Source organism: Poecilia reticulata, linkage group LG2, assembly GCF_000633615.1.
Source record: "Poecilia reticulata strain Guanapo linkage group LG2, Guppy_female_1.0+MT, whole genome shotgun sequence".
Classification (NCBI taxonomy): domain Eukaryota; kingdom Metazoa; phylum Chordata; class Actinopteri; order Cyprinodontiformes; family Poeciliidae; genus Poecilia; species Poecilia reticulata.
In genome coordinates, this window is record NC_024332.1 from 30,964,661 (window position 1) to 31,025,048 (window position 60,388).

The window sequence follows — 60,388 nt, forward strand, 5'->3', positions numbered from 1 at the left end:
TAGATAGATAGATAGATAGATAGATAGATAGATAGATAGATAGATAGATAGATAGATAGATAGATAGATAGATAGATAGATAGATAGATAGATAGGCCCTGCTTTCTGTTGTCACTAATCTGCCTCTTGAATGTGTAATCGGCATATCAAAACATTGAGGGAGAGGAATTTCCGTGCTCTGTGAGCATATTAGGGATGCAGTCGCAGCGCTTAACTAGCATTGATGAACTGTTTGCTTATGCAGTAATAATTAACTTCCATTACATTACTTTGTGTGATTACTTTCTTAATTGCCTGAATTATGCATCAATTTAATATCTAATAACCAGTCCTAGGCATTAGACGCTGTTCAGACACACAGTTTCCCTAGCTTTAATTAAACACACCAGAATAAATGAAACGATGTAGGATGGATGTCTTGCAGTGATTTCCTGGGTGCTTAAATATGCTATTTATTATAAAAGCATGTGAAATCCTCTTTCTCCTCAGGAAAGGAAACCACAAGATGCCAATTATAAAACCCAAGTTGCTTTGCCACGGCTTTTCGAGGTTCCAGACTAATAAATTTGTTGAGTGAGACTTATTGTATATTATGCAAATACAAGACTATGGCATTTTTTAAGTTTCAAATCTGCAGAGCAAAACATGTCCCCAAAGATGATTTTAATTACAGCATGTAGCAAAGTGGGCTCCTGTTTTACATTGTTATTGTCCTCCAGAAAGAATCCAGTTAGTAAGGACAATATGAATGAATGGAGATATTGAAATTATTTATATCACTTAACTACTACATATCTCATTTAAACCCACTTTGCGAATTATGTCCATTTCATTACTTGTTAAAGCAACAGATGACCTAATCAGAAATATAAAATCAGTGTGAAGGTATTATGGCCTCAAAGCAATTATATGAATGCTGTTTGGTAAATGTTAGGTTGAATGTGAAGAAAAACCCAAGTGAAATGACTTTGCTCATCTCTCTCGCTGCAGTGCAGGAATAAACATAGTGAGATTAGGTCCATCTTTCTCAATTGCAACCTTTATGAAGTCTGATGTAAATTTCATTTACAGGTTGTAAGGCAGCTTTGTGTCAAATGAACAAAATATAATTAAAAAGCAAACCCTTGGAGGTCATTCAATGAATTGATATTACCTTTAAGTCCTCTTGCATCATCATTTTGCCCCCACTCAAAAAGTGACACGTGCACTTAAAGAGAAAAATGAGTCCTGTGTTCCTCATCAGCAGTCGTTTTAACAAACATACCTGCACGGATAGGCAGGACTAAAACACATCCCAACTGTTATTAAACTAGAATGTGCAGTGTGTGTGAATTATACGCGTTTTAAAATTATTGCAAATCAAGGTAAAGTTGTTACTTAAGGAAATAACTTATTCCTTAAGTACAAATCCTATTTAGCTGACCCAAAGTCATGCAAATCCCTGCGACGGGTGTTCGGGTCTGGCAGCATCGTTAGTCTGCCTCCTAAATGATTTCCAGAGCCAGTGAGCTGCTGGCAATGCAAGGTTAGACAGAAAATGATGGCAGCACGAGGATGCTTCACAGACCTCATGATAGTTTCCGTCTGTCATTATTTACGTCTGACTAGTCCCGTCATGTCAGCTACCTAGAGAGACACTTTTAATGTGAACGCCCCTCCTCCGATTGCTCCTCGCAAGCAGTGTAGTATACCTTTATTTCTTTGCTTCAGTACCTTTAGGTGAAACTCGCTCTCCCATCAGCCAGAATCAAAGACAGATCCCTGACTTGATATTGCACATGTCCATGGTCTTACCAAAGATGGCACTGAAGCTACATACCACAGAGAGGGAGGGTGATGAGGGGGGAACTTTAAACTCATTTGACTAATAAAAAAATTTGGAAAACATACTGGCGGATATGCAGTTAGCGGACTTAATATTTCAATCTCAGAAGATTTATTCAGCCAACAATGCAGCAGCTCAATACTATATATTTAAAATGTCTTATTCTTCCTGTCATATTGTTGTAGTAACAAACACCTCTTAATTCTGGCCTTTCATCTACAGAGGTTTTTTTTTGCCTACTTCAAATGGCCAGCTATATATTATGATAAAGAAAAATTAACTCATACATTAGTTGATTTCTAAAAATAAGTTAGTTTTTGGAAAAAAAGGGAAAAAAAACATTTTCCAGATCTTCTAATTTGTTGGTCTACTGTTTTTTGTTTACACATAATGTGTAAAATAGCATCGTCGTGGCCAAAATATGGTGATATTTCTTCCAATGTAAACTTGCTGTTAAACAAAAAATATCCAAGTTTGATTGTTCGGTTGAAGACATAGAACCAAGCTCTCAAAAAACTAGTGCAACGAAGAAGTTGTGGTTCACCATGCGAAACCAAGGACGAATTGCACTGGTTGGTATCCAGTTCATTTTAATATTTGCTAGATGGTATGGTATGCTATGTTCAAGTTGTCTATTTGGAAAGAGATCCGTCATTGATGGAAACAATACTTCAATAGAAACCAATCCAATTCCAAAAAGTGAGGTGAAAGACAGCATGGCTCTAACCAAAGATGGCACTTTGGTTAGTGCCAAAGTGCATCATCTGTCAGAATCAGCAACCTGATTCTGACAGATGATGGATTGATCTGGTGACTCGGAAACTTTGTTTTTATCTTGTTTTGTCTTCTGTCATGTAACTTTCCCTCTTAGAATAGTCAAAGTTCAAATGACCATCTGACTATGAAACTGATTCTTGATCACTTTAAAATATTTGTTCTTTCCTCAATTCATAATGTATTACAAAGAAGTTTGTCTTGCAGATTAGACATACTGTAAGGAATAACAGCATTTTTTAAAAGTTCATAACTATGAGTTAGACCTGTGTAATTTGTCGAGATTTATACCAAATAAAGCAACCTTGTCCAAAAAGGCTCTAGGCTTAGGCTTAAGCATCCATCCATTTTCTTTCACCCTTGTCCCTCAGTGGGGTCGGGAGGGTTGCTGGTACCCATCTCCAGCTAACGTTCCGGGCGAGAGGCGGGGTACACCCTGGACAGGTCGCCAGTCTGTCGCAGGGCAACACAGACACACACAGGACACACAACCATGCACACACACTCTCACACCTAGGGACAATTTAGAGAGACCAATTAACCTGACAGTCATGTTTTTGGACTGTGGGAGGAAACCGGAGTACCCAGAGAAAACCCACGCATGCACAGGGAGAACATGCAAACTCCATGCAGAAAGACCCCAGGCCGGGAATCGAACCCAGAACCTTCTTGCTGCAAGGCAACAGCTCTACCAACTGCGCCACTGTGCAGCCCAGGCTTAAGCATGTCTAAAACAAATCTTTAATGACTTTTCAATAAACGTGTAAATAAACATAAAACCAACCAAACATAACTCCTTTCAGTCTAACCATGTCAACATCTACCAATCTAGACCATTTTTCACATAAATGCTCATTAGAATTTTTTGGATTTTGTTGTCCATTACATTCACTATTAGTATGTTCAGAAGTTTAGCAAAGTGTCAGGTTTTTGTTGATTCATTCATAGCTATCAATTCTTGAAGCATAAGAAATATTCTCTTCTTCCTGGAATTACTTTTAATTCTGCGCTAGTGGTGGAGAAACAACTTCCAGCATGTTTGGCCATGCTTATTAATCTATGCATTCATTCTGCAGATTTTGCTGTGGGGAATCACAAACGTGATTGACAGAGCTAAGACCCTCATCCTGGATCTGATTGGTTGTTTCTGACGGAACAGTAAATTTCTACAGATGGCAGTAGGTTCACAGGGAAGAGGCAGAGGAGCTCGATTTGTTCACAAATTATCTCATACTGACACGACATGGGGACAGTTTCAGCAAAATGTAAAATGTATTTTGCTTATAACAGCAACTGCGGCTTTAATTGCTAACCTATGAGACTGACTTGAGTTTTCATAACCCATAATCAACAAGTGTTGATTAAAGTAGCTAATATTTGCTATTATGTACAATGTTGAATAATAGCATAAGAAAGCATGTTTTCTTCAACAGGAGATACAAAAGGCTGCATGGAGCTTCTGATCAACTAATGAAACACTGAAGTCACAGATAAAAATATAATCTTATCAGGACTTCCTCACATTATTCCACAACAGTTACCCAGAGGGTAAGATGGCCATTTATCACAGCGCAACCCATGAATCAAGTCATGTAGTAAGATCGATCATTGATTCACCTCAGTCCCTTGTTTTACCAACTGAGCCAAATAATGATCATTAAACTGACCACTGCATGTCCAAAAATGGATTTATAATACTCTGAACTCTGTCTGAAGCAACGTAAAAATGGTGTCTAGAGGAAAAGTTGACACGGATATACAGAGATAAAACATAAAATAGAGCCGTAATTCCCTGCATCCTTACTTTCTTTTGTATCTGCTAGCATGGTTCAGTTACTGTAAAGGAGGAAACCACAGGCCCAAGACCTCTTGGCTGGAGTCCATCTCTACGCTTTGTGCACGTGATCCCAGCCAAGATGAGCATACTTTAATGGGACTGCTTAGCCCCATCATGACCCAATGAGTGCCGGCTGTGGAGTGGATGTGCTCATTGTGGTGTGTGTGTGTTCCCAGCAGGGAGACTGGTGCCTTATGAAGGTCACAACTACAGCAGTGTGGGGGCTCTCTAAGTGAACCCTGGAGAGGATAACAAGCCACATCTAACGCTTTCTTTGTGTTCCTCCAGCCACTAATTCACCTGAGGGAAGAGCAGGCTAAAAACACAGTTAGCACAAAGCAAAGCAAAAACAAAATATTTTTTTGGACAGTTTATGAGAAACAGCCACATGTGGAAACATTTTCATTTACGACAGAATTATTATCTCAACCCCATTTAAAAGGGTATCAGACCTCGCTCGAAATGAGAAATGCAGTGTTTTGCAAAGCCATTCTTGTACAGCCCGTATACAAAAATGGAAAGATGACGAATACCATGCGTCTCGAGGGAATTTCAGCTCGGTCCAAATGTGATAGCATTGCCCTGTCTTATGGCCACCTAATGGACAATGTAGCATTAATTCAGCTGCAGATGAACAGGCAGGACCCCAGAATCAAAAATGAGAAGGGGGAACTAGGTGTATGAATTATGCATATTACATTACCATATCACTACAATACGCCGTGTACCAAAACAATGCAGCGAAAATTGGCCTTCGACTGAGATATTGAACAATTTTCTACATGGTTCTTGCCTACCATTGAAGTGAAATTGCATTAAGCTGCCTTTATAGCCGCAGAACCCAAGTGAGATTTGTATGTTCACATCAAGCAGGTGAACAAAACACTATGTAAACAAGTCAGGGATAATTGAAAAGAAAGTCTCCTGACCGCCTTACCCGCTACCCATCATTCACATTGATGGGAATTTGGTTAAATGGCAGGTGAGAAATTACTTTTTTCCATTGATTTTCCTTTAGAGATCAAGTGCAAATAAATGAAATGGAGCAAATTACTTTATCAGGCTTTGAAATGGTATTCAAGCAAAACATGTCAGAAACTATTATTTGCAATCATGTTGCTCTTATTAATCTTCAAGAAAGAAACAGCAATGAATCACACTAAGGAATTTTAGCAGGCAACAGCTCATTTTCAGTTTGTGCAGAGCTAAAAGGAGTGGAGAAAAGCAGATGCGGCGAGAGAATATCGAGCAACAAATAAAAGCATAACTTTATAATAAAGTTATTTTTAAAAAATGTCATTTTAAAAAAATGACATGGAACAAATTATTACTATACATTTTGTGGACTTGAAACAACAAAGTAATATGTAATCTGTAGACTTTATTTACAGAATATTAGCTTTTTTTCCTTTGCTGCAGAGGCTTGTTCGGAGAAAATGCAGACAAAAAAGAAATGCAGTATGCATACTCACTCCAAACACGTTGAAAATAGTATTTAGACAACTAAGTTCTGTTGCAAGGTTCCTAGTTCTGTTTGCTTACAAACTCACTGTCCCTCAAACACTGGCAAAAGATCAATGTACTGGTTATCATAGCTGTTAAATGTCATTATTAAAGCATTGTTCTCAGCAACATCAGTACTAAAATATATGAAATACCCTCTACAATGACTATATGTGATAAGTGATTGCCACATGAGGAATAAAAGAATCACCGAAGGGATTACAAATTAGTGGTAATGGCAGTCATTGGAAATTATTTTTTCCTCATATGTAACAGCCTGCAACTAAGAAAAATATTTTAGGAACCAGTGTCTAAACAAAACAAGGTTTTTTGTTGCTGTTAAAGTTACTGCAAAAATTTTATGTCTTCTTGCAGTTGACCTAAAAGCCGTCCCTTTTCTCGTTTTCTGTGGCAGCGAGCTGTGCTGCATTGCTAATGCTAGTTTATAGAGAGGCTGAATATTCGCAATGAGAGGATGTCAGTTTCAGGTTTGAATCAACCCCCTACTCCTAAAGCAATATTTTTCAATCTCCATTATGAAAATAATTAATATTCCTTACTCCTGTTTATATAAGCTAATATTTACATAAACTATTGTGTACTTCAGCTGCAGTGATACACTTCTAGCTCTCTTTTACTATTCGTTTTAGTAACGTCTATAATAAAATGAGTAAAAAGGTATTTGTTTTGATTTTTTGTGCCTCATTTAAATGTTGTTTCTGATCGTCAAACATATTTTAATATCAAACATACCCTGAGTAACTACAAAACGCTGTCAGATTACGATTGTATTCTTTTTATTCAAGGAAAAAGGGTTATGAAACTGACCTGACCCTGTGTGAAAAACTTATTTGTCTCTTAACCTCATAAGTGGCTATGAGGAATCTGTAGGGGAGAATAGTTTTAATTTGACTGAAATGATATCTCAGATTTTTCAAAGCTCTCTATGTGGGCAGCAGATTTGCCACATGCCGAAAACCTCCTCCAATAAATGGTTTACAAATTATTTAGCAGCTACTGAAGTAAAAGTTGTAGAAGGACTAGAACTGACCATTATTTTTGCTGCTTCCTAAAAATAACTTTTGGGGAAACAGATATGCCATGTGGGAAATCAATCCATTAATTCTCACACACTATTCCACAATTTATTAATTCATCATGGCATATGGAAACTTGAAGCTGCTACATTTATAACCTTCCCTGGCGGCTAATTGTAAAGTAGTGCTACTACTAGCATGTGAAATAACAACATCAAGTGAACATTCAGATTTAGCAATTTTATCTTATTAAAGTGATAAAGACAAACAATGTATGGCTGAGATTACATGTCTGAATTATGTCTGATACGTCAATTTGAGAGAGGCCTAAAGGGGTAAGATCTCAGCCATGTTGCCAAAACAGTCTAAACTTCTACTTTTCTGTCTTCATGTTGCAGCTGTCTGTGTTGCAGTGCTAACTGAAACACAGTTGGCACTGCACTGTTAATATTTGCACCACCACTGCACTGGTAAGATTTGCAACACCTAGCAAAAAATCAATAAATGCAAAATAAAAGCTCATGGAAGTTTTAAGAAGTACTTTTCTAATTTACTCTAGCAGCTAGCTGTACTGCAGTGCCTGTAGTACTAACTTGTAATAAAAAGAGGGGTATTCACTTCCATAGCAGAACTAATACAACTGACAACATTTCTGTTTTCCAAGTAACTCCATGTAGCAGATGATTGCTAAAGTTACAGTTGAGCTAATTTGCTAGGTCCTTCAGCTGCAGCCCAGGCAGTCCCCCCATTTCCTGCTCTATTATTATTATTATGATAAGAACTACATGACTCATCTACATCTCTAGACTATATACCTGCAATTCATAAAATAGCCCCATAAAGGCAGCAGCTTTTAGTTATAGCCCACACATGGGGTGAGCTGTGTAAAACAGTATGTGGTATCGGTAACTGCTTCTGTTCAAACCTTGTAATCATTACCTGGCATCTTATTGCCTCTGTGGCTTTTAACGCAGTTGTCTCACCCTCAGAAAACAGGGAGTTATAGCTGATCTTTTATTAAAACTTTAGGAGAGTGTCTCTCTCCGGAGGGGGGCGAAGGAGGAGAGGGACAAATTAGTGTTGACAGTAGACACTTAAAGCGGGAAAATCACAGGCCCACTGGGAGGCAGGAGCCACATGGGGCTCCCCGCCTGTGTAAAGAACACTCCAGATTTCACTTGAGATGCAGTCGCCTTTTAACAGGGCAGGGGGAATGTCAACAGACCCTCTTGAATGAGCCAATAAAGCCACTAAAAGGAGCGGATTAACCAGCTGATATCAGGGACAGCGGTTTGTTTTCAATGCGGCTCCTCCTCCTCTTTGGAGCGCAGCCTGAACACACTGGGCGGAACATTTCCTTTGCCTAACATGCTTTTACGCTTCCATAATTGTGTAGTTAATTGTCCTCATACTTGCTTGTGGTCACACAAGATTTAACCATGTAATTCTACTGATGTTACAAATGCACGACACAAAAGATAATGGAAAAAAAAAAAAGTGCTAATTTTTAACAGAGTCAAGCTCTGACGTTAAAGGGATCTACCTCAGCTCTTCTGAATTGTCCTTTGTCTATTGTTGCTTTTACTGCCCATTTATCAGGGAGCGATGCTGCTGGTGAGTGAGACTACACAACATGAAACAGTAATTACAAGACATCAGGGGCTTTCAATCTCACTTTAATTTCCCAGCAGCTGTGATCAAACATCCTTAGGCCAATTAACTATAATATGACCCAACAATATCACGACCTTCTCACAACCCCATAAACGCAGAATAAACACGGTGGTTTAAAACAGATGTCTCCGAGCACTGACAACAACTCTGCAAAGCACGAAACAAATAAGCCAAAAATGTAATAGTTTCTGCTTAGCCACTTGTGTTTAAATGGAGCGCATTTGATGCAAGGATGAATACGGTTTTGGAAAGGTGTATGATTTCAATTTAAGCTATGTGATATTTAAGCAATCGTGACCAATAAAGGTTCAGATCCTTATCGAGGTGGCCTTCATTCATGACGGCCTTTGTGACATGTTTACATGCAGCTGCATTTTTCAAAAATGTAACTGTTCAGTTTTATTTAGATGAAAATATATGTCAAATTTTAAACTCAACAGAGGTGAAAATGAATGTATTTTTAATTAAGGAATTGTAATAAAATGTTAAAGTTACAAGAAAATTGGAAACAAGAAAATTGGAGATGAAACGTGTGATAAAAACAGATAAATTGTTATTCTTCTGAAAACAGCTTACAAATGTATTGCTTATGTTAATGAATCCTTTATCTCATGCGACGGTCTTGCAAGTTGCATTGTTGTGGTGATAAATGGCCCTTTAAAAGCATTCCATAAAAAATATTTTATGGAATTTTTTTATGGTTTTACTTTTATAAATTAAATATTGTCAAAAAATATATTATTTATTTTTAAAAGGACAAAGATAACATGCATAGAATTAACATTTTGGGGGTAAGGAGCAAAAACTGTCCATTCTTGGTGAATTTCAGTTCATATTCACTATAAGCTGAATATTGGTGCAAAATTTGGTTAAAATTTTGCACCTAAAAAGATTAGTTTGGCTTTACTTCCTTGTGTGTTTTTTTTTTTGTTTGTCTAATTCAGTTAGTTTGAATTAGTTTTTAGAGTGTTTGCTAGATTTTAGTGACTATTATTAAATATTGTTTAATTTTAGCTTAATGTTTATCAGTTGAAGTAGTCATTTTTGGTGAATTTCAGTTTCAGAAAAAAATTCCACAATATTAAATAGGAATGTGGAAAAAGAGCTGGAATACAATTAGTGCTTTTGAGCAGAGACATTTCAAACTTTCTTTTCTATTTCAGGCACGGCGGTGTAAAATGAGTTTCGCCATTTGCAGTGTGCAGCCTATTTATTATGGAGAAGGCGAGACCAAAACATAGAGGGATTTCCCTTTAATCAGATCTCTTAGGAGGCCATGTAGTGAACCAATACCCCAATGACTTCCCCCTTAAAAAAACAAGCAATATTAGATTGGCTGCATGCTGCCTTAGTTGGACCATCAATCAGAAGGAATTTGAGAAGATTTTGCTAAATCTAAAAGCCTTTTACGTTTCTGAAAAAAAGCTCATTTCTTTTAATATAGTAACACTGAGCAAGCGGCCATGATCATTTATGCGTTTGTCCATTTAGAAATATTTAAGCTTGTAAGCTCTGGATCTAAGCACAAATTTTTTGAGCTTACGGATGACCAATCACAGAGGTGTGTGAGCCCCAGAGCTCTAAAGCAAATGAATCCTTCACAGCATTGTAAATCAGGACCTCAAAGAGTATTATTTAGCCTCAAGCTAAGAGTGCTTGTTTATCAGATGGTGTCTGAGTCTGGGATAAAAACTTCCTCATAAATTTGGGTACATTTTTATGTGCTCATGGAGGCGGGCTGGCTCATTCCGGGCACAGCGCTCTCAAGAATACAAAGGTAAGCAGATGTGTTTATGTCAAAGATCTTGTTGATGAGATTCCAAACATCTTCTCACTAATGTTAACGTGTTTTCAATGATTTCATTCATTCGCAGCCAAAACATTGGCAAAATCCAGTCGCAAATTAAAATGCAATGCCGATTTTTTTCCCCCACATTCTCAGGTGCTCCAACGTGTCCAACAGATGTATAGTTTTATTTATTTATTTATTATTTTTGCTTTTTACATTTTATTCAGTTGTCTGATGTATTATCACTCAGATACGACATCGCCAACCCCCAGATGATAAATCAGACGAGCGGTGGCTGCTTCTGATAACTCAATAAGCACCTGGACTCCTCCAAACATGTCACACCTGCACTCCTGCGTAATACCACTCTCATTCTCCAGGCCTCACTGGGGGGCTCAATACACCTGCCTCCTGCATCTCAGCAGCCGAGCAGCTGGGAGAGAAGCATCATGCATGCTTAATTAGGAGGCTCAGAAACCACAGGAAGATGTTGGTACTTTTTAATGCACAGGTTTGATGTAAATGCTTCCCTATAAGGAAAAAAAATAAAAAACACTCACTCACATGCTGTGGCATCAGCAAGTGGTTTATTTGTGTAGCCATTTAGTAAACAAAGAAGATGCAGTGGCTGAAAAAAAAAAAATCCAATGATTTCTATGTACCCAAATATGCATATATGTGGTGGAAGTTATTTACATTTTTAGCCATTACAATTGGCATTTTCTGCTTCTTTTACAAGGTAGAGAATTATAAGACAACTTAATGAGCATGTCTGAACATATTTACCCACATAACACCAAAGGGAGCCTTTGTTGATCAATAATAATGCATTCTTTCTGTTTCGTCAATTTACTGTCAGTTTAGGTGTCATTACAGAGTATAATGAAACTGGGTTTGTTTAAGAATTAATAACAAACTGGAGGCATTAATTCATTTAAACTGAGGAAGGTTCTGAGTCATGTATGGGCAACACACAAAAACACACTGAATGAATAGATTGTGTCCCGTTACACATTGACTAAAAATACTTACAATTTTAGCCTCTTTGTTTAGCTTGCAGCTATAATTTTGCTGCCGCTAGCTCAGCAACAGCGTTTTGGCTCTTGCAAAAATAAATAAAAAAGATGCAAGGAAATGAAATTCAATTTTAGGAAAAAAGAAAAAGAAAAAAGAAAAAAATACATTGGAAATGTAGAGCTAAATATTTCCTTGAGCTGGAATTTGATATCATATACAAAGCAACTTTAGTTCTGTTACATACACTTCCACAGAGGTAGTGTAATGCATAGGAAGCCATCTCAGACAGGAAGGTAAATTTGCAATGCATTTTTCCTGTGCTTTACAAAGACAATCGTGCAGTGCGAGAGGATTGCTTATAGGAAGAGATTGTTTTCAACTCTGCAAACGCTACGTGTTTATCACAGACTCAGGGTTGTGTATCCAGATCTGATGTTAGGTCCAGAGGCTATAACATCTATAAGGAAGCAGGAGGAGGAGAAGCAGCATGATAACTCAGAACGTCCTGCTGTAATTATGGTATTCATGAAAAGATGAAACTGAGTGCAGACTAAATCTGTAGCTTCGGGCAAAATCAGCAGCTCGGCATTACCGCGTGACCCTGCCTCTCTTGATGGTGCCGCAAACATGTCAAAACTTTGCTGCTATCTGCGCCAGGCAGGAGTGAGGGAATGAAGTGCATCGATTGCTTGTGATTATTAACTAGACTGAGATAAGCCCTCTCCTTATTATGCAGATTACTGAGGCTCCCCGCTCCAGCATATTGTACAGATGCAAGGGAGCAGCTGCTCTTACAGATGGTGGGTACACGGATCTATCATTATGCCTCCATTGTCTCCACTTCAATTGTTTGGGGGACAACAGAACTGCATCAAAGAGGAATCCGACTGCAATGAATTAAGAAAGAGAAACAAAACCCATCAGCTAAATTTATACACGGGAGGCCGCGGGATGGAGAGGAGCGTAAAGCCGGAGCTCTCTCATATATGAAACCGTGGAGTCACCCAGTCATGTATACTGTACCCAAATCTGTTGGATGCAGCACTGTGCACGAAACATATGTTGTTGTTTTATTAACAAACTCATATTAATTCAGGATTCACATATTAATTTGAAAACAAGCTCAAGCCACACACGCATCATAAAAAATATTCAATCAAGAAGAAATCCTTCAAAACACGTTACATTGCCCCACAAGGGCAACTACAGCAGGGGGAAGAATCTGCAGACGACACCAGTTTTTGCCCTTAAGGGGAACCTCTGGTCGTCCGTTTGACTCGCTACAGCTCCTGCTGTGCACCGCTCAGATCAGGACACTAGTAGCTCCTCTGATCAAACATGACATTACACTGGAGGGAACTGCTTGCTCACATTATAACAGAGAAGGTCACACTGTGTTGTAAGTCATGACAGGAGTCTCTTACTGTAATGTAGATCGCGAGGGGTAACACTACCTTAAACTCTTAATGCGGTGACATTGAACTGAGCACCGTTCACGATGCAAACTGTTCCCAAGCAAGCTGGGAATTTAAACTTTGATGGGAATGTCCCTGGAAATGTAAGATGTATTTACTCATTCCTTGATTTCTAGATTTTTCTTCATAAAAAAATATAGAAAAACACACACAAAAAAAAAAGTCCCATATTTCACTTATCTAAAAATTTATATTGCACAACTAAAAGATTATGGACAACAAACAGAAAATTATTTTATTTTCCCTCGATGTTCCCATTTTCTTGCTTTGTGGAACATTATGGAGACAGAATAAAGGAGCATAATAATAAAATAAGATAAATGGTAATAAAAAGAAATAGGAGATGAAGTTCATAGGTATATCTCTTGTGCTTAAATTCAATAAGGAATATAAATGAATAAGTAAATGGTTACATATGTCACTTAGATGAGCAATGATCATATAGAACTGAAAATATCAGCATGTTTTTTTTTTCCAGGGGAATGTTCTCTATGAATTGATTTTCCGATGTGTGTATCCAAGATTATTTTAAAACTTAAAAAACATTTGAAAGTGATTTTTATTTGTTTGTTTTCACAAACAGAATAAGGGTTCATAAACTTAAACTGTGTTTTAAAGAGTCTTTGCTAAGTGTAATACAAAATACATATTTTGATCCCAAGAGGAATGGAATAAGTTATTAATGTTAAAATAGATGTTATAATAGACATTTAAATAAAGATAATCAAATGCAGTCCAGATCTAAAATATTGTAAAATATCCTTTTTTTGAAGCACAGTGTTATCTCTGTGCTTCGCTGCAGCAGAGTGAACTGACTCCCGATTATCCGGAGATTAAAACAAGTATTATAAAAGTACTTTGGGATCCCACGTATTTTTGTGCTGAAATTTGAGTTTCAGTTTAGAGGATAAATAAACATAGTAGGAAAACAAAGACATTGTGATAGTTGGTGACATCACACCAAACTATATCATATTGTTTAATAAATAAAATTATAAAAACAATAATCAAGAATCCTGATTTAAATGTTAGTTTTATGCTAAAGAGAAAAAAACATTAATGGTCACAATAATCATAATAAGTGGCATTGCACAAAAAATGTGGAAAATAACTGATCAGTTTTTGTATAAATGCAACAGTCCTGGTCATATAATGTAAGACAAATACAAGAAGTGTGAAACAAACAGGAAAATAAGTTTATACTGAGCTTCAAAAAACAAGCATCTTAGGAAGACGATGTAAAAACAAGAGGCGCTTCAAAAACTAAAGTCACTGCATAAAACCTGATTTTATTCTGCAACTTGTCATGATTTAATTTGAGAAGTTCCGCTTGTTTAAAAAAAACAAAAAAAACAAAGCCAAACCATGAAGTGATACGTTTTTCATCACTCAGCTGAATTAAATAGGACAAAGAAGAGAAACTTTGAGTTACGCATTGCATGTTTTCAAATTCCTCACAACTGTAACAGTGCGGCTGAAACGTCTTGTTAAGCAGGGAAGCTGGAAGGAAGACCCATAAAAATGTCCAGCCTTCGTTATCCAATCATTTTCCCTAATACCGGTGTCAGTGTAGAAAATTAAGCCCAACCCAGCAGATCGACGAGGGAACTCAATAACCCCTATAACTGGATTCCATTTTATTTCCAGTCGCTGTATAACCGATATAAAGAATGAATGCTGGATCTTTTTTTTGTCTTTTGGTGCATTTATTCTGCATAACAGCAGCCATTGATTACAAAGAAAGCATTTCAACCAGAATGCCCACTAGCATCTATACAGTGTTTGCTGTTATTCCCATAAGGTGGAGAGAACAAACATTATTTTCTCCAAATAGAAAATCAATTCCAAGCAGAATATATTCTGTTCTCAATATCCAAAAGAAGCTGTCTGCAGATGGTCTCGCTATGAATTAATAAACTTCTGCGTGCCAACTTCTTGCAAGCTATGTATTTATTCAGAGTTAAAGTAGAAGTCATTGCATAAGTGGTGCTTGCTAACATTTCAAATTCCAATTACGATTTGCATGTATAAAAAAGAAAACACATAGGTCACAAAGAAAGTGTTGTAGCAGTAATATTGTAACTTGTATCGGCTTTATTCAAATAAACAACATGCCTTTCTTTTACACATGTGTCATGGCTGGATAGATTGAGCTCCTGTCAGAGCACAAAGCTCCCCTGGCAAGGCCACATCGCCGCGTCTGTTGTTAGGACCGGGTCCACATGGGGCCAAATTTGATTGGAAAGCCCAAAGGGAGGAGCTCCACCAGTCACAGGGGCATTGTTAGCGCCTCCAAAATGGCCAGAGAAGAATGACTGATTATACAACCACAGCTAGGGTTACTAATAGGAATTCTATTTGAATTTCTAACATAACAGATGTTTGCTGGGCACCTCTATGGAGTGCGCATACACTGTTATGCTAATTCGCCAGTGTTTCCCTTCAAGTTAGCTTAGAGTCATTAGAGCACACGGCTAGCTTGGATCCCTCTGTCAAACTAATAATTTGCCATTATTGATATTAATTAACATTTTTGCTCTCAATGTCCTTTTTGACCCACTATCTGTTAGTAAACCCAGTTACCGAGTCCTATTAGGGCAATAAAATCCACAGGAATCCATTGTAGCTGTGAGTCATTTATCAGGAGGAAAACATAAAGCCAATTAGGAACGGGTGCAGACAGTTGACTTCATTCTGCACTGACTACTTCTTGATCTCCATTATAAATTGCTAATAGAGCAGATTCTGGTGTAGGGAAGAGGTGGGGGAGCAGGAGGCTGGAGCTGCTCACTCTCATCCATAAAACCAGGTGGATGGTTCTTCTCCATGATGAAGGTACACAACATAAAGCAACGGTTTCATCCGCCAGTCTTTTTGCTGAGGGTTGTCATGGTAAATTTCCCTCTCTATTGCCATGCTAATTGGCATAAATTAGGAATATAACCGAAAGATCCTCACAAGTTGATCATTATTCCTCAAGCAGTTCTCTTATATTGCTTTGTGATGGGAAAAAAAAGCATAAAACACATATAGCATTAATGGCTTAGATAAATAAGTCCTAATCGGTGTATGTGGAATGGTTTATTTTCCAGAAATCTCCACAGGGACTGAGTGAGAAAATACATCAAAAAAGGCTAGTTGGATCTTCCATATAAAATCAATAGCAAACCTTAGCTGGATTTAGTTTTCACACTGCTCTCACATCATTTAGAAGACTACATGGTGCCTGGAAGAACTCACCAACAGTATTTGTCTGAAAGGGACACAACTCAGCAACAGTAAAATCTGTCGCACTATCCATCATCTTTTCTCTGAGATTTTTTTATATAAGATCACAGTGACAGAATTTAAACCTCTGATCAAAACTGTTAGTGCTCCTGCTTTCTGTATCCAGATTTTTCCGCATCCTAGCTTTACGACGATGTACACTGGGTGCTACGTAAATGAGTGGTATTTAATAGCCTGGATTGAAGTGTAAAGGCTTTCTCCCTTGAGTATTACTCCAAGAACCTAATTACAAGTTTCATCATCAATCATCAACATTATTTATTCAGCGAGATGAATTTCTAATTAATAACTGATGAGCGTTATGGCCTCAAACACTGTAAAGCAATTAATTACATTTGGCAACAGGGGATATCCCTGTAAAGTCCTATCTGGTGCACAGTCACAGCAATAGGTGCCAACAGGCTAATGACCCCACCAAGATTGGACATTGGATAGTTATCATTTACTGGGGAATCTCTTTAATACGCATTATTAAAGTGACAAATAAGTTCAGAGAAACCGTATGCAGCTGTTATAAACTGTTAATTTTGATTCAGTTTAATATAAAAATGTACACCAGGTTACCTCACAAATAATCCAAAATCAAAAGAATGACACAATGCTGTTAATTAAGATTCCAAAATACCTGACTTAAATTTAATGTAAGATTTGAAAACTTAAAAGGAGAACCCATTTGGTCGATCAGCACTGGCCACCTCTGTTTGGGAACCAAATTTGGACCTAAGCGGTTTGTTCCTGCGACTGACAATGCTGACAGGAAATATCTCAACAAACACCCGTTCAGGCGGGAAGGACATTCTCAGGCCAGCTGCTGGTCTCTTTCCTGGATTAAACCACCATGTTTTTCATAGATTCCTAGATTATGTCAAACGCCTTCTATCAGGAAAAGGTAGAATGATTGAATACAAACATGTTTTCAAATTATGATTTAATTATTAACTTACAAAGCTATCGAAATCAATCTGATCCTATGTTAAAATGTTTTTGCCCCATGTTAAACAATGAATCAACTGTTGTTACCATATTTGTTTTGGAAAACTAAAATTGTACCTTTGGATTTTACCCTTGGGCTTTGGGACTTTCGTAAACCAGATTAAGAGCTTCTAACCACAACTAGGTAAAACATAAAACTGCAGTGAACCTTCCCAAGAGTCATTAAGACAAATGTTTATCCACTGGTTTATGAACTCAAGTTTAAGAGTTCTCAGGTTAGCAGGACAATGAGCTGAAGCATGCCAGTAATTCCACCTTTGACAGGCTTAAAATAAGGAGATTAGGGAGTGATTTATTCAAAGAGCACACATGCGTATGATTGAGAGGCTGTTTATACTTGAAAATCTGTCTGATGTTGGATAAAGTTTTTCAAAAGAGGGAAAGCTGCATGAAACTAGCAAATGTCAACTGGTTGCTCATTTAGATAAAAAAGAAAAGATATTCAAGATAATCTCACTTTCAGAAGCTAAATATTTCATGATAAACTCAGTTAGTTTTGTATGAAATGCATAAAGATTGTTTTAACATAACAGTGTTGTCATCAACAGCTCTACAAATATTACCATTTTGATCAATTTATAGTGTCAGTGTCTCTTATTAGTTCCCTTTCTCACTATTGCGCCTCTGCTTTAAGATTCATTCGTATAAGAATGGCTCAAGAATCACATTACAAAGTATTTGACACTGAGGCATACACAATCAACAGGTTAGACAGGTTGCTACACATTTTTTGACATGTTTAAAATTCACGTTGTGGGAGGTTCCCAGCTTGAGACACCACCACATACCACTAAGGAACTAATGTACACGCTTCTCAAATGTTATCTCCATAACCTTAAGCCCTCTCATGTTACACTATGCAGACACTCAGTTTGCACTGATGATCATTTCACCCCGGCACGCTGAATGGTCAAATCAGCTCAATCTGATGCACTCTGACCTACTTTATTGATTCATCTAATGATTACTGCATAAATAACTGATGTATAAATACCCTTTACGGGCAGTTATAGACTAGATGTGTATGTGTGCAAAAAAAATAAAAAATACACGACAGTAGCCAACTTCCTTTTCTTTAAAAAATATAAAAATGGTCATGTTTGCTATTTTATTCGATTTGGAATCAAAATAACTAATTGTGAGTAATAATTTTGTGTTTATTCGCAATCTAAGGAGATATTCAAAGTTTAAGTACTTTATATTGCCAATATTAATTGCATACTGGAAATACAGAACACAGATGGACACACCATCTTCTGTACCCATTTCATCCTCAATGGGTCTCACGGAGGTTGGTGCATTTCTCCAGTGGACAATGAGGGAGAGGTGTGGGGTGCGCCATTACAGGTCACCGTCCATCACATGGGAAAAAACAGACAGATACAAAAAGAGCTAAGCACAGTTTAGAGTGGCCAATTAAACTAACATCTATTTGTTCAACTAAATTAAAGTATCCAGCATTTAGAATTAAATGTAATATTTCTCCCTATAATTTTAAGTAAGCTGAGACTATTTAAAACTTWAAAAAAAAAAACTACAGCTGATCAATAAAGTAAATTTTATCAGAAGACATTTTTTTATTTTCATTTTGGCTGGTTTGATTTGTTGAGTTATGGATGCGGTGATCATTTCAAGATATAAATCATGTGAAAAAGCAGACAGATGCTTTCTTGATCATATTAAGGTAAGGTAAGGTAATTTTATTTATATATCACATTTTCAGCAACAAGGCAATTCAAAGTGCTTTACATGAGTTAAATGGGAATATTAGTTTCAGCTGTCCTGCCCAAGATCACAAAAAGGTATAAGCTTATGGCAAGAAGACACACAATCATTGAGGAAAAATACATTTTCTTTTCAGTTTAAATTATGTAGATGATGGGATGAGAAGATTATAAAGAGTGGGGAAGCTTAAGTAAGTCAAAGTGTGGCTACCTTTAATTAGAATTATTTAATATCCATTCAAAGTAAACAGTGTCCTGTCATGTTCATGTTATATACGACTCCCTTTCTTATGCTGTTAATGATTATTTGTAGATTTCTTGAATTATGCTATAAATCTTCATATACAAACCAACTGACATTTATGCCACCGCCGCAGTTTGGTCTAATTTATACAAAGTGTTACATCTTCATATCACTATAATTGTGCTGTCTCTAGTTCTTTTCAAGCCTCATTTCAATCGTAGCATCTTTGCAGTAATCATTGGTCAAATCAAGATTGGTTAAAATTAAAGTAGATTATTGTTTCATCTGCCTCCAGGCGCTAAAATGAAACAATCACATTATGAAAGAAACATGAATAAAGTCCAAAATGATGATAAAGAACCGCGAGAAGCAGTAATTCTTTCATTTAGAAAATGAAAATCAGTGAACCAGCAATTTAATGTATCTATTGTTTCCATTTCAGCACAATTTTTGCCCATTTGTGGCATATTTTTAAATACACATGTATTCATCTCACACCCAGCTCTATCTGCATGGAGCAGAGATGGATTGAGTCATGCATGGCTGTGTGAGCCATTCAGAGTAAATGTAATAAATGTACATGACTTTAATGCTGAATCGCAGTAGTGTCTTAATATGTGGCACTGCTTCTTTATACAACAGAATTTTATTCTGCGTATCCCTTAAATAAGTTTATGGTGACTTCTTGTGGGTACATAACTTAAAGTTTAAGCCAAATGTTTACATACGCCAGTAGATAAAAAAAACAAAAAAAAAAACATAGCCTTTCTTTCTCACTGTGACTTTAAATCAGACTCAACTTTACATTTTGTATGGCAGTAATAACGATTATTTCTAATTGCTAAATTTCAAATGCAAGATAAATTAGTAGAGAAATTTTTATACTTAAAAGTAAGTAAAAAAATGTATACTTACATTTGGTGGTATTGCCTTTTAAATTGCAAAACATGGGTCAAACGTGTCTTCTGCTTTATTTCACAAGTTTCTCACAACAGCTTGCTGAACTTCTTGCTCATTCCTACGGACAGAACTGTACTTTAGTCTCAGAAAGTAAAAAAAACAAAAAAACAACACAGTCAAAAACCTTCAGCTGATTTGAAATGGTGCAACAAAAGTTCTGAAACTTTCCTCTTTTAGATTCCTCAGAATAATCCATGTGTCTATAAATGTGAATACTGAACTATCTGGTGAGTGCAAAAAATAAATAGGGACCCCATGCTTTTCGAAAATATAGATTAAACTTCTGTGCTTTTTTTTATATCATTCATATTTTATGTCCATTAGATTACGAAGCACTGCAGATATTTTAAATACACTTGTAGAACATTTCTCAACTGTTGTAACGTAACTTTGCCTCCCCTACTTCAACCCCACCTGCATATCTCCTTTTTTCCCAAATATGCAAATATTATAAGTATTCCTAATTCATATTGCCAAAATGAAAACCTGCCTCTGTCAATCCGTGCTGTTTTCTTTTGAAGCCTTGTGTATTTGCACTCATTCTTATACTTCGTCTACCTTTACAACGTACAACTTTAAATACTGTGCAACATTATAGAGATTTTAAGTGGGCCAGTCTATAAGTGTAAAACCTGAAGACCAGCTAAAACGTTTATTTTTTGAAAAAATGAATGCATTTAGAATTTTTATTCATAATTTTAACGGTAACAAATATATATATTTATTTTGCTATAAGAAATTTGACTTGGGGACAAATAAATCCCCTACCTTTCATTAGCCATAATTACATTACACTTTTATTTTATACCTATCGGTATTTTAAATAACTGGCTGTAAAACTTGACAAAGAGCTCCAACTCACTCTTGTCTTATACTTCTGGATGAGTGAGACATACAAGAGACAAGAGTGGGCTCATCCTATAAGTGTCCCTCTCTGTAGGTCTACAAAACACACATGCACACACTTCCAAACACACACACACACACACACACACACTTCCAAACACACACACACACACACTCCAATCTCTTGTCTTTCCATCTGGTAAAGTGGGCTGTTGTGATTGATTTGTGGATTTGCTCCCTCTTTTTTTCTCTCCATTTAAGTGAAATAATGTATGGAAGCAATCTGGCGACAGACATTTTGGAAAATCTATTTGAAATCATTTCACTTGAAGCCACGGCAGTTTGTCTTCTTAGGGGAGAGGACCAAAGTATAATTGTCTGCAGTCTAGTAAAACACAGTATAACTGCCATCACACTTGACTGAGCTTATAGCCAGCTAGTCCCGTGGCCTCTAGAAGATAGAGCAGTTAATGTTCCCTTTTATTTTAGAGGATATGTCACTTGTATCGCAGATTTATACCATGATACAGCAATTTTGTCCAAACAGATGGATAATGGTGTCACCAGCAAAAAAAAAAAAAGCCCTGCTTTATTGGGTTTAGAGCATATTGTTTAGATAGGAGGCTGTGCAGAACAGATCCTACAGCATTTTCTCTCTTTATCTCTCTAATCTTGCCCGTATTAGATTTGATCATTTTAGTTTGAAGGAGGAAAATGTGGCTGTAATGGCTTCCTAATAGCAAACACAAGGGATACAAATCCAGGGACCTTGTTCTCTAGTGCTTCCATAAGCACCACTGATTTATAGAGGTCTTTATGACAGAAAAGAAAATGATCTGCTGCAGGTATAAATCAGGTGAGGAGTAGGAAATTGAACTTAGATATCATCTTGTCAGATGCTTAATGCTCTTCCTCCTGTCACATTCGATAGGACCAATTTGGAGAATCCTGCAGAGGTAAAAAGAAGACAATTAACAATGACAGTGTGGTAATAGATGAAGCTATAAAATGAACCCTGCTGCCTGCAGGATGCTTTGTATGATTTCCACATGAGGTGGTGGAAGCAGTTTGCTGTTTTAGCCTTGCGCTTCTTCCCCTCTCGTTGCAGTTTTTAGTGTCCTTTTGAGTGTCATTTCTCAAATACAGGCAACATGAAGCAAGTGGAGATAAATTTATAGTTTATCGTGCTTTATAATTGAGTTATTATTCATCACATAATAGAGCTTGGGAATTTAGATGTACTTTTATGTTATTGAATGCCAGTGCATATCACCCCCTGCAGGTTTATTAATAAGTTTATCAGTGGGGTGAGTGTAAAGTAATTATCTCACAAACAACCAAAATAAAACCCACATATTGTGTTGAATTTTGACATAAATATACCATTTTAAGTAACACCTACTAGAGGATGAGCTTTGGAAGGTGTTAAATATTTGTAAATATTTAACAATATAGATATAGATATTTCAGTCAACCATATTAGTTTCTAAGTGCAACATTTAATAATGACTTCATTTTGGCATTAGGGACTGATTTGGATTCAGACTTAAATAAACTAATTTAAATAAGATACACAACAAAAAACTAGTTTCCAAGTGTGTTAATGTTAGAGTTTAAACTTATTTAAGTTGAAAACTGTCATTATTTTTGTATGTATTTTCAATAAAGGAAATTTTAAATATTAAAGCTTTTTTGGAGTCAGATCCTGAACAATTGTACTTAAGACTGTAAGTTTCCTTAATCGCATTGAAACAAGAGTTGGTATCCAGATTTAATAACAGTGATAATATTCCAAACTGATTTTAACCCAGAGTTACTCATTGCTAACAACGAGTAGATCTCAGATCTGACCGTCATGGAAAAGGTTTACATTTCACATTGTTGAAAATGGAGTTGAAAGATTATGTCTAGCTTTAACTAGTTTAGCAACAGTGCTAATGTTAAAGTCAAACCAGCTGGGATGTGCTGAGGCATGTGCATGGTAAAAATCAACACATCTCTGCTGTGATTGTCGAGTAAAAGCTTCACGTTACTTTGTCAACCTGGGTTCACCCTGTGCAATCCTTGGCCTTCTTAGTCAAAATCTTTAATTGTAAGTTCTCTACAAGATCTTGTGATATTAAAACATCTCCATACTTCTCAATGAAGTGACTTCTGTCTTGCAAGCACTAGCCAGATGTAGTCAGAATGACTTTGTCTGATGAAGTTGTAATAGAAAATGCCACAGCTACTCGTAAAGTATCTGTTTGGCAACATTTTGGATTTCCAGTAGGAACGATAAATGGCAGCAGAGTGAGAGATGAGACACACACAATATGTAAACACAGGAAGTTGTTCAGACACTGAAGGATACAAGACGCATTAATATTAAAAACAATGGTTGGATGTCTAGAGGTACATTGAGTTTGTAACAAAATTGTTAAAAAGGCTTTTTAGCATTGTAAATTTGATCTTTAAAATTTTCTTGAACGTGATATTAAAATCCCATCCCATCTCGTTCTGATGAGGTCAATAACTAGTCTTGTCTTGTGAGTTTTAAGTATCGTTACATCCCTACTGACCCGACCAAACACTAAAATTAAGCAGTGTTATGAATCATCAGGAAATATTTTGCAGTGAGACAGCTACTAAGTCAGATATCTGATTTATTTTTCTTCTTTTGCCTAGACAAGAGTGTTTCGGCCATTGTCTTTTTTTACTTCCTCCTCTCCCTTTTACCAATCTCTGACAATAAGAAGTTTATTAACATCTGTAACTTTTGTAACAAATTACTGATGCGCAGCATCTACTGGGCTTTAGAATAGTTTTTAAAAGATAAGCAGTTTTAGCTAGCTTTGCGACCGCAGTAATGCTAAAGACATCCTTGCTAGTAAGCTGAGCTGCTTCTCCCTACGAAGCTGTTGTCAGTGAAAGTATCTGCTCTTACTCAGATGTTCACAAACTGTTTTTTAGCAAATGTTTTTGTGTTTGTTTTTTTTTACTTAAAGTTAATTAAAATTTTATGACTAATATTATCTGCTTTGTTTAATACTGTCGGTAAGCTTAGGCTATCACAGGCTAGTTGATTACATGCAGCCTTTGGAGAAACAAAGTTTTTCAAATCAATAAGAAATTAACCAATTATGTTGAGTTAATACACTTTAGAAAGTGTGGGCTTTTACTCATTAGAATTAGTTTAGCTTTTAAACTTACATAATTTGTCTTTAAATATTTTGAGTCACATACGATGTTTTATTGGTTGAATTACAGATGTTTTAAGGTTACAGTTTTAATAGTAACTCTGCTTATTTGCTTTCTTCAAGTTTTCTAAGTGTTTTAGCATTTTGTTTAGTTTACAGATGTATCCGCTGAGGCGTTACGGTTCTCAAACATGTCATAACTCAGTGGTATAATGAGTACAGGGTAGGACAGAGAATGACAATGCTCTCTGATCCCTGAATGTCACTTTGGTCTAAATGCAACACAGTTTTATAGATAGGATCATGCATTTGGCCGCATGCAGTGACATTTGACAGATACAACTGAGGGGGGCGGGGGGGGGATGAAACCCATCTATCTGGGTGTTTAGGTTTCCACTGACTTAAATCTTTTTAAAAATCAGATTTCTTGGTAAGTGATGACCTTTAGTGAAAAGCTCTGTCAAGTGGCAATTCATGCCCAGGCACCCAAAGAGCTTTAGAGTAATAACCAGAGAACCACAGCTTGGGAACCATCAGCCCTCGCAGCTCATCAAGCCAAGCGCTTGTATAATCTAATTTGATTTTAATGCTTCTCCGAAGGAGATTGTGCTCTTATTACTGTGTAATGATGCTGTTGTCAAGATCCAGTGGCGATGTCTAATATCACACCCATGTTAACTACTTCTGTGACACTCATCTCAGCATTGTCTCGCTCCAAGATGGCTTCTGCTGTACACTTATGACTTTGTTTTTTTCCTTTCTGTTGCATTTGGCTTCATGACTGACAGAAACAAAAGCTTTTTTGCACAGCTCCCTTCCTTATTACCTCTGCCTGATGTGGTACTTTTTTCGTATTCAGTACAGTAGATAGAGCATAACGATGAAGGTCTTATCTGAGATGAGGAGAATTTCAAGTTGCTCTCACTCGGGGGCAGCAAATGGAAAAGTGACAAGCCTGGTGCACTTGTCTATTTTACTTATTCTGGCGCCTCTGTTTCATATTCCGCCTCGCACCGCAGGGTTATTTTCCTCCGGGGTTCAGGAGGCCACGCTCTTTCATTTCTTCAGAAAATTGTTTCGCAGGATTTCAATCTTTGGTGGCTAGATATGACAAAACACAGTATCAAGAACACTTATGTATCTTATCTGCCATTTTTTCTAGGTATAAATAAAAGATCAGTATAAATTTAAGTCAAGTGGCCTCCAATACACATGTGAGAGATGAGCATACGAAGAACTATGAACCTTGGGACGGCCTCACTGTACATTTTTATTGCCTGCTCAAAATTACCTTGGAACAGATTTTTTTCCCCCCCATCATTTGTCATCCTTGGAAAAAAATGAGTCTTTACGTGAGAACACTAAATGTCATCTTTAAACRTAAATAAAAAGCTACAATTCAAGTAACTATTGATTAACTAATGAAAGTTTGATGCTAGAAAATCATTTGCCCAGTCAGAGGTGCATCTCAAAAAATGAGTAAAGCAGAGAAGCATTTCCGGAATTTATTTGTGTTCATACAATTATGGCTTCCTGCTATACAACTGGAGACCATAATTTTAAAGCTCAGAAAAATTKAACATAGCAGAGGACCAACAAAGAAGGATTTTAAAAAGATTATCATATAAATTGTATACATAACTTTTTTCTTCCACTCAACTTTTCATAAATTTGCTTGGCTGCAGCATTCTTCTTCAGCAAAGATTTCTGGTGGCTTACCAAAAATAACACCAATGCATCACTCTGTGTGCAATTAATGGATATACTATGAATTTTACAAAAAAAAATTTAATTACTCAAATTAAAAAAACAAAAACATTTTACTGATATTCTAGTTGATTGAGATGGACCTGAAGGGACTTTGCCCCAGATAGATTACCGCAGACAATTTACCGCCAGAGTACCAGAAATATTCATGTTCTGTGATTATTTACCTCACTTTATACCGTCTTTATAAATTATGAAAAAAAGAAAGAAATCAGCAACAAATACTTGGACAAAGAAAAAGATTCACAGCTTTAAAATCCAATGTTTTTCTTTAAACACAAGAAGAATAAAGTACAGCAATCTTTTGTGATGATGCACATACAAGCCGACTATGTATACTGAACAGCATCCCAGCAGTGTGACAAAATCTAAACATTGTCCTATTGATGTTCCATTTTTTTTCCCCCCTTTCTGTTCGGCTCTTGTCAGAGGTCAACCTCAAACAGCATGCGGTGGAATCAGGCGTTACTGTTGGGTGTCACATTGATGCATTACAAGGCCCAGGAGGTCACGTCTCAGTAAACATACATTATCAAAACCCATAGAAGATGTGGGATGTTGACCCCCACAAACACTTTACACGGCGTAGTCAGGAGGAGAGAGAAAAGAGGTCACATGACGGCAGAGAGCAACTTTGTTTTCAGCAATGACTTTTCTCGTCACAAATCAAGAGGGTCAAGCAATCAAGACTGGTCAGGCTCCGTGTCAAGCAGCATTATCTCACACTGTCTGAAATGATCAATGAGCGAAAATAAAATAATCACAAGTTAAAATTGGCCTGGTAATGAAAACAGGCTGTTTAAATATGGGGCTAAGAGAGCAGCTGGATAAATAGAAGACTGGACGGCACATTGAAAAGATATGTTAGACTAGTTTGTGTCATTTGGATTGTTAAGGGTGCACAATAAATTATTCTTTCAACACAAATTCTAGCATTATGTTGCTGGAGCAGAAGCTTTAAAGGTTTAACCCAAAAATGTGTGAAATGTTGTGATTCAGCTTGCTAAATAAGAGGCTAAATGAGCCTCATCGGTCTTGACAAGCAGACATTTCCTACTATTGTGCAGACTTTATAGAACCTCTTCAACAGGGTGGAAGCCTGAAATGTTAAAATGGCACATTAATGTTGTACAATAATGAAAGTGAGTTGTGTTGATGACTTTACTTCACACTAGTGAACAGGTTTGTTCACATTCAGTGACATTACCCCTGTGAGTAGTTAGCACATGCTAGTTCTAGCTACATTCAGCATTCACTATTGAACAAAGAATTGATCTTTGAGTCAATAAGTATATATTTCTACAGTGTTACAAAGAAGATTAACCTAGTTCATTGTCTTATATGAACAAAGTTCATATTTATATTCATACTCACTCAACCGTGAATAAAAGTATTTATGAAAACCCGCCCGATTTGGGATTTCTGTCCATGAGGACAGCGAAATCGTCTTGCAAAAATACATTTGGTCCTTTGACTTAAAAGAGGACCTTTGTGTGTTCACTTTTAGTGCGCACAAACACCCGTAATCTGGCTGCAGCACATTATTAACTCTACTTTTTAAAATCATAAAGAATTTTAATAAAGGGGAAAGTAAAAACACGAGGCAACCTGTAAATCTTGTCCACTGACCGGATTAACGACAAGAGCGGGACGACATTTTAATTAAAGCGGACACAACGACAAGCAAGAAGCAACGCTAAATGCACGACACCCAGTTTCAACACYAAGCAGATAAATAATAGTAATATGTAAATTATAAACATATAGCCATAAAAACACACAGCAAGGCTAGTGCAACACTGCTTTAGCTATGGCTAATAGCATGTGCCTTAATTTCTGCTCTTTTTGGTGTATCGGAATCGCCGCTCTAAGGGGAAACTCACTAAACCAGCAGCTGACAAAAAGGAAAAATAAGGGTAATTTCATCAAGCCAAAAACATGAATCCAGTCTTACCTTCGGTGTTTTATGGTCATAATCCGTGTTAGAGAATATCCACTTGGCTCCAGTAATCTGTTGTCCTTGTGTCATCGCTCTGGCCAACGCTTTTCCAATTAGCCCCTTGTTTTAGCAATTTTAGCATTTGCCTACAGTCTAAAACAGCGCAGAAAATTGACGTCATTGTTCATAACTTTTCCTTCTGTTCGTTGATTGGCCCAGACAAAAATCGACATGAGATAATCTGAGTCAAGGGGAGAAAGCCATAGTTGCAGAGGAAGGCTATGTCCAGGCTAGGATTCTATGGCTCTGAGGAAATTTTCATGTTTTCATGGACTAACAACGTTCAAATGCTGAATAATTTACTGACATGTCCAAGATACGTGTTTTTAGGACACATTTGACATATCAGAGTATCAGATGCTTTCTAACACCTGATACTCTACTTGCCTTTAATCAGAGAATCATATTAAAAAAAAGATTTTTCTTTTTAATATGAAAAATCTATTTGCCTGATTAGTTTTCTACATTTGGCATGCAACTAGTGTGTAGGATGCAGTTTAGTTTTTTGGGGGGGGGTGGGGGGGTTGGCCGTATCAAAACTGGTTTGTTTCGCCAAACTGCAGTGGAAACGACTCACTTGATCAGCAACTGGATGTTGCCACTGGCGCAAACCACGAAGATGATGACAGGACGTGGTAGGAAGATGACGTCACCACGTGTTTTTTTTATTCGTCTGGGAAGAAACTTACGTGTCATTTGGATTTTGTTTCTTATTTAATGKAAACATCAAGAGCAAGACCTTTGAGGTGGACACCAACAATACTTTTAGTGCTTTTGGATATGCATTATCCTTTTCAACAGTTGTCCTTGTAGTTTCTTGTCTAGTTTTGGGGGTGGTAAYGTTATACTGGGGGTCGTCTCCAGTATAAAGCGGTATCAGATTTAATCCAATGACTTCATTTAACCCAAAATTTTATTAGCATAAATATTAAGAATTCTTTTTTTCCCCAAACCTAACAGTTGTAAGCTTAAACTTGTCAATTTATCATAGCACAACCTGAACCAGGTGTTATCAGAAACCAGTTCACACAGGTTTTTCTCAAATATTTATTGTGTGTAATTTCTACAACACATGAATTTATACATCGATAGTCTAATAAAAACAGGTAGGTAGCATTGTCTATTAAAATGTTTAATTTTATTGACAAAAAAAAACAAACATATAAAATAGGCACTTAGGAGAAGAGTACAGTTGTAACAAGCCTACTTTCCTTGCTTTTAGTGATAAATACATAATGTTCTGCATGTGCATTGGGTCAACAGTACCGTATCTGTGTAAACATATTTCCACCTATAGGCTGCCAAATACCCCAGTAAGCACTGTAAACAACAAGTGCAGCAATAAAAGAAAATTGGCTATAAATATGTCATAAATAACACTTTTCCCGCAAAATACTTCATGCTTTGTACTATTTCCTGCTTACTGAAACAAAACACCAAAAGTTCAGTTCATCACAAATAGAATAAGGCAATAACCAAAAACATAAAATGCAACTTTGAAAACATCAGATCTGGCATAATCCTTCGCTCTATTATTTTATATAGACAACTTATTACTTCTGCTACAATTTTAAAAGCTTTTTAGCATCAAGGAGTTCAGCAGGTTTTAAGAGCTTGACTATTATTGTATCTTTGTAACTGGAACGGTATTTACTTGTAAACTGACTTATTTACTTTCCTCAAACAAACCCCGATCCAGTGGAGAGAGCTGAAATCGCCACCCTGCCATTTTATTCCACTTCCATAGCAGAAATATCCTGCTCATCATCAGATTTCTCAGAAGGCGAGTCATGTGGCTCCAAGTTGTTTTGGCTGTCTGATGCAGAACCGGGCTCGGTGGTTGTTATTGTGCCTGGCTCCTGGGCATCAGTTCCAAGCGGGACATCAGCAAGCTTGGGTTTTCCTGAGAATTAGACAAATGCTTCATTTTACATGTGAATATATCCCAAGCAAGTATATAAAAAAAGAAAGAGAGCACAACAGATACAATATTGCTAATATTCCAATCACATTATTTGTCTTAAGGCCCCCAAATACTTGGGTGTACTTCTCTCAGCGGAAGTACGCACATGCTTTAAAGCAGACATACGAGCGCAGGTACATTTTTACGATGGTGTACTCCAAGTTGCACAGTAAACTGCCTAGTAGGAAACTGTACTCGTATCATATTGTTTTGTAAGCGCCACCGAGCTGATGAGGTTGAGCATCGGCGCAGCCAGTCAGCCAAACTGCTGCTTTGTACTGCAACAGATGTGTGGCGGCTGCCCTGGKGGAGAAGAACTGGGGTTAAATGTCCAGCTAGCTCTGCGGACTTGTTGATATCTATTTGGATATTGGGAAATGAAGGAATTTGTCATGAGAAATGTAGGCAATYGGTATGCTCAATTATGAAATTTTGCGGACGGTTGTGTGTGGGAGCTTTATGGCTTCAAAAGCGTACAAAACCACAGCTTTACGAAAATAACGTTCCAGCACTGCYCATCTATACACCTGAAAACATAGCAGATTTCATTTACAATTTGTAGATCAGCTTGGAGCTGATGGTCAGAGTTTTAGTCAGGACTCACCTTTGTTGACCAACTCTGGGACTCTAACCAAAAAAAATTTTTTTTTTTAAATCAGATTTTTTTTTCTAATCACCTGAAAGAGGCTGATCCCCTTCACCAGTAGCAGATGATGATGACGAGGCTGCATCGCCTGCTGCCATCTTTAGTTCAGCAGCGAGCTCAGGGAGTCTGGGAGCCTGAGGTCTGGTCTTTCTTGCAGGGTTCAAGAAGTAACAATATGCACATCGGAAGGCTGAAACGACAAATAAAAGTGCCATACATCTAGTTAATACGTRCGCTCTAACACACWGCCAAAGAGACAGATTAATCTAAATAAATTTTAACCAACGACAAAATTTGCCTCAGATGCATAAACATTCCAGACTGATGCGACTTTGTGCATTCAATCGTGTTCTGTTTTCGCTTACAGGAGCTTGTAGCAGCGGAGGCATTTAAGAGCCGTGTGATATACTGTGCTGCCAAACGCTAGAGGGCAAATGAAGGCCCGGCCTTTGATTGAGACTGATAAACAGTGCTGTGATTCTCCCAAGTCTTACCGATGTATTCAAATTCTTCTTTTAATGCCATGCCGTTATGGGAGAGACACTGCTGGCAGATGAGAGCATACCTGCAAGAGAGCAAAGGCAATTCTGTGAAAATGGCAATGTTATACAAGATTGGGAGAACGTGAAGGGAATTGCTAATGAATACAATGATTGGATTAAATGTTGCTTCTTTAAGGTCTGTACTGTCAAAATTTGAAAAACAAACTAAAAAAATAAATAAATAAATATATAAAAACTACAGTTCATGAGTTTTCAAAACTGCATAACCATGTCAGCTTCACCYATCTTTCCATCAACTCGGATCAGGAAACGTGATTTGTAGATACTTTTACAAAATGTATTTTATTCAAAAGAAAACAAGCAATTTTTAGTATGTTTAAGTACCTGTTCTGAGGGCCGTCTCCGACCAGATACTCAATGACTCTGTCCATTGCACCCCTTTCCCTTGGGAGTACAGGTCTGGCCAGTGGTGGACCTGGGGGGTGCATCCCTGATTTAAAAAAAAAAAAAGTTTGTTAAATATAACCTTATCTTAACTACTAACCTGAATGCAGAATGACTGCCCAGAGAAACGGTGTGTTGCACAAACCTTTGACTGATTTCCTAAAAACCAGCATCTTTTCCCCTAATGACGCCACACCTGATCTCACTAGGAAAACATGTTGTGAACCCCTGCTATGTTGGTGGGTAGTAATTAATATAATTCAACATCAAGAGCAAATCATAGGAAGATGACTGGTCATTTCTGTGAGACTTGGCAGAGTCTCAGTGTCCTGCTGCTTATTAATTTACCAACATATGGAAACTCTGYGGTGACTCTTTGTATCAAATTGCTTTTCACTTTCAATTTTCAACAGACGCAGGTGATAACATGAAGTCATGTAAGCCATTTGTGAGGTGTTCCCGATGCCAAAAGCAATTTCACCAGGAATTATAAGGYACTTAGTGAGAACCCCACCACCACTGCCCACAGAAGAAATGCAGATCTGGTTAATTAATCATACTTAATGTTATCCAGTATTGTGCATACCTCAGTTGGCATTCCACTTGGCAATTACAAAATGCAGCTTYCTTTACTTCAAAAACATCTCTTTAACCATTTACACTTTTTTTAAATGCAGAGTAGCGATTTCACAGATTTCTATTAAATATATAAATCTAAACTAAKAAGTTCTGTAGTATGCTGGTGAGACATTTTTCTTTGTAAGTTGCAAACAGCCATTTTTATCTTGTGATAAACATTATATTATTGCCTTGCAGACGTCTTAATACCCCTCAATTTTTACAACATTGTGTTACAACCTCAAAATTTAAATCTCAATAATATACATTAAGTGACAAAGAAACAAAAACAGAGGATACCTGAAGTTGAACAAAATAAAGASATGATTTAAAGTTTTCACAAATAATCTAAAAAGTGTGGTGTGCATTTGTGTCGAGTCCCACAAGTCAACTTGTGACACCACCTWGCTATGCAGCAAGTCCTAAACCTTTACACGTTTAGAACTTAAATCTAACTTTTGTTTGCAAAATAGCAAAACATGGATTTGGATAAAGAGCAACTTTGAACATCAAATCTTGTAACAGGTTTTTTAAACTGGATTTAGGTCTGGACTTGGATGATACAATTCTAAAATATGACTCTACTTTGATCCCAACTAGAGGTGCTCAGATGAATTGGCCCAGATTTTCTTTATTTTCAGCAATCGGTCGATACTTACWGTGAAACACTGATCTCATCTACCTCTGCAGAAGTTTGAAAATYAGCCACTTTCCCCTTTTGCTTTGCTGTGACAGAGGCCTGACTGACAGACCTGTAGGTTACATCTGAACATACATGGTTAACAATAATGTTGCCAACCTGGACAAAAAAAAAGGATGCAATAAAAATAAAAGGCACCCTATAATTATTCAAAATGAGTCCCTAAAATTGATGATTCGACTTGTAAACATGCACACCAGCTTGAAACAGCCAACCCAGACACATATTTACTCATTTTCGCTCTAAATCTGTCATTCGGTTCATTGCAGATCTTTTTTTTTTTTTTTTTTAAATGGGCGGCACACCAGGGACATAGAGACGGAGAGAAGGGTTGCATGTGTCGACAACCCATGAAAAATTTCTAATAAAAAATATATTGTTTCAATCCAGTTCTGAAATATTTACAAGAAAACAGAATTACAATCTCATCCCTAATTTGCACAATTTCATTGTAGCTCTGGCTGTACGTCGAGCTCCCACCCCAGTAATAAATAGTTTGCAACCTCTAACATGTTCTCTCCCAGGATCGCACTGGATTTAGCTCAATCCATCCTCCTTGTAGGTCTTGCCAACTTCCCTGTACCTGCTGGACAATAACATTGCCACAGCATGATGCTGTCACCACTACAAAAYAGTGCAGAGAAAGTTTTCTGAAAAAAGGTAACCAATCAGCAGATGAAGGCACGGGGTTGAAAAACTTAGCAGTAATGTTTGGAGTGAAGCGCATATATAGGAGCATTACTGTTAATGTTCTTAATAAATGCTGTGAAAATCAGATGTCTGGGCATCTCACCATCCATAGGGTTTTCTGCCACACAGAACTTTGCATGCAAGCCATAAAGTCAAATATTATCCCTTCTGATTAGAGCAAATGTTTGCTCTGTTCTCTACATATATGCTGCGTGGCAAACTGCAAACAAGACTTCTCAAGGCTCCTTTTTCAAAATAAAAAGCATTGCAGTTTGTGTTTGCGATATCCCTAAATGTGAAACTTATTTGCCAGGCACTACATRCAATTTTAGGGACTGATCATATGCCTTTTCTTATTTCATAACAACACCCTATTTGAAGAAAGGTTGAATCGCTTTAAAAGACATTTGAATACAACATTTATGCAATTATCTTTTACAGCTACTGCATTACATACCACAACCTTGGCGAAAACACAAACCACAGAGCTTTGAGCAACTGGGGACACAAAGCCGGGGATGAGTAAATCATACCTTAATCGACCACATTATGATCTGGTCCCCTTGTGTGCAGGTAACTCACCGACTCCTGGAACAGGTGTTCCCGGGGTCATGGGCCTCCTCATCAAGCTCTGCTGAGCAGCTACTGCTGACAGGCCCCTCTCTGGGGGTCCACCTGGAGCAGAATGGGAAGATCGGCCAGGATAGCTGGGCCCAGAGGCGAGAGGAGGGCGGGCAGCAGAACCGTTTGCAGGATTCGGCGCCACCAGTGGCATCTTTGGAGTGACAATCCGCTGACGGAGCTCTAACAAAGAAAGATTGCAGACCACGTAATAGTAGGTAATCCTGGGTTTAAAATCGCATCTGAAGTGGCATCTTCCAGCCCGTAAAGACTAATTCATACCTTGTCCTGGTTTGGGAGTCAGCTGGGGTCCAACTGGAGTGGATTCAAGTTCCTTTACACAGACGGCAAGATAATAGAAGAACATGATTTAACATCACGTAATTAGTTTAATGGCCAGGCTATTTGAGGAAAAAAAACAAAACAAAAAAACTCACAACTCACATTTTTTTTCTTAGACTCAGGATCAAACCTTTCCAAAATCATTTTGGCATTTTTATACGTCTCAGTTTCCATAACTTCCTCAAGCTTGGAAAGACAAAAACAACATCAACAAACATTATAAATCCATGAAAACATAAGTAGACTGCACTAAATAATTCCTCATGTATTAATCCGTCGGTACACCAGTGTTTTAGTGATCATTTGATCAATACAACACAAGCAGATTGAATTCATCGTAAGAGTTACTACCTTMAAAACTATATTCTAAATAAAATATTGAACAGTTGTGCATGTTTGCWTTTAATATGAAGAATAATTGGATTCACTACTTCGATAATGGGGAGTGTGAAAATTCATCAGCCCTAATTATTGAAAGTTATTAGAACTTGACAGAGGATGACAAGCAATTTATCAGATTTATCTCCTTTCTCTACTAAATGCCATTAATTAAAGTGACATTAGCRGATTGGCTCGCTGGGTTAACAAACTCAAACTATCTGCATGAATTCYACATGAGTTAAAGTTGCAAAATGCCCTGMCCTACATTAAAAGCCARGATAAAAACACCAATAATTCAGTAAAATGGTTAAGAGTAACAATTTGAGCAAAAACGTAAGAAAATCACTTACTATTTTCCTTTTTTGTTCTTTAAGATCTTCCAGTTTTTCATCTGAAAAACAAAAATGTTGAAATTGCAATCTTTGTAACAAAAAACTTCAAAGAATAGTTACGCGTACAAATCAGGAAGGATCTTACTATTTCTCTCAGTTCTTCGTGAAAAAATAACGACAAGTGCCTTGCGAAGTAGCCACACTCTGAAAGGCGGATTTCAAAAAGAGTTACTCAGTTTTGTCATGTTTAGGTTTTAGTGAACTTTCAATCAGTTCTGTTGCATACTTACAAAGCTGGAAATGCTACAAAGAGTAGAATCAATACGAGTCGTCCCATTAACTGTTCAGGCATGTACCACAAGTACACGACAACGAGAGTGACCAAATACAGCAAACATGAGTACAGTAGCATCCCTCCGACCCATTTCTTTAACTGCTTTTGATACTTTTCACCGTAGTCTTCAAGAGTCTGGATTTCCTGGAATGAAAAGAAAAATTTCAAATTCTATTTGAACAGCAATACTAGTTTACCTTCTTAATTCAAAAACATGCCCCACAATGTAAATGTGTCAATCTTAAACAGCATTTGAAACTGAAAATATTTATGGTGACATACAGGTGCATCTCAGTTATGCTTATTATATTCATTTATATGTGTAGACCAAATTCGAGGTACACAATCACGGGGAAGCCTGAAACCTGGCAGCAGCAGGCACTCATCCACACCTTCCACAAGTTACATATTTGTTTGCTAAAGAAGATTGTTGTTCAAGTTGGTATATCAAAGAATAATAATGGAAAATTGAGTGAAAGAGAAAAAAAAATAACATTGTGGAAAAAGGTGAACAAAAAAAACATAACAGCAATCTTGCCATTTCAAGAGTTTGGGGAAGATTCACAGGCTCAGTACTTGAGCTGAGTATGTGCAATATGTAATGTTCCAATTTAAAAAAAAAAGAAAAAGAAGAAAAAAAAGATTTGTTTAGGTTTTCTTTAGCTGTAAACAATAGATTTCAAAATTAACARAAAAAATGGTTGAAATAAATCACTGTTCATAATCATACAGTACAAATTGTGCTGAAATAAAATAATCTCACGTATCAAATKTATTTGAAGTTAATGAGATGCACCTCCGTCCTTACCTTCCAGAAGGCATTCCTCTACATTATTTTACCTTACTACACTGAAATAAATTTTAAACAGCGCATTCCAGAAATTACAGACTGACGCTGCTTTAAGAGTAGCCACTGTTTAGCCATCACATTCAAACAGCATCTCTTAATATTGTATTGCGTTTTTGCTTAGATGCAAATGAAGGCAAATTCATGTAAGGTTTGAAGGTCTACTTCTGAGAAAGAACCCAAYTGTCTGGCATAGGAGTCAAGATTCAAAGGTCACTGTATTACACAGAAGCAGTAATGCAAATACCACATAACAAGGGAACGTCCAATCAGAAAATAATTAGGACAAAGAAAARAGTAAAAATTACCAACCAATTACATTTTAAAGTTAAACTAGTAATTAATATTCTGATTCTCTAAATGGGAAATGTAAGCCTTGCTTCAAAGTGCTGAGCAGGCTAGCTAAAAATAGCCAGTGGATAGAATAGGACCCCCTCCTCATCCCTGGGATGCCACTGGARCATGTGTGTCTGTCACTCTAGGCAGTAAAATGAGCAGATCTTATGTTCAGTTTTATAATACAGTAGATCCTGCAAGATTATCCTCTCTTGTGCTGTAAAGCAGCAGATAAGAAAAAAAAAAACTATATTCTGACAGAATTACAAGTGGAGACACAAATAGGTCTAATTCCCATCGCTTCCCAACCTAAATACCACTCGACGTCGTTCCGACGTGCAGACCTCTTGTGAATACTACTCCAAGGTCACAAACTGAAAATAGCCCAACGGTGGCTTGGTTTCAATACAGCAATGAAGCKCAATCACTCAGCAAATCAATCAAAATGTTGCCTGTATTTTCAGTTCTTTGACATTTGGCACTGAACGCAGCAGCTTTACTGAAAATGCTACACAAGAGTTTAATTAACCTGAAAAAAAAACCTACATGAAATAATTTCACTAAATAGTAAATAAATGTAAAGATTATGATCAAATTTCAAATATACCAAGATATTAATAAATTTTCCCCATTATATTCAGAAATAAGTTCCCTTTCTGTTAACTTTACCTTTTCAAGTCTTTCCAAAGTTTCCACAGTGGAAGGTTTAGCCTGAAAGACAAAGAAATTCAACGGAGTAACTTATTTTGTGAAACAAAAGTACATTTCCTTGCAAATGGCTTCTTTGTCATTTTCTTTGACACMKTTGCTTYCTCAATACTGTGAAAAGTCTCRGTACATTACATTATTCAAGTTTAATGCAAAAGGGATACAAGAAGACTTTGTCATATGCCCTGGTTACATGATTAATCTACATACCGGTAAACACTTTCAAATGCAATATTAGATGGTTGTAATAGTTAATCAACCAACACTCAGGRCTCTGGAGGACACTCAGAGCAGATATGCAGACTCTGTTGTCCCTAAAGATGTATAATTTAAAAAACACAAAGTTTCTGTAAACTGTGGGAATGATGAGTAGAAACTTTTTTTTTTACTTTAGTTATCAGAAACTAGGAGAATAAACTGGAGAATTCTCAAAACWAGAGTAGCATGGGAGGATTTGTAGATTTATTCCTAATTTTTTTGCTGCCAGATTTAATACAACTAATAAACCCAAATTACTTTGCTGGTAATAACAGYCATGTTTCCTTGTGGGAAGGCCACTGACACACTTCTCATCTAAATGACCAAATAAACTGATGTACTTCACTGACAACACTGGGTAAGTTGCCACACGGATGTGCGAAATGTTTGGTAGCAAACCACTCATAAATTGGGCTGCTTTTGCTAGTTAGAATTGGGTGTCCATTGATTCATTAAAACAAAACAAAAAAAACTAACTTTATGATCCATGCTTTGCTCTCCAAGAAGGACCAAGGTGTACAATCTGTGTTGATTTTGCAACTATCTAATCTAGAGACATAACCATGAATACAAACCCTCCATCGTGAAATTGCAGCCCCCATGTTGATGAAAGGGGTGTTGCKTCTCCTCTTCTTAGAATCCTTCCCTGTCTGGTTTTTATATCTCCACCTGTGGACAGCAGTGGTTATCACTGAATCCCAAAACTAATTTGAAGTCAGCTTTCCCCCATCCCCTTTTTTGAGGAACTGAAACATTTGCCATTGCTTCATCTTCGTGCGTTTCATGGCAGAAGTGGGGAACAAACTACACAAAACACTCCGTGTGAGGCAGTTTACCAACTTTGACCAAATCATTGAATTAAACACGGTAATACTTTCTGGCACGGYTTCAGCAGGGGACGTGGTGCCCCTTGCTAACTCCTATTAGCAAATCTTTTCCAACGTAGCTCTGCTTTCGATGGCGTTAGCAACAAAAGACAGACATTTAACGCTTTGTGTTTGTTTGAACGTGGATGTTTCAGCAATATGATACTAAAACAATGTTACAAGCTCCAACACACACGCTCAAATAATACCCGCAAGCGCTGTTGTTACTCTGGCTAACTTTGGATAGCCGCTAGCTAGCAGTAATGCCCCCGTTTGCAACGGCAATCAGAAAAACTATCTAGCTTAAGTTTCTACAGAGTTTGACGTTAAATCGGTTGCAAACGTAGCGTTTCCTATACGGTTACACACGGCGAAGTTACCTTAGCAGCCGAGAAGCCCAGTTTCAACAGCCTTCAACGAAACAGCAGCCCGTCTTGTCTTTACTCCGAGTCAACATGGGGGAGTGTCCTTCACAGAGCAGAGCAGAGGAACAAGACGAACTAGGTTCACTACCCTGGGCGACTCTTTATGTGTTAGTCATTTCAGTAGACCCACAGGGCTCAAATTCATATGATTGACAACTAAATTATGGATAGTTATTCTGGTTATGTACTTAATTGATTCCTGAACCTTCCTGTTTGTCACAGGGCCGTGCAAACGTTTTAAGGATATGTGGGTGCCCAAAGTTTGAGAAGGAACCACACACAGTAAAACAAAACATGCTAAAAAGTAGTACCTTTTACTTGGGTAATGCTACTATAAAGCATTGCAACACTATGGACAAACTATAGTCTCATTATAATCAGACTTTTTTTTAGAAATTGAATTTATAATACTGATGTTTTTTTATCTTGTGCAGTGATACATGTGATATTTTAACCCTTTAATTCYAAAACTCAGAAAATGAATGGCTTTATTACTGAAGCCCAGTAGTAGGCAAGAAATGTGGGAATACCAATTCTCTTTTCTAACCCACACCATCCTTAATTCTAACAGATCCATTTGGTTATTGCAGAAACCAAGTGGATCTGTTACACACAAACACACGCGTACACACACACACACACACACACACACACACACACACACACACATACACACAAAAAAGCCTTTTTAATCTGAGTATGTAATGTTTTGCATAATCTCTTTTTGCCAACAGGACAACCTGTTAGTGGTTGACTGAGGTTTGAGCATGAAGAGGAAGATCTTTGAGAAATCCTCTTTGCAAAATCCATCTAATTATTTTAGTCCACTTTATTCAGTTTACCATTTAGGCCTGTGGGTCAAAATGCTCACACACAAAAACTTATTTTGTATRTGTGGTGAACCATTTCTTTGTTAAATTGACCTTTATGGTTTGGATCATATGGCAAAACCTTAAAGCTGAAAGACAATGTTTTTTTTTTCAATCTCCTCGTATTTCAAAGAATTAATTGATGCTACTCTAATAMCACCCTTTGGAAAAGAAATAGTCCATAAAATAATAGGTCCTCTATCTTGCTTAACAGCCAACGTGAGGTACTTTTCTATTTCATTCTTTGTTTTATGTCAAGCACACCTGAGCGCTCCGGTGAAACTCAATCTTAGTCTGATTTTACTAAGCCCTTATCCACTTATACCTATGAGTAACGATTGCGTGGTAAAAGCCCCCTTTTCAATACCGACTTTGCTGGGGTTCTAAGCATGCTAAGGGGGGCTGAAAATGTCAGAAGACTGCCATTCACTTATTAGCTAGATGTGGAGTCGGTTGTGTCACAAAAGCAACTGGCGTACAACAATTGATTCTTTAATTCGTAAAAACTCACAACAGCGACAAATTAAAGCTTTAAGGAATTGACAATACTGAAAACAAAACTGCGGTCCGACGACAAGGTGCACATGTTTTATGCTTGGTGCATTGTATCACATATGTCATGTTACTTTTCAGACTCACTGGCTGCCCAGCTGTGACTACAACATCACATAGAGTTCCAGGTATTGAGATAAATAAATAAATAAATAAATAAATAAATAAATAAATAAATAAATAAATAAATGGGTTTTCCACCCCACTGGCAAATCGTACAAAAACTAAAAGGTGGATTTTTCAATAGGAGATCTTTTTGTGAGATTATGCAGCTGCAATAAAGGATGAATTTATTCATCCTTTGTACACATATTTACTAGGGTTCGCTAAGAGTGAGAAATTATGGTGCAATATTTGATTGTATTTTAATGGTAACTTAAACTACTAATTTAGACAATGTTATCTGGTTCAGTTTATTTTAGATAATTCTTCTTTCAGCTGGTTTACAACCTGGACTATCAAGATTATTTCAGCGTCTGTGTCAGATTTAATGACATTCTGTTCAGAATTGGTGTGACACTTTACTCGGTTAGCCTTATGATGGTGTTAGAAGAAAAATTGGGGGAAACACCAAACTTATTAACATTTATTGTAGACTGACCCTTGGTAGCTATAAAAAAAAAGGATGCAGCTATTATCCAGCAGATGTGGAGATAAATCGGCCTTTTGGTGAAGTAACAGATCAACAACCCAACATTATCATTTTTAAAGCCATGTTATGCCTTTTTAGCTGTGCAGCTAAAAAGCACCAGATGGTGCATTGAAGTTTTTCATTGATTTAATTTTCACAAGTGTTAGAGGCACATTGTTTGTAGAGAAAACTGTAAATAAACACATCCCCATTAGTGAGGCAGTCCAGGAATGTGTTTAGCTAAAAAGATAGTCGGGTATCCTATTCGACCAGGCACACTTGTAAGGACTGAAAAGGTTTAGAGTTAAAAACACTCTTCAGTGGTTAGTGAGTGAGACCAGTAACAAATAAGATGTATGAACAACTAACAGGATGTTTGTGAACACAAACCAAGCCAGCCTGTTAGATGGTTTTTATGTAATGTTGTCATAGGAAAGACAAGTGCTAAATTATCTTCAGTGATGTGATTAAATTGGTCCCAACAAAATGTGACTATGCTGTTTTGTATGATGTTTGTCCAGTTAGTGCATTGTGGTTACTCACCAAAACCTGATGATAATCATGGTATTTCAAAGATCTGATCAAGGAATGAATACAAGAACTGGTTTGATCCAGTTCTTGTATTGGATCAAATACAAGAACTGGTTGGTTGGTTTTTTATTACAACTAATAAAAAACCAACCAAACTTCTTAGAAGAATGTTATTTGGGTTTCTCATTCTAACTCATCAGTGTGCTGTTTGCATGTTTAACCTGTTTTCTACCATCAACAAGACACAGTGGATTTTTAAACCTTATCATGTACATGTATGAAAATGTCATGTTACATAATGTGAAGAGCCCCGACCCCCCCCCCAAAAAAATAAAATAACAAATCTGTCACAGAATAAATGAAAAAAAAAAAAGTTTAAATCATTTGTAAATTTGTACAATTTAAATCTTTCTTGCAACATAATTGAGGACAGTGGTAAACAATCTATTAGGAAAAGCATAAACAAAAGACAAATCCCATTTTTATGTTATAAGCAGACATCACAAGGTAAGGCTGCAGGGTTTGCTAATTAAATCTATGTGATTTGTTACCATTGGAAACTGTGGCCCCATCTAAGAAAATACATTTTAGGAAGTGTCATGATTTCATTGCCTTGAAGAAATAACATCAGCAATGACTTTAGAGGATATTATAATGGTGCCCAGTGATTTGAGCAAATGTTTTGAGGTTTTTTTCTCCCAAACAATTGGCAGTTGTTCTAGTGTGAAAAAGGATTAAATGTATAACTTTCAAGACCCCCAGTTGTTACAAGATTGATGATTTACTGTGTAATGCTTGACAAATAATAAAAAAGCAACAAGTTAGAAACCGTGGGCTTCAGTTAGCATACTGAAGGTTGGTTTGTTTGGAGGACTTTCCAGGATAATAGATGCAGAGGATTGATGGATTAAACTGTGACTTTTGTGATTTTCTTCAGTGAGCCAGTCTCAATCTTTTGTCCTTCTATTCTTATTAGAACATTGAGGACTTGAAAACACGCAGATCAGCTCAATAGCCTTAAAAAAAAACATTTTGAAAAGTCTCAAGTAAATATGTGGAAAAGATTAGATCTGATGAACTTATATGCATATGTATAAAAAGAAGATGGTGTTGAGGCTTATTGTAGGTTTGCAAAGTTGCATCCAAGAACATTTGCACTACTGGAGCAATGTTCTTTGGACATACAAGACCAGAATGGAGCACAATGTCTGGCTGGAAGAAAACCAGTAGATTGGAGGCATCTTAAGGTCACTTAGATGACCCTGAACACTTCGGAATGCATACTGTGAATTATGACATGCAGCATTTTAATTTTACAATCCAGCAGCAATGAAAAAAATGACAGAACTGGATGCAATCAAGACAATGAAGTGATTGAATAAAACGAGTTGACGTTATTTTGGGACATTTTTACTTCTGCTATGTCCAACTAGCATCATTTGACCAATAGTCAGGTATAACTTCTTCATGTCAACGCCCAAGTGTTAGTTGTTTTTTTATATACATTTTTGTTAAGTTCAGTAAAAAAAAAATATTGTAGGAGAAAAAAACGTCAACATTAGTTGCAAAAATGAATCAAATCATCATAGTGATCGGGGCTTATTGGCTGAAGAAAAATGTTGGACAAACTTTTAACTTGCTTAAATTTGTTTTTTTAATTATTATTTTTGGAAGTGTATTTTTGCATTCATTGATAGTATGTCTAAATTTTCTTTTGAARTTTTCTTTTAAGCAATTTCTTAATTGTATAAATTCACATTTATCAGATGCTGATTTCAAAGTCCTTCTGCTTTCTTTTAGCTAATTTCTAAGTATATATTTTCTTTTTTTAAAATATCTAGCTGATTCCTGTTTTGCAAATTTAATTCAATCAGGACATACTGGATTTTAGTCACACCAGATCATTTCAGTTTTTACTTATTATAAAACTTATGACATTGAGGGTCTTCCAGAAATAACATTTTCACATATTCTTGTAATATTTTTATAATGACCAGAAATGGAAACAGCTTATTTTCTATTTTGTTTATGGCTCACAATGTATGAAAATGGTAACACATTATTTTATAACTTCATAATAGCAGATTTGTAGCTAATCCCATCAAATGCCAAATTTAGTAAATTTTGAGCAAAATCAGGTTTAAAAAATGTTTTTAGATTAGTTCTCTCTTTTTTTTTAACTTGTGTTTGTATTATGAGTGTTGTTATGGTATCTTAAACCTTTAACAGCTTACTTTTAGTCTGCTTGGATCCCAATCTTCATTAAAAGAAATTAGCATTTAAACAAGGAATTTCTTATGTAGGAAAATAAATTAATATGGCATTGAGTTCCTGAATTATTTAGATAACACTTTAGTTATTTGCCTTTAAAAAAAAAAAGTTTATTATTAAAAATGTGGAGTTGTAAGATATTTTTGATAGACTGAAAGTAAAGCTCCAATTTATATTACCACCTTAAATAAATCCAGGTTGAATGAGCCATTGAAGTAAAAACTCATAAACCAATAAATGGCAATTTCCAAAATAATTGAGAACATGTTTCAATACATATGCATGAAAAAGGCATTTTCCATACCACCGGCTCATATGCGCAGCATAATTGATTGAGGGAATGACCTGCTGTAATAAATGTTATTTCAAAACCATCAAAACGCTACAAAATTGCAAATTGCCCAGCTTGTATCTGAATTAATACCTCATTCATCATCATTATGAGCTGATAAGTTAATTTAACCATTTCATTCTGTCTTAATGAGCTATAGTTGAATTAATGTCATGTAATATATGAAAGTAACATTTGAACAGAGGCAATGATTTGAGACAAACAGAGCAGAGGCTGCTTTAGATGCATAATAGTGGCATGGATCTTTGCAGGCTGCATATAGTCCATAGTGCACAACACAAAAGCAGAGCATTCTACAACTACAATTATGTTTTTATGTATAAATTGCAATGGAATAATCATGTAATTACATTGCTGCGCAAATTAATTTGCACCAGATAAGCCATCACAATTTTAATCATTTAATCACTGCAACTACAAATTTTAGTGCATTTTTTTCAACAGGTCAAAGCAAACTAGTGCATAATTATGAAATGGAAGAAAAATCCTAAGATTTTCAAAAGCTTTTTTTTTTTAAATTAATAATAGGTGTGACTTGCATTTGTACCACCTTTTAACTCTGATACCCCTAAATAAAATCCAGTGTGACAAGCCTTTAGAAATCACCAAGACATGCAGTAAATAAAATCCAAATCTGTGTAGCTAAATCGCTATATAAAAATAAAGGAACACACTAAACAGTTTAGGGATATTAGTTGTGAAGATGTTTGAAGCAGAATGTTTTGATCACATCTGCAAATGAAAAGAGTGTGGTACAAGTGTAAACCTAAAAGGTCTCAGGTTAAGAGGTGTTTAACTCTGGAGGAGCTGTAGATATCCAAAGCTCAGGTGGAAGTATCTGTCGACAGAACAACTGTGATATGAACTCCACAAATCTGGAGTAACAAAAAGACCATTTCCTAGGAAATCCCTAAAAAGTGTGGTTTCAAGTTTACCTGAAGCCATGGGACAGTCAAACATGGGGAAGAGATTTTCTCGTCACTTAAGAAGAAACTGAAACTTTTTGGCAGTTGCACAAAATGCTATGTGGTTGGACGACTAACTCTGCACATCTGCTGAAAACACAGTGACCTCTCTGAAACATGGTGGTGGCTGCATCATGATGTGGGACTCTTGTCTTTAACAGGAACATGAAAACTGATGTGAAGATTGTTGGAGCTAAATTCAGGGCAGTCCAAAAAAATAAAAAAATAAATAAATCCAGTGAAGTTTGCAGGAGAGTTTAAACTGTGGCAGAGGTTCTCCTTCAAGAACCCTAAACATACGACTATGAAACGGTTCAGATCGTTGCATATTCACGTGCTAGAATGGACCAGTTAGTATCCCAACATAAATTCAATTTAGAATCGGTGACAAGGCTTAAAATTTGATTTTCACAGTTTGACTGATCTTGAGCTATTTTGAAAAAAACTACGTATTTGGGTTTTTGGCAAGAAAAATGTATATTTTCCTCCTACTTATGATCTGCTACTGTGTGTTGGTCCACATAAAGTCTCATTAAAATACATTGACTTATTTGGGTGTAACTGCACAAGATGTAAAAAGAACAAAGAGCAAAAACACACACTGTGATCGGTTGAATACTTCGTGAGAACACTATACTTTTTGTTATAGTGGAGTATTTTTACTCTGAAATATCCAGGATACTGCATAATAAATAATAATGTACTTTTCCCATGCCCAGTAAGCAGCCAGTCCCTCCTCTGTTGAGCGATTTGACCGTGCATGTGTGCTCTGTGCTGTCTTCCAGTTCCACCTTAAACGCATTTTGGCCCCGCTTGCTCCCTGTAGTTTAGCTTTTTTTTTTTTTTTTTTTTTTGTCCTCCCTGCAGCAGCTGTCACCCTGCATTACTCGCAGTCAGCTAAATGAAACATTATTCTAAACATATGCATCGTAATCAGTCCGGTCACACTTACAAGAACACGCGTTAATAAGGCAATCAATCACTCTGGAACAAGCGAGTTGTTCTGTAACAGCTCATAAACAGTGTGTAATGAAGAATTGGAGGTTGGCATGACACGGCGCTGATCAGATAATCAATGTCAAAGATGCGATGAATGTCAGTAAATGCAGTTTTCATGTCGTTTCTATAAAATCCACCAATTTACCACAAGCAGTTCAATTACCCTGAAAATACAGTCAATTAAACGTTGGGGGTGGGGGCAGGGGAGGGGTGAGTGGACAGTAAGGGGCAGGATCATCGATCTTTGCATTTCTATCTCGCTGCTGGACGTTTAATTTGGTTTTTCTATTAGCACCAAAATAAAGAAAATATAAAATATATTAAACAAGCCAAAGATTTATTTTCTTGTCAAAAACCATTCAGTAAGGGTGACAGACAGTCTTCTACATTATCATGTTGTTTTTTTTTTCTTCTTCTTCTCTCTCTTACTGTCGCGCACATTGGATACAAAACTCATCATGTTATAGTGGGCAGTGTTTTTCTGGCCTCTGTCTTTTTCCCCTTTGCAACCCCCATCTATCTCGTTCCAGCCCTCTGTTTAGTAAAGAGCAAGCAAACCTGGTGATATATCACAGCCCCTAATCCCATTTCTTTTTAAGGGGACGTTCAAAAAAGCAACTTATCTTAAAGTCCCCCGGGGACAACTCATGGTGTTGGCTATATTTTTAAACCAAGTGCAATTAACGACAATATCAGCTTGTATCATTTAGAGGTAATGTAAAAATAATGGTAAATTATAGGGCCGGAATGACCCGTGATGGCAGGCCTCATATTCCCTGTAGCTTTCTGCGTATTTTTAATTAATGTTCGAGGATTTCTTTTGATTTACCACTCTCCAAATAAGCCTATCGTCAAAGAAGTTAAATACGAGATATAYATTTTCCTTCTAAAATGTAGCAAGTAAATTGATAATTGTGATTTAAAATTAATCTTGACCTTTCATTTATTTTGCAATAACAAACAAATCTATGTAAAGATTTTCTTTTATTTATTTTTCAAGAACAAACACGATCAATAAATAACAGGATTTACATTTCATATTGCACATTTTTTTTCCAAGTTAAAATATTTTAATTGATACAGTCATTGATATTTTAAATACAGAGTTTAACATAGACCCAAAAAGAAAAAGACTAATACTTCAAAAAAAAAAAAAAAAAACTTTTTAGAGGGCCGTGAAGAAATGTTCTCCATTTTAATATTAATTGTTAATTTCGCTCAGGAATTTGGACTACTGTTGAATTTACAGACCAATAGGCAGCTCCTTCCAGTGTTTAAACATTAAAAAAAAAACATTCATCAGGTCACACAAAATAAATTATATATATATATATATATATAAAGGAAAAGTGTTTGGAAAATTGCCTACCATTTACATTTAATTGTGTTTTTCTTTCTTCAGATCAATAGTCCAGTTCTCAGCTATCAGTAGGAATATTTGCCATTTTTTTCTCTCTTTTTTTTATTTTTTTAAAACAATTCACATGTTTTAGAATTAACATATTGTTGATGTCCCAACAGGAACAACTAAAATGCACATTTTTAAAAATTCTTACTGCTCTTTTTTTTTTTTTTTTTTTTACAGGTGCAGACACGTTGTGAAACATTGTGGGGCCATCTGATCGGAGTCCAGTCCCATCACTGTGTGTGCAGAACAGGTCCTATAGGAATTATATATATACTGGACTGATGTAATGAGGTTCGGTAATGTAAATAAAGCAGGTCCTGCTGTGTAAATCCAGTTCACCCCCCCACCCCCCCCACCCYCCTTGGTTGGAGCAGCAGATTATTCAAGGAGCTCTTGGAAAGCTGCTTTATCTGAAACATTTTAAAGCCTCCATGTGTCAGCCGGTCTCCTCGTACAGGGTGCCAGGAGTGTCGCTTTGTTCCAGCTCTTTTGTATGTCTAATGACTTCCCTCCGCGGGTTGTTAGCACTTGACAGCGGGTCTCAAAACGACGAACTTTTCTTGCGGCCGTGTATTCAAAGGAGCTCCATCTAGGTGCGATGATTGGCAATTTTTGTCATGATCCTCTCGTTATTAACATAAAAATTGACACGGAAGTCGCGATGTGAAATTATATGCACCTTCTAGCTGATTAGGGACGTCCCTACAGAGCAGAGACTGGGTGTTGGAGAAGCTATATTGCTGCCAAAATATCAGTCTGCTAGAGGCCTTAGTGAAGAAAGATGGACCAAGCTAAACATAATAATAAAAACGCCTTCTGCTTTTTAAAGTTTGACGGAATGTACTTTGAAGCTGACGTAAAAAGTCAGGTAAAAGTTTGATTTTCAAACCTTAGAAATGTAGGAGTCCATTAGTATGAAATGGCACCCTGATTGAAAAAGCCGATGTAAAGTGATTAAACAGAGGGGGGTTGTTTTTGTTTGTAATAAGACAATTCGTCACTTTGCCAGTTCCTACGTCCATTTCGTACCCAGACAAGTCAATCGGGTTCCCTTCCATTTGCAAATCAGTTCATTTCTGTGGATAAGGTTTTATTGAACTGAGTCAGTTCGCCCCTTAYATCACTTATTACCGTTTATTTATTTATTTAYTTGCTTCCATTTTTGTGAAAAATAAAAATGTTAAACGAGTTGCTGCATTTTAGCTAATTTCTCCAGGTGGGTGTTTCTGGGAAGAATTATGGATGTTTTAATTCTTGTGTAATTCATAGAGATATGTAAGATTTTACCTCCCTCATATTTCCATTGACTATGACTCCAATGCATATGTAATCCAGTCCGAGTAATAGTAATTTCGTCATTCAATACTTTTCTCATTTTGTTCGTTTTGTATGCAACTTTTTTTTTGGGAGGGTGATGGGAGGCTACGAAACAGTATTGTCTCAAGGGACTCTCCTTTAGTGAGCACATCAATTTGTAAGCCAGCAGATGGAAGTTTTCTGTCGCTTTAACAGCCAATTATTTAAAGCTATTTTCTTTGTTCTACTTTAAGGAGATGTGGTCATATGTCGTTAAGTCAGTGCAGAAGGTTGCGTCGAATTGTTTGGATTTCATCAGATACTCTTTCAGATTTTCTAAGAATAATCTGGTCTTTAAAAGGGGATAGAAACGAATCTAAATGGGTTTTATGTTCCAACAGGGTGTTAATAGGACGTCTTTAGCTAATAATCTAACACTGAATTAAAGAATACGGGAAATTTGAGAATCGTTATCATTTTTATCTCCCCTAATAAAAAATATTTAACTACGAACAAAACTAAACTCATATGCAGTCGTTGAAGTGAAATAAGCAAAATGGAGGTAATGGGAATACATTTTTCAACATGTTATATTATTTTTAAAAATATTTCTTGGAACCCTTTAATATCACTGATTTTGATTTTGATCTGTATCTGAACCAATATTGCAGATTTTGACTCGGATCAAACCGAAATATCTCTGAACGACCTCCTGCTGGCAGATATTTTTAAACTGAATCATAACACATTCCCTTACAAATACATAGGAGCAGACTGAAGAAAACCCCCTTTAAATCATCTCTTCTCAAAGCAGGAAGGAATGGAATCGGGGTCAACACGAAACATCCCGTGGAAGATAAAAATGTTGGGCACGAAACAACCAAAACAGCAAAAGTGAAAAAAAGAAAAATGGTGGAAGGGCGAAATAACCAGCCAAGAAAAACTGGTCTACTCTCATGACAGGGGCACATCTTTTGAAAACTGTTGGCTATATGAATAGCAATGTTTGATGTCCACTCTTGCTGTTGCTGTTGTTGTTTTTTTAGAAATAATACTTAAACAATGTGTCTGTTTACAACGCTTGACGCACACGTGTCTTTAAAAACAGAGGCAAGGGTGACCAGTTATCTGTTAAGTGAGCTCTCCTCTCGCTGATCAGGTGATGGGACTGAGGTCTTGCTGAGAACAGCGGCGGAATACGGCAGAAAGCTGCTCTCTGATCTCTGCGTGGAAGCCGTGCAGGTAAAGTCAGCGCCGGCGCTCCTGGAGCCCAGCGCGCTAGCGGCCTGGCTGCTGCTGTGGCAGCTCAAGCACGAACAGGGCCCGGAGGCGGACGGAGCGCTAACCGCAGCCGCCGCCGCAGCCGCAGCCGCCGCCGCGGAGGCCGCAGCCGAGCTGTTTAGGCCCGCGGGCGACTGGTACAGTCCCGGGTGTCTGAAGCTGCACAGGAGCTCTGGCCGCGAATATGGATGGGAGAGGGCGCGGAAGGTATCAAGAGGCCGGATGGACGTGGCGAAGGGTGAAGAGGCGGCTCCGGTGGCCGCGGCGGCCGCTGCTGCCGCCGTGACGCCGACGTGCGGGTAGTAGTGCAGAGGCATGTGCGAGTGGAAGGGGTATGGTAGACTTCCTGTGGCGGCCGCATGCGTCATCATGTAAGTGTAGAAGCTGGGGTCTGCAGGATGGGGCCAGGACATGGCCAAGCGCTGCCTCTTATCCTTCATCCGCCTGTTCTGGAACCACACCTGCGCACAGAGTCAGAACAAGGCCCATGTTGAAGCTGCCGTGTTGCTTTCAAGCATCACATTTAGAAAAGGGAAGTGTGTGCTTGAGCRTGTGCAGCAGGAGGGACACACACACACATCCCTGCTCTGACGATAAATATTTATTAGAAACGCTCCCGTTTTTATGAAATAGCAATAAAAGTGGGATTTAGATAAGATGCAGCACTTACTATGAACAAATTCGTTTTGTTTGTGCAGTTGATTTATATATAAAAAAAATCCCTAAATGCAAAAAAATGAATAAAATAAATAATAGTAATAATGATGATAATTTCGCGTGCACGTACTAAAACAAATCCTCAAAAGACTTACAGTAATTATTAAAAGATTTGCGTAAAATTGTTAACTTGTAAGATCTGTTTCAGATGTTTACACAGCTACCAGTTATTTTTATGCCCATTGAGCATCATCTTTTGCAGCCTCACCTTAATTGTCGTTTCGGGCAGATTCAGCGCTGCGGCTAATTCGCACCTCCTCGGTCTGGAAACGTAGTTTTCCCGATAAAACTCCTTTTCCAGTCTCCCGATCTGTTCCCGGGTGAAAGCAGTCCGATACCTCCTGACCTGGTCGGTGTTGGAATTGTTGGATCCTCCCGCCGAGTTTCCGTTCATGTTCGTGAGGGAGTTCGAGCTCGTGTTGGAGGACGCTGAATTACTGTCAGAAAAAACTGAAAAAGAAAAAGAAGAATTATAGGCCTATGCTTTTATTATTATTACTATTATTATGAGCTCACTAATAAAAGCAACAAGGAAAAAAATGGACTCTTGTGCATATGTGTGGGCCCACAACTGCATATTGTTTGATCATTTTATTTTTCCTTATTGTACCAGTTTATGGTGCACACGCAAGAGAGAGCATGCTCAAAAAAAAAAAAGAGAAAAAGACAGAAAAATAAAAGGTCTGAAAATTTATTGTACTATTTTTGCTGGAATTGGAAGAAATTTAAATGTAGAATTATGGAAACAAAACATATTTTCAATTGTGTGATTTTAATTTTTGTAAATAACTCCTCCGGAAAAAAAACAAAACATATAGGCTATATATATATATATATGTATATATATATATATAAATTAAAGGGCGGAATGCAGGCAACACAAAATCTCACCCTTGTTGTTTTCCTTGTGCTGGCTCGGCGAGCGATGCGCAGGGCATCCCACCTCCACATCACTATTTATGTCTGATTCTTGAGAAACTTCGGAGTAAAGACTCATTTTCTTTCTGCTCTCCGACGATGAAATCTCCGCAGAAGAGGCGTTCTCGCTGCCGTGGTGCGTCCCGAAAAGACTTTCTATTTCAAATTTGCCTTTCGTCGGGATGTCCCCGAGATTCCCATGAAGGGAAGCCGAGGTTATTCTCGGACTGAGTCGTCCACCGTGTTGGGAGTTTTCCAGGGCCTCCAGAACTGAATTTCCCGGCGCGTCCCCGAGCCTCTTCCCCGCAACAGGACTGTGCAGACCCCTCTCCATCAATATCATCTCTTTTCTTATCCTCTCCATCATTAAGCCGTGCCAAAAAAAAAAAAAAAAAAAAAAAAAAGAAAAGAAAAAGAAAGGGGAGGAAAAGGCACTAAGACACAACACTTGTCCAGGGATGGGGCTGGCGCACAAATGAGTTGTGTCAGAGCTAAATCCGCGTGGAACTCTGCTTTACCGTGTCTGGATCAACCGTTTTATAAGCAAGACGCAAAAAATTGTAAGAATCTGAATGCAACCGAGCCGCAGGCGCGCATCCTTCCTCACATGCAGCAGCGGGAGGGGAGAAGAAGAAGAAGAAGAAAAAAAGTCATTCATCAAAAAAGTGCTCGATGTCCGTTGTTAAAATGCTGGGCTGACGCTGCTCCAATGATCATTTATTGTAACAGGTTTATAAGCAAATAAATAGGAGAGGGCTGTCACTTGATGATGGAGGCGGCCTTCGGTCAGACGAATAATATCCAAGTGGAGAGGGAAGAGAGGAGTGAGGAGCGAGGTGCGCGTCCCTGGTTTGATCTCCGAGTCTGTTTCAGATCGCTCTTGGGTTTGGCCTCTTGGGGGGGAATTGACAGTCTGATTAATAAAATGAGCGGAGCAGCATTTCCCTCTTCATTTAGGGATATTATTATGCTTTGATTCTCTATTGTTTGCCTCCTCTCTTTTCGCCCTCCCCCTCTCTAATCCTTGTTCTTTTATTTATCCCGCTTATTACTTTTTTTTATTATTATTTTTGCAACTCCCTTTGATATGTGCATTTCAGTTCCAAGATTAAAGGAAAAACAATGATTTTTTTCCCCCCACCTATTGATAAAACAATTTTTTCTTTTTTGTCTTTTGTTGAAATATGTCACATTTTTCCACCTATAAAGCTTACAACTATGAGTTATTATGCTTTACAGACGCAGCTTCAGGAAGACAAAATGCAGGTTTTTATGGATCCCCCGACAATAGCCCAAAAATATATCTAGGATAAAAACGTAAATGATATTTTAAAAAAGCCTGAACGTGTCAGACAATCATTTAATGACACACTGTTAAATAATAATAAAAAAGTTCGTTTCGTTGACGGATTCCTGTTTTAATTGGTCTTTTATTCTTGCATTTAAATCGAATTCAACAACTTTAATTTTATTGTGGTTTTTTTGCCTTAAGTTTTGAATGAATTTAATGATTTCTTCTGATCCTGAACAAGTTTCTAAGCTTTCAGTAGTTGTTTACTATAATTGTAGTTTCGTTTGTTTAACATTCTTCATGTAATAAAAAAAATATCAATACCCATGCATCGACGCATTGTTTCACAATTTGAAAGGAATATGAAGACGCCTTCAGTTTCCTCTGCGCGTCCTCTGGCGCCCCCTACAGGTTTTTAGTATCAACTACTGGCTTTGACATCAGAAGCGGTTCATTATATGTCCTGACTTGTGTCTTTCCTGACCTTTATTCGGAATATTCGCAGGAATTGTTTTGCATGCCAATGTCTGTAGTTATTTTGATGAAGCAGTTGCAAAAGAAAAACAGTCTACAACTCAGACTGGATTTTGAATTATAAACGTGCCTCAATATCAACATATCTAACTTATGTAAGTTAAGCTTTGACAGACATATTTATATAGTTTTTTTTTTATCGTTTCATCTCGAAACATAGATGAAATAACACACAAATATGTTTGTGCAGGGCCGGTGGGAGGCAAAAGTAAATATTGCAACTGCTGTGGGTCCCTTGCATTGTCTGGGACACCCAGCAGGAATTGTTCACGAAAAGCAAATTGACAAAGGCATCACCTGTATGTCACTTAAAATCACCATAGTTTGAAAGGCATGATAACAAAGACAAAATAATTCATTAATTTCTGCTGTTTGTGTCTGACCTTAGAAAATATTTCATTTGCACTTGTGAATTGATTAGCGAGTTATAGATTGTTTTCTGTGATTGTGAGCAGAACATAAAACTTACCCTCTTCTCTGGTATGTTAAGTAAATAGATCATGAACAGCATAAATAGAAAGTCAGTGATTTATCTGGGAGGTACAGTGTGTGCATAATCTTATACTGGAAAGGACAGAGAAAAAAAAGCAATATTCACTAATATGTAATTTATATTTTATGTGACAGTGAATGCACCTCACTTATTGTCGCCACAGCTGTTAATTCTTTGTATGCCCCCTATTTGTCTCTTGTAACTTTTCACAAGTTTGCAGTCTTGGATCCTCTCTTATGCCACGTTCTTCTCAGTTCAGTGCATGTCTCTACGGTACAAAGATGACCATGGTAAAATGAATTGACTGGTGAAAAGTTTGTGTTTGGAAGTGATCCATATGTTTTGGATTAACACATATGGACCAAAAGACTAGTGGTGACCCATTTCTTTTTTTACACATTTTCATTTAATATCCTGCTATTTTAAATAACTAATAGAGCCACAAACAAGGCGTTCAGTGAGTTTGGAATAAAAACAGGTCCACTTCATTGCAGATCCTCAATCATTGGCAGGTGTGAGGCCCTTTGTTTCACATCAAACTCGCATGGGGTGTTTAATTCTGTGACAAATAGGAAGCAAAGCTTAAATTCTGCTAAAGGGCTCCATTTTTTTGCTCTGTTAAAGTTCTGGTGATTTACATCTAACATAATTAGATTATTTGCTCAATGAATCAGATGTCATAGACACACAAATGTTTGCACTAAAGGCAAACCAAACAAAGCAAGACACAAAAATGGTCAGAGTTCCAAACCCTTTCAAAAGAAGGTAAAATGTTATTTTTTATCATTATCAAACTCTTGGCACTGTATAGGGAACTATAGTTCCCAGAGAAATTGAAGAACAATTTTGCAGTTCAGACACATTATCTCCATTTATTAGTTCTAGGGCAATAGATTCAAGTTTTTATAGTGAGTGTGTTTACAATGATTGCACTTAGCGGATCACAATTTTCTTTAAAAAGTAAAATTCTGTTGCTGAGGTACAGCTTAGTTCTTCCTCTTATAATAAAGATTATGGGAACAATTGAACATGGATAAATACTGTTCTTTATCATGACAAAGAAGAGCCTTTTAACCTTCCTCATGTTTAAAAGGTTCCGTTTAAACCGTCTCTTTAAACGGATGCGAAAAGAAAGCAAAAACAGAACTCTGGATGTGAAATGGCTCTAAATTTAATTTATGTTGTACCATCAACAGTAGGAAGTACATGTAGGAAAAAAGTTATATTTTCAATTGGAATATCGTAACAGCAATAAACTTATACAGGGATGACATCAACCTCATCCTTAGTTACCTGCATCATTGGACTACAAAGAGGTTGTACATTTGAATACCACATTTAGAATAAATTTGCACTGAAGATAGAAATAAAATTCTTTTGACCATGACCCAAATCCATGTTGTTTCACTGAAAACAAACAAAAGCTTTTATTATCATAAAAGAAAGAAAGGCTTGGCAAACCAATTATGTCCGATTTAAAAAGGAATGTCAACTTTTCACATAAATATACTTTCTCTGCGCAAGTAAAACAGAAAGTCAGAATGAATCCCGTTGGTTTATTACTAGCATATTTCATGGCTGCTGATGATCCATTCAGAAACTTGCCAGAAAAAGATTTTGGAAATGACTGATGAAAAATGAACTTAGTCTGACCAGTTTTGTTGGACTCAGTCTCTCTCCAGTGGTCAATGGAGGAACTGCAACATATCCCCATAAGAATCCATTTGTTCCAAAGGTCCAGAATCCTGGTTTCCCCATCTTACCGTTCTTCATGTTTTAGACATTTTAGAGACGCATAATTACATTGAAATCTAAATCGTTCTTAGCTGTTATGCAAAATCAGATATTTTCCCTTTGCACAACAAAAGGAAGCACCACAAAATACTTTTATGTGGTTGTGTTGCCCTGGGCAGAAAACCATATCACCCATTTTCAGGATCTTCAGTGGAATTCCAGTTCCAATAGTGAAGTTTTTTTTTCTTTTAATCTCCCTTTCCTACTTTGTGTGGTGAAAAGATAAATTTGGGTAATGTTTGTCCAATTTCCAGTTCTTTACCACCTTTAATTGTTTATCTATTGATATGGGCTGCTGTCTGGAAGTGGTCTCAAAACTGTGGAAAAGTATATGCCCCTTTACAAATTACTCTGTTTTTGCGGTTCTTGTCTCACCCAAATGTTCCAGATTATCAAGTAAATTTGAATATCTGACAACCCAGATAAAAACAAACAGTAGTTTTTAAGTTACAATGTAATATATTGATGAACAAATCCATTCCAACTAACCTGGGCCTGTGTATCAAAAGTGCTTTGTTGAGTCAAAAGAACAATTGTGAAAAACCATTTATTTGAAAAGCCGAGTTCAAGTTCACCAGAAAATCCAGGTGAGATTAATAACAGATTTAAATAGAACCAGTCTGACTAAATGAAGTAGGCTAGAATATAACAAGCATGTGGTAATGAGACATTTAGTTAGTCTGTGCTATTAGTCTGGAAAGGTTTGAGCAGTCATTCAAAAGACTTTGACTCCAGTGAATAACAGGAAGAGCTATTGTCCACAAATGGGAAAAACTTGGAATATTGTTGAACCTTCCTGGTCAGCCTACCAAACTTGCTCTGCAAGTGCACTAAAGTTTTGGTGCATACTGCATACTCATCCAGGAGGTCAGAAAAAAATCTCAGAGCAACATCTAAATACTCACAGGTCTCACTCGCCTCAATTAGGTTCAATGTTCATTATTCAGCAACAAGAAAGAAATGGGGCAAAAGCATGTAACTCTTCCATGGGAGAGTTACAAGATCAAAACCCCTGTTGAAGCAAAGAACACAAAGACTCTTCTCACACTTACCAAGACGCTCCTTAACAACCTTTTACCATGTAGCTCCAGTGTCAGTGTCCTGACAGGTTTAGATGTGTTTGTGCTCCAACACAGCTGATTCAGACGATCCAGCTTTGTCTGACACATGTCAAACCTCTGAAGAGGCCTGCTAATCAACCTAATTTGAATCTGGTGTGTTGGCTCAAGGAAAAGGCTAAAACATGCTAGCTCTTGAGGACTGACTTTGAAAAATATCCTGTGGACTGGTTTGACAAAAGTTTAACTTTTTGGAAGGTGCGTTTCCCATTACATCTGGAGTTCCGTAAATGAACACACTTTGTAAAAACATACATAATGCTGACCAACATGATAGTGGTAAAGTCATCGTTTGGGCTTGTTTTGTTGATTCAGGATTACTCAACATAGTTTATGGAACTCTTCTGTTCTCTTGTAGAAGATCCGGACACTAATTCACGACCATCAACTCGAGCACACAAGGTTGGAGAGCAGGTTTTAAAAAATAAAATAAAAAATGAAGACTTTGGAATGGCCAAATTTAATCTTTGACTTGCATCCAATTAAGTTACTGTGGTTTTACCTAAACAGGCTCTAAAACATCCCAGTGTCATAAAATTAAAACAATTCTGCAGAGAAAATTGGACCAAAACTCCCCCTGAGGAGCCAAAAACATTGGCAAATGTAATTACATTTAGGATACAGTTATGTTTTCTTAAATGATCAGGTTGGCCTAGATTACTTTTTTTGCTCAGTAAGCTAAATCATAAATTTAAAACACTGCCATTTTTATTTGGAAGGAATCTGTCTAGTATTTAAATTTGTTTAACTATATGAAACATGTCAGTGAGACAAAAAGGCAAAAGTTTGAGAAAGGACAAATTGCAATGTCAAATATGAGCATTTTTGTGTTTGGTGTGCTTTTGGAAAAGAGAATCAAAGCAGATGGGAAGAAGGATGAAATGCATGGAAATCTTGGTAAAAAAATATGAAGTTTGGAAAGACTTGAGAATGGAGTGGTTCACCTTCCAACAAGGGAATGACATTAAATGTACAACTGTGGGATGGTTTAGATTCATGYTTCTCAAAATAGTAGTCCTTTTGCAGCTCGCTTCGCTATACTAAAAGGTCTTGGTCCAAATTTCAGTTCATATCAAGTACCTCATGGAAATGTTATAATATTATGATATGATATTGGCTGGAAATACAATTACTGAAAATACAAACTCCTGTAGAAACTTTGGYTGACATGAAAGGAGCATTTTCATCAGCAGTGTAGTTGGCATTTAATTTTGACTTGATCCAAATCATTAATGTGCAGGAAATCTGACTCCAATAGTATCAACAAAGTAACAGATATTGAATATTAAAAATTAAAAAGTGGTTCAAAGGATCCGGATAGGTCCACACGGAGGGATAAGTATTGGGTCGAAACATGGTAAAATGTGTAAACCTTAAAACGTCATATCGTCTTAACCAACAAGAACATTATTTTTACTTATCAAACCGTCTAATTGTCAGTGTTGGTGTAGTTTAGTACATTTGTCTTCCACAAAAGAGTCTAGCCATTAACTACTCTGATTGSTATCCACATAGGTTTCTATAAACTAAAAACTGTCAGTAGGGTAGCGCGAACCCCCCCAGCCCCCCTTTGTTACAGGAGCCGCGTGATCAACTGTTTTCTTTCCTTAAGTGAGAGGGCCATCTAGTGGCAGCTTCTTGCAAGTGCAGAAAACACAACCAGCAAAATGGGGGTCAGTTGTTCAGGCCAACCTTGTTTTTAAAAAAAAAAAAATTTAATAAATTATAAGTATTTCTATGTAGATTCAAGCATTTTACTATTTACCGTAGAAATTGGTTACAGGAGATTTACTTTTTATTTTTCCCGGAACCTTGGAGAGTTTTCTCATATTGTCTCACATTCTCAAAAACATAATGCTAGATATTACTGAGTCGCGGAWTATTTCTTAAAAGTGCATTTGGTGTTTGCATGTCTCAATTTTTGCTTAGTTTGTTTAAATAGCGCTAATACACATTTGTTTAATATCATGGCGTGTTTTTATTTTTTTATTCATTTATTTTTTTRTTGCTCTGTTTGACGCTTGGTTGCTTTGTTTCATTTCAGGACGTTTTGCAACATAAATAGCAAATTATGTTGCTGTCGACTTGGTCCAAATTTCAGTTCATATCAAATKAATGCATTTTTAACATCCCATCAAATCATTAAAAACAAGTCGATTATATACAATTAACTCGTGCAAGTTTATTAATTTATAAAAATGTGTTTTATATATAAACACACGCACACTTATATAAATGTGTTCGTTTTCTAATAACAATAAGTGGCTCTAAAGACACAAAATAGAACTGTTTGTATGTATATTAGCACAAACTGCTTATACGGCCTGCTGGTTGGCAAAAATGCAGGCTGCTGTCGAGAAATGTATTCAGAAGCAGCGCCTCTTTCCGCAGCAGAAGCTTTAACCAAGACTCTTCCGTTTATTTAATTCCCCACTTTTCCTCGTGGTTCACTGTTTCCTAATTTAAAACGTGCGATCGTGTTGTTCTCAGTGAGCTCCATATTAAAGTGGGAGCTGCATCACAGCGGATTATTATCACCGGCGATAATAAACAAGCCGCGTTTTTACATCAAACGAGCTGTTTAATTTTCCACTCAGTAAAATTAAATTGCTTATTTGAGAAATCACTCTCCGCAGTGAGTCTCAACCCGCTTCCGTCTCCTCACTGTAATAACAGACAGATCGGACAATATTTAGCTGGAAATAATCTGTTTTTTTTWAATTAGTGCCTAATGGCTCTTCTTTCGAGATTTAATTTGTTCGAGCATGATTAACTCACGGCTTCATAATTAACTTTGCAAATATGATAAAAAAAATAATTCAGTTTGCTCCTGATAATGAACACTCGAGTCTAGTTTTGTTTTAATGCGCAATAAAGCTTAGGATGGTTTAGCGCAATAAAGGTGATTTTTTTTTTTTCCACATCCAAAGCGCGTTGCTTATTAACATTTGGGTCTTAATATTAGGCGAAATGAAAAGACTGTTTCTTTGTTTTTTTTCTTTTCGTTTGTTGTGCTTCTGACTAAGCTGTACGCTGCTGGGAGTCTGGACGCCTCGACACGTTTCTCAGTGCAAAGAACTTGAACGAGGGGAGCAGCAAGTTTATTACCAAGGACAATGGACAAGGAAGCGCTTCAGTCAAAGGCCATGGAAATCAGCCAGACTTGAGCTCCTCACTTTGGCTCCTGGCACCGTAAACACGGGGATTGAGGAGCTGTAAACGGCACTAAAACTTTGTCTAAGTTTGCGATTTAGGCGTTTATGAGGGGTGTCCGTGGCTTTGGAGCACGAAATGAACTCAGAAAAAGTTAATTGGCTAAACGGGCAAATATTAACGTCCGCATTTGATGCGTTTGATTCGAGGAAAGATCGAAACAATGTTGCAACATTGGCGTGGCGCTGAATTAATGTCTGTGAAAAAAAA

At 37.1% G+C, this 60,388-nt stretch overlaps 2 protein-coding genes across 3 annotated transcripts; both read right to left on the reverse strand.

Moving 5' to 3' along the window:
* Nucleotides 1-28,962: 28,962 nt before the first annotated feature.
* Nucleotides 28,963-39,086, reverse strand: lnpa (limb and neural patterns a). The gene is made up of 13 exons (XM_008398949.2): nt 38,901-39,086; nt 38,230-38,323; nt 37,358-37,399; nt 35,462-35,649; nt 35,317-35,375; nt 35,190-35,230; nt 34,561-34,644; nt 34,399-34,450; nt 34,078-34,299; nt 31,428-31,533; nt 31,035-31,105; nt 30,572-30,730; nt 28,963-29,834 (listed from the first exon to the last, which is right to left on the reverse strand). The coding sequence occupies exons 2-13, from the start codon at nt 38,254-38,256 to the stop codon at nt 29,662-29,664; spliced, it is 1,224 nt and encodes a 407-aa protein (XP_008397171.1). The 5' UTR covers nt 38,257-38,323; nt 38,901-39,086; the 3' UTR covers nt 28,963-29,661.
* An 8,588-nt stretch (nt 39,087-47,674) lies between these two features.
* evx2 (even-skipped homeobox 2) lies at nt 47,675-56,994 on the reverse strand. Of its 2 annotated transcripts, none has more exons than XM_017308746.1 (3): nt 56,900-56,994; nt 51,026-51,267; nt 47,675-50,561 (listed from the first exon to the last, which is right to left on the reverse strand). In XM_017308746.1, the coding sequence occupies exons 2-3, from the start codon at nt 51,209-51,211 to the stop codon at nt 49,944-49,946; spliced, it is 804 nt and encodes a 267-aa protein (XP_017164235.1). In that variant the 5' UTR covers nt 51,212-51,267; nt 56,900-56,994; the 3' UTR covers nt 47,675-49,943. The 2 variants fall into 2 exon arrangements, with proteins under 2 accessions (XP_017164235.1, XP_008397159.1); XM_008398937.2 differs by lacking the exon at nt 56,900-56,994 and adding an exon at nt 51,709-52,734.
* Between the last annotated feature and the right edge of the window lie 3,394 nt (nt 56,995-60,388).

What these genes read in the sequence shown, in the direction of transcription:
- evx2 (XM_008398937.2), bottom strand. Translation starts at nt 52,102, where the DNA reads ATGATGGAGAGGATAAGAAAAGAGATGATATTGATGGAGAGGGGTCTG. An exon ending in GCACAAGGAAAACAACAAGG is followed by an intron (nt 51,268 to 51,708) that starts GTGAGATTTTGT and finishes TTTCTTTTTCAG; the next exon opens with TTTTTTCTGACAGTAATTCA. An exon ending in TGCCCGAAACGACAATTAAG is followed by an intron (nt 50,562 to 51,025) that starts GTGAGGCTGCAA and finishes CTCTGTGCGCAG; the next exon opens with GTGTGGTTCCAGAACAGGCG.
- lnpa (XM_008398949.2), bottom strand. Translation starts at nt 38,256, where the DNA reads ATGGGGGCTGCAATTTCACGATGGAGG. An exon ending in CTTTGGAAAGACTTGAAAAG is followed by an intron (nt 35,650 to 37,357) that starts GTAAAGTTAACA and finishes TTTTCATTCCAG; the next exon opens with GAAATCCAGACTCTTGAAGA. An exon ending in ACGAAGAACTGAGAGAAATA is followed by an intron (nt 35,231 to 35,316) that starts GTAAGATCCTTC and finishes TTTGTTTTTCAG; the next exon opens with ATGAAAAACTGGAAGATCTT.